At 46.7% G+C, this 60,948-nt stretch overlaps 6 protein-coding genes and 1 long non-coding RNA gene across 11 annotated transcripts; 4 read left to right on the forward strand and 3 right to left on the reverse strand.

Annotated features, from left to right (window-relative positions):
- On the forward strand, positions 5,320 to 7,270 carry LOC8058203 (dihydroflavonol 4-reductase). The gene is made up of 4 exons (XM_002455971.2): positions 5,320 to 5,553; positions 5,700 to 5,869; positions 5,957 to 6,151; positions 6,287 to 7,270. The coding sequence occupies exons 1-4, from the start codon at positions 5,397 to 5,399 to the stop codon at positions 6,932 to 6,934; spliced, it is 1,170 nt and encodes a 389-aa protein (XP_002456016.1). The 5' UTR covers positions 5,320 to 5,396; the 3' UTR covers positions 6,935 to 7,270.
- Positions 9,289 to 17,131, reverse strand: LOC8058204 (auxilin-like protein 1). 2 transcript variants are annotated; one of them, XM_002458160.2, is made up of 8 exons: positions 16,477 to 17,131; positions 11,884 to 15,469; positions 11,729 to 11,804; positions 11,528 to 11,598; positions 11,375 to 11,440; positions 11,194 to 11,283; positions 10,355 to 10,531; positions 9,289 to 9,586 (listed from the first exon to the last, which is right to left on the reverse strand). In XM_002458160.2, exons 1-8 carry the CDS (start codon positions 16,899 to 16,901, stop codon positions 9,551 to 9,553), a joined length of 4,527 nt encoding a protein of 1,508 aa, XP_002458205.1. In that variant the 5' UTR covers positions 16,902 to 17,131; the 3' UTR covers positions 9,289 to 9,550. The 2 variants fall into 2 exon arrangements, with proteins under 2 accessions (XP_002458205.1, XP_021312404.1); XM_021456729.1 differs by having other exon boundaries at positions 9,375 to 9,586; positions 11,528 to 11,595.
- LOC8054926 (obtusifoliol 14-alpha demethylase) lies at positions 29,516 to 31,595 on the forward strand. Its single transcript, XM_002455972.2, has 2 exons — positions 29,516 to 29,649; positions 29,965 to 31,595. The coding sequence occupies exon 2, from the start codon at positions 29,990 to 29,992 to the stop codon at positions 31,538 to 31,540; it is 1,551 nt and encodes a 516-aa protein (XP_002456017.2). The 5' UTR covers positions 29,516 to 29,649; positions 29,965 to 29,989; the 3' UTR covers positions 31,541 to 31,595.
- Positions 31,674 to 33,404, reverse strand: LOC8058205 (laccase-2). The gene is given in 7 exon segments (XM_021455754.1): positions 31,674 to 32,172; positions 32,174 to 32,369; positions 32,371 to 32,420; positions 32,423 to 32,694; positions 32,801 to 32,929; positions 33,049 to 33,194; positions 33,196 to 33,404. Coding segments are annotated over 7 exon segments (1,419 nt in total). The 5' UTR covers positions 33,399 to 33,404; the 3' UTR covers positions 31,674 to 31,749.
- Positions 46,011 to 47,433, forward strand: LOC110433520. 3 transcript variants are annotated; one of them, XR_002450970.1, is made up of 4 exons: positions 46,033 to 46,541; positions 46,599 to 46,810; positions 46,887 to 46,955; positions 47,195 to 47,433. It is a non-coding gene; the product is annotated as an uncharacterized LOC110433520 (long non-coding RNA). The 3 variants fall into 3 exon arrangements; XR_002450969.1 differs by having other exon boundaries at positions 46,034 to 46,541; positions 46,606 to 46,810; XR_002450968.1 differs by having other exon boundaries at positions 46,011 to 46,810.
- LOC8054927 (putative pectinesterase 11) lies at positions 49,431 to 51,239 on the reverse strand. Its single transcript, XM_021456277.1, has 5 exons — positions 51,076 to 51,239; positions 50,697 to 50,850; positions 50,405 to 50,593; positions 50,064 to 50,311; positions 49,431 to 49,946 (listed from the first exon to the last, which is right to left on the reverse strand). The coding sequence occupies exons 1-5, from the start codon at positions 51,237 to 51,239 to the stop codon at positions 49,802 to 49,804; spliced, it is 900 nt and encodes a 299-aa protein (XP_021311952.1). The 3' UTR covers positions 49,431 to 49,801.
- On the forward strand, positions 55,156 to 57,720 carry LOC8054928 (CBS domain-containing protein CBSX3, mitochondrial). 2 transcript variants are annotated; one of them, XM_021457940.1, is made up of 6 exons: positions 55,156 to 55,343; positions 56,053 to 56,321; positions 56,422 to 56,503; positions 57,164 to 57,237; positions 57,327 to 57,387; positions 57,488 to 57,720. In XM_021457940.1, the coding sequence occupies exons 2-6, from the start codon at positions 56,064 to 56,066 to the stop codon at positions 57,628 to 57,630; spliced, it is 618 nt and encodes a 205-aa protein (XP_021313615.1). In that variant the 5' UTR covers positions 55,156 to 55,343; positions 56,053 to 56,063; the 3' UTR covers positions 57,631 to 57,720. The 2 variants fall into 2 exon arrangements, with proteins under 2 accessions (XP_021313615.1, XP_002456018.1); XM_002455973.2 differs by having other exon boundaries at positions 55,244 to 55,343; positions 56,057 to 56,321.

The following is a 60,948-nucleotide window of genomic DNA, read 5'->3' on the forward strand; positions in this document are numbered from 1 at the left end:
TTGCATTTGGTTTGGACCAATGTCACTTTCTCATATGTGGTGAAATATTATTTTTGCTATTTATGCCTTGTCTAGAGCAATTTCTGTATAGTTGATAGAACTTTTTTAGAAACTGTATGAAGATGAGGTTTTCTGGAGATCTTTGTTATAATAAACTTGTAGATAATTTACTCATCTACCTTGTGTCCAAATTTCATAACATTTGGCTAAATAGTTTAGACGCTATAGCTGTTGCAAGTTTCAGTTTCGAAGTGCTCACTCTCTGGAATTTCCAGAGCAGAAGATCTGGAACTTTTCTTGTAGGACCTGTTTATGTTGAGAATCAACCTGTGATGTCTAAAAGTAAGTTGTAGACAATTTGATAAGCTTTCCAGCGAGTGCTTATTCAATTAATTTGATCAATAGATGACCAAGTTATAGCTAAATCTTGTGACTACTAGTTCTGTGCAACAGCCCCACTGCATACATGTGGTAGTATAAGTTGAGTAACTTGTAGAATTTGCTTCTCTACCGGAGAGGAGATATGCACCTACTCCACTAAGCTATTAGATACTTAATTCTAAAGCTCTTGGTCAGGTTTGCACTCTGTTACATGCTTTTCCTAGTTCGTCATCATGACATGCTTGTATTTGCATTTCTTATGTTCATTACCTGGTCATGCATATTTAGGTGCACCCCAACGAGTCACGTTACTGGAGTTCGCCCTACCGAAGTTGGAGGAACCACAGAAAGATCCACCTCAGATGGGCAAAGTGTGAGAGGAAGACTTGCCAGAGTGTCCTAACCACCAGCCTACTACGTTCATTGAAGGCAAGCCCCGGAGCATTCTAAGTCTCCCATTATTTTGATATCATGCTCTAGAGTCAATTTCTTATGGTTATATATTGATGCATTAAGTGTTAGGCGTTGATATGAAACCCTTGCTGCATAATGGCTATACATTGTCCACCTTTATACCTCAACTTGAGTAGGTCCAGAATCAAAATATTGCTTAGTCATACTTAATCCGGTAGAAGCCGGATGATTTCCTGTCACCTGCGAGAGATAGGTGAATATCTGATCACGGTTGGCTATATTTGCTATCATGGAAATAACCATGTGTTAATGATGAATGGAGACCGGGCAAGATGACGATAGTGAAGCAACAAGGCATGGAGGCCTTGGGTGTGAATCTATCCTTGTCTATGTCGTTTAAGGACCGAGATACGATGTATGTCCTCTCGTCATGTTGAACGCATGTCTAACACTTAGTTGGCCGGATAAAGCGTTTCGACCGCAAAGCCTATGAGTCAACTCAGGCCGGATACACCATTCTATTTGAGTGCGCACCCCAGTTGGTAGTAAGTATGTGCGGGAAATCAATGGCGTAAGACCGAGGTGTCAGGTTAGAGTCCTGACCCTGGCAGATTGGCATCCCTGGGGTGCGGCGCTGATCGGACCCGCGAAGTTATTCCTGAGTTGTGCTAAAGGTGACCTAAAGCTGCCTTCGCGAGGTATGCTTGGGTGAGTGCTAGGAATACCCCTCCAGCTAGATTGGAATCGATTCGAATCGCCGTTTCTTCCGGATAGTGAGAACTTGACTTGAGCAGCGGCAATGTAGAAATACTAAGTGAACCTAATGGTTATGATGATGATAATGATAGCTATGTGATAACTGGATATGGTTATTAATGTGATGCTTAATAATCAAGTGTTTGCTAAGAACAGGGGCTAATCTAGTGAATAATTGTTTTAAGTAATTAACTTACTGCTAGTGATAAGGTAAATGATTAACTCCAATTAAGCTTTTATGCAAAATTTGAGTCAAACTAGCCCACTAAATATAAGCCTTGTATGATCCTTGGTGTCATTTTATTTTGGTTTATGACGGGTAAGTCTAGTTGAGTACATTCTCGTACTTAGGGTTTTATTTACCTTGTTGCAGATGACATCGTATATCATGGCTAGTGCGCTAACTGTCACCATCCGGCTGCGGATGATGAGTAGATCATTGGCAAGATCACCTCTAGTAGCTCTACTTTTGCTTTTGTTGGGTTGACCCTGGAACTGGCATGTAATGAAACTAAGTGTGATGTGTTTTCAAAACTACTTTGCTTCCGCTACTAAACATGTGTTGTAATAATTTCACTTGGAACTCCAATGATTGTAAAATGTGAATGATGCTTGATCATGTACGATCTTAGTTGTATGTTGGTTGAATCGAGATCTATCGAGATTTTATCGGACTACCGGGTTTATATAGGTTCAAGTCCATTAACTTGACTGCTTAAGTGGTCGCTAATTCACTTGAGTTTAAATTGGACGGTTCTGTTACACTACACACCAGATCCATGCCCATAAACCCGTTGGGTCTAGCTTTTGCCCCATTAACACACCCATGGGTAACAAAATTGACCCATATCTTTACCCTAATAGAGAAAAAAGCCATTGGGTTTCGAGTTTCGGGTACCCATTGCCATCTTTACCGACAAGTGAGCCAGGCCGAACAACCGGATGGCACGAATTATGGATGCAGCGGTGAACTTTGGCGTTTTTCTTATATTTAGTGCGGCGGGGAACAGTAGTCGATAGGGCCAGTGGCGGAGAAGCCGCAGGGGCTAGAGGAGGCGGGCGAGAGGTTGGGACATCCGAGACCAGGTTGGAGGAGGTGGGCTGGAAGAAGATGAACATGCGGAGGTCAGCTGGGGCATTGGATTAAGATCCAATGGCTGAGATAGATCATCTAAATTTTTTTAAAAAAACAGACACCTCAAAGATAACAGATCATTTTTTTTGCTAATATATATGATATTTTTACAATACAATGGGTATATTTTTTTTTTGATGGGACAGGAGGGGTTTAAGGCCCCTACTGTAATTTTATTAAAAAAAGGCAAAAGGCAAAAGCCACCAGTTACAATCATGAAACAAAGAAAGTAAGAAAGAAAATCATTAAAATAGAATTATACAAATGGTTGTAGCCATAAATCTGTATGAGGTAGGTATTTTGCCTTTGCTAGCTCTGAGAATAATCAGAGCAAACTCCTTCTTGAAGACTTGCTTGCATCTGTTGACTGAATGAGGCATACTTCTGAAAATCAAGTCATTACGCATTGACCAGATGAACCAGCACATTGTTATCAAAATTTCCATGTGGAAAGGCAAATACAGTTGAGCTTTGAGGCTCTCAACTATAAAACCCACATCGTGGCTATTGGGGATAGTTAACTGTAAAGTAGACCAGCAAGCCATAGAGAAAGGACAGTGAAAGAGCAGATGAAAAATGTCTTCATCCACACCTAAATTATAGAGAACACAATGAGAATCTGGAAGTGACATATGTTTTCATTTGAGTAAAGCTCTGGCATTCAAACGATCTTGAAGAACAAGCCAGAAGGAAAACTTTCTCTTATTTTGACAGCAGGATTTCCATAGCCATTTGAAAGCAACATGAACCTAGTGGTGTCCAATAAGCTACTTGTAAATCTTTCTTGAAGAAAAGAGAGCAGATGCCCATGATCAGGACTGTCTTGTAAGTTCACATTTTGAACTGCAGCGTTGAGCATCTGGTACTATGCAAAAGCCTCTGGTGAAAGAGGCAGGTGGAAAAGTTCATAGAAATCTTGATTGTTAGCTACCAAATAGAGTATTTTGATTCCTCACAAAAGAGAAAAGTTTTGGAAAAGCTTGACTACAAAGCACATCATTCCACAGGTCATGCCAAAGAAAGCAGGATTTACCATCTTGAATATTGACATGTGCCATGTCTTTGAATTGGGGTAAAAGCTTAAGATTATCCCTCTACCAAAAAGAACCTCTGAGAGATGCTTTGGATTGGAAGCTTACCTCCTGCATAGTATTTATCCCAAACAAGTTGTACCCAAGGGATATTTGTTTCTATTGTAAAATTTGTGAAGATGCTTCGTCAAAAGACTTTCATTATGTACTGAAAACTATCTATGTCTAGGGAACATTATTTTATGTCTAGGGAAAATTATTTTTTATGCACGTTTCCTCCATCTCAGTCACTTGAGATTGAAGAGTGTGTTCAAGCGATGGCTTCTTCTTCCTTCGAGTTTAGAAGGGAGGGCTTGGAGAGGCAGGTAGGCACGGTGGTGGCAGCAGGTTAGCTAGTGGCGAGCTAGATGGCGGGGGCATCGATGAGCGAACGAGGCCAAACAACTGGATGCTGAACTTTGGCGTTTTTCTTATATTTAGCGCGGCGGGGAACAGTAGTCGATAGGGCCAGTGGCGGGGAAGCCACAGGGGCTAGAGGAGGCGGGTGGGAGGCGGGGACATCCGAGACCAGGCTGGAGGAGGTGAGCTGGAAGAATGACGACCTGAGGAAAAAGATGAACATGCGCAGGTGAGCTGGGGCATTGTATTAACTATTAAGATCCAATGGCTAAGATAGATCATCTAAAAAAACAGACACCTGAAAGATAACAGATCTTTTTTTTTGCTAATATACATGATATTTTTAGAATACAAAGAGTACAAATTTTGTGTTCGCATATCATAGCCACTAGTTCGGAAAGCCCTCCCAAGTCCCAACTGCAAGCCACCGCAAATATATGAATTCCACAGCAACGATAGATGCTCTTGACCTCTTGTGGACGGCCCAGATTTATCTGCTGCTAGTGCTGTAATCCAAATTATTGACAGCTGACAGAATCATCAAGCGAGGAGGACAGGCAAATACAATATGCAAATTGTGCCGCTGCAGACAAGAATTACATCTTCATACGGTTGTGAACTGCAGCTATGCCAAATTAAAGGACTACAGAGAGAGGTGGAGGAACGGAGTAGCGAACAGGGGGTGGTAATGAGACGGGGAAACATCAAAGATTGGTGGGCACTGCTTCTTCTTCTTTTCACTACTGGGACATCCATGTACAGTAGTAAATAGCTAGCTTTGTTTACTACTGGATGAAAACTGAGAAGGGAGAGCACCTGCCAAGTTATGCTGGTCCTTCAAAAAAAAAAGTTTTATAGTACTACTAGGCAAACACAATTGTTTAAACCTTTGGTAGCATGTTTACAGCATGATCTGCACGCAGATATGCAGGTAGGTGCAGCGTGTGGTGCTGAACGCAGGAACCGCTGTGTCAAAACGCGCGCAGATATGCAGGTAGGTGCAGCCTGCGGTGTTGGACGGAGGATGCGCTTGTTCCCCCCCCCAAAAAAAAAAAAACGGAGGACAGAACACAAAACGTTCGTGTTTTCGTGCGGTCGCCATCAGTGCACATGACGGGTGCCGCACCGCCACCTGTATATGGCAACCTTAACACACTCTCGCGTTGCTACAGCATTATAAATCGTCATCAGACGGGGCGACTGTGGAGCATCGGAGCGGCTCAAGGAGCAAGTGATCGAGCTCATCAGTCCTGCAAGAGCTCAGAGAAACAAACCACGAAATGGCGGAGGTGGTGACAACGCCGGCGGCGATGAACGGGGGCGCGAGCGTGAAAGGGCCGGTGGTGGTCACGGGGGCGTCGGGCTTCGTCGGCTCCTGGCTCGTCATGAAGCTCCTCCAGGCCGGCTACACCGTCCGGGCGACGGTGCGCGATCCCGGTGAGTTGCATTATTGTCTCGTCGTCCTGCGTCGTCGCCGCTCGCAGGCGGTGGTACGGTGCGTGCAGTGCATCCAATAATTCCATCGATCGGTAGCAGCAGCCAAAAACTTTGATTCGCTCCGTGTCGTCGTGTTCATTCTCCAGCGAACGTTGTGAAGACGAAGCCATTGCTGGACCTTCCCGGAGCAACGGAGCGCCTGTCCCTATGGAAAGCCGACCTGGCGGTGGAAGGCAGCTTCGACGACGCCATCAGGGGCTGCACCGGCGTCTTCCACGTCGCCACGCCCATGGACTTCGAGTCCAAAGACCCTGAGGTAATAAACCACACAAGTCAACGTACGTCGTCATTGCACGCCTGCAGATATATACATATACATGCATGCATATGGTTTCCATTGCAGAATGAGGTGATCAAGCCGACGGTGGAAGGGATGATAAGCATCATGCGAGCCTGCAAGGAGGCAGGCACCGTGCGCCGCATCGTCTTCACTTCCTCCGCCGGGACGTGCAACATCGAGGAGTGGCGGAAGCCCGTCTACGACGAGGACAACTGGACCGACGTCGATTTCTGCCGTCGCGTCAAGATGACCGGATGGGTACGCACCACGCACGTCGTAGCGACTTCTCTGCTCGTCGGCCATGCATATATATATATATATATATATATATATGTGGCCAGCCCATGCATGGCGAGGGCGCTGACGATTTATGCATGTCCACCCGGCCGGCAGATGTACTTCGTGTCTAAAACCCTGGCGGAGAAGGCGGCGCTGGCGTACGCGGCGGAGCACGGCATGGAGCTCGTCACCATCATCACGACGCTCGTGGTCGGGCCTTTCCTCAGCACGGGCATGCCGCCGAGCATGATCACCGCGCTGGCGCTCGTCACGGGGAACGAGGCGCACTACTCGATCCTGAAGCAGGTGCAGTTCGTCCACCTCGACGACCTCTGCGACGCCCACATCTTCCTCTTCGAGCACCCGGCCGCCGCCGGGCGCTACGTCTGCTCCTCGTGCGACACCACCATACACGACCTCGCCGCCATGCTCAGGGATAGGTACCCCGAGTACGACATCCCGGAGAGGTTCCCAGCTGGGACTGGGATCGAGGACGACCTCCAAATGGTGCACATGTCGGCCAAGAAGCTCCAAGACCTTGGGTTCACTTTCAGGTACACGAGGATGGAGGACATGTACGACGACGCCATCCGGACGTGCCGGGAGAAGGGCCTCATCCCCCTCGCCGCTGCCGGAAGGGACGACGGCTCTGCCTCAGTGCGCGCACCCGGCGAGAGGGATGTGACGGCCACTGCCGGAGGGGACGTCTCTGCCCCAGTGCGCGCACCCGGCGGCGAGACGGATGTGACGATTGGCGCTTAGGCAACAATCGCTGGTTTGACAAAAAATTACGGCTCCCCGTGGATGATGATGCTATCAGCTATCTATCGTACGTCCCTTCGAGCGCCGCTGGCAATGCGGGAGGGAATTTACAACAACAATGCCTCGACGCGCGAAGTAAATTCGGTGTGTTTGAATTCCTTTTTTTTCTCCTGTATTATTATGTGTTGTTTTATACTGAAACAAATGTTTCTGGGCATTTTACTACAGCTAGCCCCTACAGTAGAGATCCTATAAATAAATTATCTGTAGAGGCTCTGGTGTAATAATTGTTTTGGGTCATTGAATTTGTACTATTATAATCCTTCAGCTTTTGAAGCTTATCATTGCAATTCTTTCTTCTTTAAAATATGTCGTGGCATACGTGTTCACGGAGATGCACATCTCTAGCCCGCAAAACATAAGACGCACGATATGGAAGAGGGGTTTTTTTTCCCTTAAGGCTACATTAGATTTGCTTTGAGAAGTGTACAAACACACATCTTAAAACAGTTTTATATTGAGATGTGTGTTTGTACATTTCTTAAAGCGAATTCAATGGATGAGAGAGTAAGGGCACATGACCTCAATGGCAAAATAAACTTTACCCTCTACTCTAGAGAGAGCGCCACAGTTTTTTCACTTGTAGAGCTCTACACATACGTTGACCGCCGGAGAGAAAGAGAGAGAGAGGGAGGGAGGGAGGAGGATGCGTCCAGCCTCGACGTGCCGTGCATCATGGCGTGACACTGTCGCGCCCTGATCTGCGGCACGGCGGCATCCACCACGTCACCTGCAACGACTCGGTCGCTGCCACGGTGACACTCTCGACGAGCCATCAAGCATGGTGCAGCAGTTTGATTTGAGCGTGTCATGGCTTTAGGCGCGACCACAAGTGTTAGTTTTTTAAAAAATAGAACAGTGTTAGATTTGAAAATAGTTTTTAAAAAGTGTTAACAAATAAAAAAATTGCATGCACCACCACCTTCCCATGTTGCGGCTGGGTGGGTGGGGGGTGGGGCTAGAGATTGAAGGAGCTGACCTGTAGGGTCTATGCATCAGTCGGTGGAAGGAGACAGAGGTTGCAACGGCATTTTCGTCTCTATAAAAATACAATGCACTACATGTGAGCCTAACATCTTTGCTAGCTCGTCTCTACAAAAATACAATGTACTACATGTGAGTAAGGATGAAAACGGAACGGAAATATCCCGAATCGAACCGAACCGCTTTCTATATTGGATCCGATCGAATTCGTATTTTCTTATCCGACTTTACCGTTTTCGCTTTCGTATTTTAGATGTTTCGTATTTCAAATGTAAAAGTAGAAAACGGTTTAGACATTTTTCGACCGTTTTCTACTTTTCTACTTTTAATTTGAAATATTTTGAATTCAAAATTTGGTTTAAACCGAATTTAGTCAACTGCACGGTCCCACAGCCCAATTACAGAGTACTTACGATGCATCTGTGTTCTTTCTACTAGTGGCTAGCTATGTTTCTGCTAGCTATTAATTGCTTGTTCTTATTTATATGTGGGCTAATGTATTAAATACCTAAGACCAAGAATCATGCACTTTTTAATTATTATATGCACTTAAACTTGATCGTGTATATACTTAGTAATGCACTTGGTACTACACATCGGTATTTCGTATTGAGTTTTCGTATATCGACCGTGTTCGACATAAATCCGCTCAACTTGGTTCGTTCTCGAAATCCTTGATATTTTGTAAGTTCGCGTTCGTTTTCGTGTCCAACTTTACCGTTTTCGTTTTCGTATTTCAAATGTAAAACAATTTAGAAGTTTTTCGACCGTTTTCATCCTTACATGTGAGCCTAACATCTTTGCTAGCGTAGAAACTTCGAATTGTAATGACACGGTTCCATATAGGTGAATAGTAATGGTAATTTAAAGAATTGTAATAGCACGAATCCAAATTACCCTATTTTCTTTTTGCAACGACTCAAAACACATCTGTTCATTTATAGGGAACATTTTTTATGTTACAAGCATGTTTGATGCGAGAGCTAATTGTTACTTAGCAAAAAGTTAGCTAAAATTAGCTCTAGTGCATCAAAACAGGAAAGCTAATGGATGAGCTATTTTTTCTTCGACTAGTCATTACCCAACTAGCTAACCAACCATAGCTAATTTTTCACCTCAACTAGTAACTAGTCATGTGCACCAAATAGGTCCTCATATATGATATTTTGGAATACAAAGGGTACAAATTTTCCATGAGCATATTACAGCTACTAGTTCGAGTAGAAGCCCTCCCAACTGCGAGCCACAGCAAAAATATAAACTCACACTACTTTTGTATGAGCAAAAAATGATAACCAAACGTAGGAAACTTTGCTAGGAATGGTCAAACTAATATAAAAGGTACAGAAGTACAGAACTAAAGTCTAGCAAAGGCAAAACTTGGGGATGCTAGACAAGAGGCAACACATGCTCTACTATTGCATTGATATGGATAAAAAATGACCAGAAGATGTCCTCTACAGCTGCATATTTACACCAATGTAAAAAATTAATCAGTATGGCAATGGCTACAGAGATACCTAACCAATATCCTGTACCCCGTAAAAATTAATAAGGAACCACCTATTCCCACTAGCGCTCTTCGGAATTGTACTTATTCCAAGCTTCCTGCACAATCATGGGATAAAAAGTTAGCCTCCGTCTATCGCAACAAGTAACTTGATATATTCAGAAACACAGTTATCAACAACGCAAGACTTGCTTTCGCTAGTCATTAGTAACAGCCTAACAGGTACAACATCCAAAGATTTTACCAGTGGTGTGGCCAGAGACATACTTTCGTACAGATTATTAATTCAGTATTAATTGGGTATTATTTTTGTATTTTCTTCCATGCAGCCAGTTCTGGGACATGATTTGCCTGAGTAGGCTTTTTGTCAATCATAAACTGGATGTCCTTGAAATCCTAATGGCAAGTAAGCCTTTGTTTGACATGTCTTATTATTCACACTAATCTGACTATGATAGTTGTATTGTTAATTGTTATATCCAAATGAACACGTATCTTACACATTCAGTAATGAACATGAAGGGAATGAAACAGCAATAGACCAGCAATGAGACCGTACTGCACATATATAGCCTATATATAGGTCCATCTAACAGATATCCATGTCTGGAACAGAGAATATGGATAGTATGAATGCAGAATCATGGTACTCCATTTGAAAGGAAAAAATCTAATGTGTGCGTTATAATAAGGATCTGTGAAGCACCACAGCAATGCAGAAACATCAACAGAGTCCCAGTCTCCCAGAGGTGACTGAGGCTAACAGAACTTCGGAGTAAAGCAGAAGCAATACCAACAAAAATATCGAAACTTAAGCAACTGTAGATAAGAACTAGTTTACAAAACAAGATGATCAAAGAACACACCTTAAGAAGATCAAACACCTTCTCACAAATGTATTTCTGTCTGATTGTAGCACCTCTTTGCTGCACTTTATCTGGATGGACACAAAGGGTTGCCTTCCTGTATGCCTTCTTCACACCAGCAGCTGTAATAAGATCTGTGAGGGGAACTGACTGCCAGCCACTGTCCGAACCAAGTATCTGCCCAGAAGAAGAAAAAAATGCATGATTGGCCTGATGTCTGATTCCAGTAGTGGAAGTTCAAATCCAGCATGCCAGCTCAATGATGAAATGCAGAATTGAGCTAAGTGAACTCAAGAAAGAGCTCACAGAATTATTTCGTCCAAAACTGTACCAAGAGTGAATCTCCAATGAACTGAATTATGCATGCATACTGAAATAAAAAGATATGCATGCTAAGAAAATTCTCAAAACAGATAAGATGGTATAAACATAAGTAATACATTAGTGGGAGGGCATAACCTGATGCATGGTGCTTGATTTTTTTTTCCCTTACAAACTATTTATGTTTATGCCTGACACTCTTTTAACGATATTAACATAAACAAAAATTATATATTATACACAATTGAGTTAAACCTGGTGTATATTAGTGTTTTTTAACAAAGAACACGGTGTATATTAGTTAACCATTTTTTACACTGCCTGAATGAATTTACATAGAATCCATGTTTGTTTTTTCTTTTTTTTTTTTTGACCGAAGAATCCATGTATTAGGAGTATTATTTATTGGCAATCTAATGATGGGCGCAAGAAAAGTTGCTGACAAGAACTGGTGGTAGTCCTACAGTAACCAAGATGTAAATGGTTCAAACAGAAGTCCTATAAGCCAAAACACATACATATTGCAATGTAGACAGCAATGCTCGCAGATTTCCTTCTTTTCCATTTGACCATCTCTTGACTTCAGGATCAAGAAATTCAGCCAATCTCTGTATCCAAAAGTAAACATTTCATGGATAACAAATGTTATTTTGAAACAGGAGGAATATGTTTTTCTTTCCTCGTGACCAACTATCTTACATGTTTCTCAGCCTGCTCCCTCTGCACCAGCATGTCCCGCATGTTCTTTTCAGCAAGGGCTTTTGCCTGAAAAATGGTAATGATGAGGGCTGCCACAGGCTAGGCAAAACAAACAAGAAAAGAAGACAACATAGCAATAGCATTGGAGTATACCGCTCGCTCAGCTGTGCGTTGGTGCCTTTCCAATTTTGCTTTATGTCGTAGAGCTGACTCAACCTCAACTACTATAAATAGCAAACATGACAAAGCAAGCCAAGTCTCATGTGTCAAATAAGATAACAGTATAGAAATATTACAGAAAATTGGACACAAATACTTGAACTATCTTGCAGTAGGATATACTTCTAGCAATACCTTCAACACAAGAATCCATGCTTTTTCCATGCTTATTATAAGCTGTCTTCTCAAATGATGCCTCCTGTTGATTATCCTGTGTCAAGAATGTGGATTAGAACAGTATTTAGTTTGTGTATGCAACAAAAAAATGCATACATAATGACATCAGCTACCTGATTAGGTGCCTTAAAACTATCCTTGAAGGAGGACCTGAACTTTCCCATTCGCTCCTTTGCATCTACAGCAGCTTTTGCCTTTTCAATTGCCCTCTCCCGAGCTTCAGCAGTTGCTCTCTCAACTGCTGCACGTTCTGCTTTCATTCTAGCTTCTCTCGAAGCCTGCTCCAGAGCTGCTTGAGCAGTTGCCTTCTCTTCTTTCTCGCGAGCTTCTGCAGATGCTCTTTGACGTGCTGAGGTGATCCTTTCTAACGCTATTCTTTCAGCCTTAGCACGAACCTCTGCAAATGCCCTCTCGTGTGCTTCTCTTGTAGCTCTCTGAACAGCCAGCCTATCTTTTGCTCGCTCCATTTCCCGTTCCTTCTCTTCTTCCAACTCTCTTCTCCGTCTCTCTTTATCTTGTTCCATCTCAGTTCCCATTTTGCATTCTTTTTCTTTCTCTTCATCAAGTCTTACCTCCTTCTCGACTTCTCCTTCAGCCTCTTTTATGTCATTCCTCACTTTAGTTCTCTGAACATTAAGATTCTCTTCTCTTGATTTTAGAGTAGTTTCTGATGCAGTGTCATCTGCAACCTTAGGTCTAATGTCACTGTCCAAGTAAAAAGGTTGCTGGTCCATGAACCTTGCATTTGATATATTGTCTTCTCCCTCTGTTTCTTCTATCCCGCTTCCAATATTTTGCCCTTCTTCTGACACTGTACAATTTCTGGTTGGAATTTCTCTACCTGCTTCTCTGCAATCCACTTCAAGATTTTCAAGAATAAGAGTGCTTTCATCAGCCTTCTCAGCAGAAACAGACTCAGGTTTTTGAGAAAGGTGCTGCATGCTACTGCATGCTTCTGAAAACGAAGCTTGCAGATTATGTGACATTGTGCTCATCTTCATGGCATAATCACTGCCACCATCAGTAATAAGTTCATCAGCAGAATCAAATAGATTACTATCTCTGTCACTACTTACATTAAATTCTGCACATACATCTTTGGGCTTTATGCAGACAACGGTTTCCATGGATTTCTGCCCTTCCCTACTGTCATGGTTTAGTACTTCTGCCACTGTATTTTCAACATTGTCCAGCAAGCAGTCTTTAGTCTCTCTTTCCTTTCCATGGGATATTGTATCACTGACTCTGTCCATTCTGTTATCCAAATCTTGGGGTGCCCATGACCCTTGTGATTCTTGGCACTGATATGGATCTTTGTCAAAAATACCACATGTTCTCACATTTGATTCCATGTCTCCTACAAATATATCAGCTTCTGCTTCTTCATATTCACTTTCATTAGCAATACCACTTCCTGAAGTAACATAACCTTCCTCTTCAGCAGATCCAGCAACCTGATCCATATCTCCCTCTTGAAAATCTTCATGCGCATCAGCTTTCTCCTCAATACCGAATTTTGTCATTTTTTCATGGATGAGTGAGTCTGAATTTAATTCATTTGCTCTTCCATTTTTGTTCTGTTGGCGTGATTCATCAACAAAACTGAGTAGCTTTTCTTCCTCAAAATTCAAATAAGATTTGGAAGACTCTTCTAATTTTGATATTTTCACTTCAATTTCCTTGATCTCATCAGCATTAATAACATTAGAATGTCCCTGTAAAATCTGACTCCTTTCTGAAGTACAAGGCAACCCATCCATGCATGGAAGCTGAAGTTCCTCTTTACTGTTGACATCTTGGTTAGAGTTTCCTACCAATGGAGTTTCCTCAGCTGTGCTTTCAGAATGATTTTCATTACCATTGGCATGACCTCCAGATAAACAAGGTTCCGAAAGTGTACTGGAGATTTCTGGATTAGCATGGACCCCTGCGGGTAAATTATTCATGTATGAAATCTCAAATTGCGCATCATTTCCGTGGCCTAGAGAATTCCCCACCCCTGGACATTGTTTTAAATGGGAATCGGTTGCCTCTTGGGATGCCACCCTTTCATCACAAGGAGGAACTTCTGGAAACCTAGGTGCCTTTTCTTCAGCCTCCACGAAAGCTATACCATCCTTTCCCAGATTTACATGCTCTGTTCTAAGAACTGTAGTACTGTTACTGCCCCACAACTTCCTAAACCTTTTCGGCTCACCTGCAAAACCCCCTTCCTTTACTTTCTCAGACTGGTCGAGCTTGTTGGAAGAATTTGTCATCAGACCATTATTTCCTTTGGTGGGCTCTTGATACGTCACCCTTTCATCACAAGGAGTAACGTCTGGCGACCTAGGAGTCCTTTGTTCAGCCTCCACAGAATCTATACCATCTTTTCCCTGATTTACATGTTCCGTAACTTCTGGAGACCTTGGAGCCTTTTGTTCATCCTCCACACAATCTATATCATCTTTTCCCCGATTTACATGTTCAGTTCGCAGACATGTTCTGTTGTTAGTATCCCACAACTTCCTAAACCTTTTTGATTCACCTGCAAAGCCACCTGACTTTTCATTCTCAGACCGGTCAAGCTTGGGTAAGGAATTTGTCATCAGACCATTGTCTCCTTTGCAAGCAGCTTCATTAGTTTTGCTTTTCTGATCATTGCTAACCAATTCATAAAAATCAGCATCTGACGTCCACTCTCCTAATTGTTCTAGTTCACTGCCATTGTGCGTCGTCTCCTGATGCTTCCCTGGTGATATAATCCCTTTTTTGTCATGATCGCTGTGAACAGGCTTAAGTGCACCACTGCCCATGACTTTATCCAGCGAAGCCATATCATTGCTTTGATTTTCCTCTCTTGCCAATCTTCTCATATTCAGCTTTTCTTCAAATACATGCACTTCTTCAGGTGCATTGTATTCCTTAATTTCAGTTGATTTTGTGCTTCTGTGATGAGCTGGCCGCTTACGTAGTTTAAAACTGCCGCCTTTTCTCTCCATCAATTCTTTTGCAGCTTTTAATCTGGCTTCAGCAAATTCCATTGCTTCCTTCATAGCAGCAGCAGCAGCAACTGAGTTAGGATTCACATCAGAATCTCCATTTTCATTGCTTCCCTTTTTATTAAGCAATTTAGATGGGGGCATCGGTGGTGGTTGTACTTTGATAGGTGCTGCTGGAAGGTTGATGTTGGATACCCTTAAGAATGGATAGTCAGGGGAAGGTGCTTCCTCGCTTGACACTGAATGGGTGCTAGACCTCTTGTCGTCATTTTCATCCTGACAAATATTTTCAGAGATGGGAGGGCATGTTGGGATATGTTGCTGCTGATCAATTACATAAGCACTATCAGCACTCTCCAGGCTGGAATCTGCAACATTTGGTGGGCTCATCTTTTCTTTCACGCCATTAGCATGTTGTGTACCAATGTCCATTACTGGGACACAATCCATTTCTGAATCATTTGACAAATTGCAAGAGTCGACCACATAGCTTATTGAAGGTTCTACTATGCAAGCAGTCACTTCAACAAGCTCATCTGGCCTTCCCCTGGTGATCTTGTTATATGACATAGTGAATGTTTGTTCGCCATCTGGAGGAAAGGATACTGGATGAAATTGCTCGTCGTCAAAGTGCCTGCCTGAACCAGCGTCTGGAACTTGTTGATAGAGTATAGATGGCTCAGCATCCAACTCGGCAGATTCTTTTCTAGTTGACGATCTGTAGATATGGAAGTAATGAGCACAAGTCAGAAACAATAAAACATGGCATGTGCATTCGGTCTCCTCAATGATATCAAAAGGTCAGTCCACTTTACACAGCTAAGAATTCCCCAAAAAGACACAAAGAACTATAAAACAATGAATTAAAAAAAGATGAAGGTATCTAAAGGAATTATGTTGTTGAACTTAATAGGGAAGCAGGCCCCATTGCACTACAGGAGTACACTTTTAGGTAAAATGTTCCACAACATGTTTTGGGAACCTAGGATCAGAATTCGTAACTGACTGCCATCATCATGACACATATCTAGTTCACCTCTTAATGAAACACGTGAAAACAATGCACGTTCGCGGAAAAAAAATGGCACATATCTTGTCAACAAAGAAAACACAAAATTAAATTTAATAGTGAAAATTCAAGATTGCACAGGCATCTCTCCAAGTCTTCCAGCTCACAACCACTCCGAAGTGGAGAAGAAAAAAAGACAGTACTTCAACACAAAGGAACTACTTTTGTGCGAAAGGACTTCCTAAAACAACTCCAGATATATACAGTATCTAGCGTCTTCAATCGTGAGCATTGAGGCCCGTGACGAAATGTAGCACTTCACCTAACATAATCACCTTTATGGATCAGAAAAAATTGCAGTACACGTAGCTTGGAAACGACATTCCACCATCCTACTCGCACAAAATTAGCCGAAATAGTAAAGGTGAGGGGAACCAAACCAAGGCGTAAATTGGTAACGCAAAGGCAGCATTTCATCGCCCAAAAATGGTGTGCGGTAAAGATGAGCAATCCCTCTACAGTGCAGAACCTAGTAGCCTCATTAACCCCATTATTTTATTATCTCTAAAAGCGCCAGCAAAAGAAGAGCCCTCCCCTAAAACTAAAAGCGGAGCATAATTCATGGCCCGCACGATGAGCCTGACGCAACAGTGCCACAATGCACGGGAAGGGGGGAAAAACGAAATCCTGAAATGGGGGGCAGAGCTAGCTCGTACCTTGAGCTCCCGCTCGGCGACGCGATCTCCTCCAGCAAACACTCTGCGCCAGGAAGCATGTCCTCGTACGGCACCGCGAAGTCCCCGAAGTCGAACCGGCCGAAGATCTCGCCGTACCCGCCGTCTCCGTCTCCGCAGGCAACGGCCGGCGGCAGGTCGAGGTAGGGGATGGAGCAGGAGGCGGCGACTCCGCCGAACACCTCGGCGTAGTCCGCCGGCGCGGTCGTCCCCGCCCCCGCGGCAGCGGCGAACGCCGGAGGCGGCGGCGCGAACCGCGGGGGCCCGCCGAACACATCGCCGTAGGAGGACGCCGCCGCCTGCGCCGCCAGTGCAGCCGCGGCAGCGTCCGACGCCTTCCGCCTGTGCCGCCGCTCCCTGTGCGGCCGCCGCGGCGGCGCCGGCGCCGTGGCAAGTGGGTCCTCCATGGCCGTCGGCGGCGCCGTCTTCAGTCGGAGGAGATTAGTAGGGACGGGCGGACGGCGAGGCAAGCGAAGCAGGGGGAGGACGAGGAGCGGAGACTGTGAGGTGAGACCCACCGCGTGCCACCGGCTTTGGCGATTCAAATAGGTTTGGTTCGATGGAGCCGGGGGTTTGGGGGAATGAGGAGGACTGATGATGGATGAATCGAGTGGGATGGTAGGGTAAGTGGAGCCGGGTGCAGGTGGCGTTTTTATTTGGGTTGGGTCGACGTGGTGGGGCCGGGTGCCCGTCCAGTCACCACTGTCCGTCCTCGGCGTCCGCGCGGGGTCAGAGTAGGTTGTCCGCCGGCGACTTGCGGTCACCGAGGTAGGAGTAACAGTAAACGCTGTTGTAGTGTTTTTTTTTTTTGTGAGAAGCTGTAAAAATTTGTTATTTGCCCTTGGAACTTTTACGGGCCGCTATGTACTGTACAACACTAAACGGCCCAACCCCAAATTAGCGACTAGTAAACGGCAACCAACCAGCCTGCACATCCAACCTCGCCAGCGGCCAGGGCCAGGACAAAAAATGTTGAGCAAGGCTAATAACACAGTCGATGGCTGGTTGTTCTTACAGTCTACTTATATAGTGGTTAGCTCTTCATTATTAATATATAGTATACTTGTTTTTCTTCTAAACTTTTTTGGTTCTTGTGTCTAAGTCGGCTGTAAGCTTACAGCCCGCTTTCACTCTCTCTCCTCTTCTCTTTTTTCCCAGCTCACCATTTAGCTGGCTTACAGCTTAGGTCATGCGAGCGAAGGAACCATTATGGGTGTGTTTGGTTCACTTTTTCGACTTGGCTTGGCTAGCCAACTAAGCCAGGTACTCTAAGCCTGGCTCTCCCAATGCAAGAGGCAGTTGTTTGGTTCACTTGACTTAGCTAAGCCTGGATTCCTTTGATCATCAGCTTAAATACAGTCACCTCTTTCTTGTTCTGGTAGCTTTACCTCTCTAAGACATTACATCAAACGGTTGGTGGGCACTAAAATCTTCACCACGCCATAGATGAGCTCTACCTCGCTAACGCTGCCAACAAGGAAGAAGAGGGCTCGCCGGCACTGCTGGACCGACGCGGTAACGACAACATAGCCCAACTCCTCCATGGCTCGGCACTCCTCCTTGGCCGGCACTGCTGGACCGAATGCGTCGCGAAGGAGGAGTAGCACGGCGAGGCAGAACCGTGGCGCCCAGCTGTACTGCGCCCCGCCGAGCCTGTAGGCCACGACGGGAGCCGCTCGCCGCCGGGCCCGCCACGAACGCGCGCCAGTGCGTCGCGGAACGCGGCACCAGGTCCTCCAGGTCGAACGGCGGGCCACGAACCCGGAGCTGCCACAGACGCCCGAAGAAGATGAGCTTCTTGAACAAGCAGGCGCCGACCATGGCATCGAGCTTCTCACGGTCGCGCCGGCCAAGGCATCGAGCAGGGCGCCAGATCTGGAGGAGGAGAAGCCAAACACACCCTATGATAGTGTGGTGCGTGAACAGTGAAGTGTGAACGTGCGACTGGCTTTCCTTAACTTGTCGAAGAGGAAAGGGTAAGCCAACACGACATTGGCAGAATAATGCCGTGCCGGAAACGTGGAAAGAGATGGACGACGACGAGCGAAAGGTGGTGGGTGGACTGGTGGTGGTGGCGGAGTGCCGGAGCACGACGTGCGGAGGGAGAGCCGGCAACGGGCGGGAGCGGGAGATTTTTGCTTGGACAGGCCGGACCGACAACGAGTCTTGTCGGTAAGCAGAGCCGCGCCCGTGCGATGCGATGCGATGCGATTCGGGTGGTTTTCCTGCACCGATCTGCATGGTTAGTATTTGGCGCAAATTAAGGCCTTGTTTAGTTCTAAAAAATTTTACAAAATTTTTCAGATTCTCCGTCACATCGAATCTTTAAACGCATGCATGGAGTATTAAATATAGATGAAAATAAAAATTAATTGCACAATTTGGTCGAAATTGACGAGACGAATCTTTTGAGCCTAGTTAGTCTATGATTGGACAAATTTTGTCAAATACAAACGAAAGTGCTACAGTATCAATTTTGCAAAATTTTTTGGAACTAAACAAGACCTAAAGAGACAAACCTGACGTGTGACACGGGCACATGGTGCGTGCGCTAACTGCATGCCGCGTACGTGGACCGCGCAACAGCAAGGGCAGGCAGCGAAATGGAGATGTCGATCGATGATGGTTCCTCTTTTCAGCATCTGCAATGCACTGACAAGGGTGGATTTTGCTCCGATATAGAGTTGTAGTATGTATATGGCGTGCGGGTGATCCCAGTGGGTGTATGTTCCCCTTGGACACAAAATGATTGTCTTCTGTTTGGTCCTCTCAATTCATCATAGACGTACGTATTGTTGAATATAATGGGCCATTAGCCCATATTTATATTTGATGATTAATTCAAGGGCCCATAATTAATGCTATAATAAAAATGGTTTAGTACCATATTGATGATTGACCATGTGTTAACTCAACTTAAATAGGTGGCCTTTGTTAGCCTCTATGGAGAAGTTGAGGGAGGATGAAGGGGTGCCACACGCGCGCGCCGCCGCCGCCGAGCCCCCGTCCCGATCCTCTGCGCGCACAGAGATCGGGAGAGCAGACCTCCGGAACCCGACGCCACCTGCTCGGGTGTTGCGGGCAATCAGGTTTTTGGGGAGCGTCTTCCGCGACTGCTCACCGGCGAGATCGTCTTCTTCCACTCCGGCGGGTCTTCTTCCTGGTGGACGTTCGCGCGGATCGAGATCGACTACTTCGTCTTCTTCCTGGTGGACGTTCGCGGGACTGCACTGCGAACATCTTCCTGCACCGACTGTGGTCCGCTACTTCGAGCAACGCACTATGTCGACTAGTGCGAATGGAGCCGCCGGTGCCTTCGGCACTGGTCCCTCCTCTGGGTACAATCTTAAACGATTGTTTTTCGTTTTCAGTATGTCTGCTGTTGTTGCAGTAGTATTTGCAATGTTTGTCTCTAATCTGAGTAGTGATAAAATTGCACACGTGCACATATATGCCACCACAATATTATGCGTAATTTTCTGGATTAAATCAAACAGTAAAATGTCTAAATTTCTAACAATCCAAAAACCTGATATTAGGCATTTTTCTGCTAGTGGTTTTGCTGCTGCGTTAAAACCGGATGCGTTCGATGGTTCAAACTATAAGCGGTGGCGCGCGAGAATGACATTGTGGTTGACTGCTATGAGTTGTTATGACGTCGCGAAGGGGAAGCCTGAACAGTTTACTCCTGAGGAGGAGAAAACGTTCATGGCTGCTGATAACCTCTTCAGAGGCGCCGTCATAAGTGCGCTCGATAAAAAGTATGTCGACATCTATATTATTTGCTCCACTGCTAAAGAATTATGGGATGCGCTTGAGGCCAAGTTCGGGGTTTCTGATGCTGGTAGCGAGCTGTACCTCATGGAACAATTGTTTGATTACAAGATGGTGGATAGCCGTTCTGTGATTGAACAAGCACATGAGATACAGGCACTAGCTAAGGAACTAGAACAATTTCCTTGTGTGTTGCCTGAAAAGTTTGTGGCCGGCGGTATAATCGCTAAGCTGCCACCTTCTTAGAAGGATTTTGCTACTTCTCTAAAACATCAGAGGAAAGAGTTTGGTCTTCTGAACTCATGGGAACTCTTGATGTTGAGGAGAAGGCGAGAGCAAAAGATACACATGGGAAAGGCGTTGAGTCTTCTAGTGCCAATGTGGTGCAGAAGAAAAAGCAATTCGCATTCCGTAATAAGAAAAAGAACAAGCAAGAGAACAAGCAAGGAGCAAACCCGAAGCAAAAACAAACTGCAACTTTTAAGAAGAAAAAGGCAGAAGGAGGCTGCTTTGTTTGCGGTAGCGATGACCACTGGGCGAGTGGTTGTCCAGACCGCAAATTTAAACGAGAAGAGAAAAAGTCAGTAAACATGGTCATTAGCGAGGCTGAAGGAGGAACATCTGGGTATGGTAATTATTTACCTACTTTTTTTTCAGTCTGTCATTCACCTGAGTGGTGGATGGATACTGGGGCTAATGTTCATGTGTGTGCTGACATCTCTTTGTTTTCTTCTTATCAGGCCGGCAACACTGGAGCCTTACTGATGGGGAACGGATCTCATGCGCGTGTTCTTGGTGTTGGTACGGTCATTCTGAAGTTCACTTCGGGAAAGACGGTGCTGATGAAGAACGTGCAGCATGTCCCCTCCATCAAAAAGAATCTAATTAGCGGCTCACAGCTTTGTAGAGATGGCTACAAAATAGTCTTTGAGGCCAATAAAGTTATACTTTCAAAGTTTGGAACTTTTATTGGTAAAGGTTATGATTGCGGAGGCTTGTTCCGCTTATCCATGCATGATGTGTGTAATAAAATCGTGAACCATACTGTGATTTCGAATGAGTCGAATATTTGGCATTCGCGATTTTGTCATGTTAATTATGGTTGTTTAACGCGGCTAGCAAATATGAATTTAATCCCGAAATTTAATTTAGTCAAAGGTTCTAAGTGCCATGTATGCGTGCAATCCAAGCAACCTCGCAAGCCTCACAAGGCTGCGGAGGCGAGGAACTTGGCACCATTAGAATTAATCCATTCCGATCTATGCGAGATGAATGGTGAGTTGACTAAAGGTGGTAAACGATACTTCATCACTTTTATAGATGATTGTACTAGATTTTGTCATGTGTACTTGCTTAAAACAAAGGATGAAGCATTACAATATTTTAAAACCAATAAAGCTGAAGTAGAAAATCAACTTGAGAGGAAAATTAAACGCTTAAGGTCCGATCGTGGTGGAGAATATTTTTCAAGTGATTTTTCTGACTTCTGCGTAGAACATGGAATTATTCATGAGAGGACACCACCATACTCACCACAGTCCAATGGGATTGCCGAAAGAAAGAACCGTACTCTAACTGAGATGGTTAACGCCATGTTAGAGACTTCGGGTCTATCTAAGGAATGGTGGGGTGAGGCGATATTGACAGCGAGTCATGTCCTGAATAGAGTTCCTACTAAGAATAAAGAAATCACACCATTTGAGGAATGGGAAAAGAAAAGAGTAAATGTCTCTTATTTGCGTACTTGGGGTTGTTTGGCTAAAGTGAATGTGCCAATAAACAAGAAACGCAAACTCGGACCTAAGACAGTTGACTGTATTTTCCTTGGTTATGCTACTCACAGCATAGGGTATAGGTTCTTAATCATAAACTCTGGAGTACCAGATATGCATGTTGGTACTATAATGGAATCTAGAGATGCAACATTCTTTGAAAGTGAGTTTCCTATGAAAAGTACACCTAATATTTCTAGTCATGAGTCTATAAACTCCCATGAGCAATTTATTCCGATAGAACAAACTGAGGAACCCCATGTTCACTATCCTGAGGAGGATGATAATGTAGTCACTCGAACGAGCAAAAGACAAAGAAAAGTGAAGTCTTTTGGAGATGACTATATTGTGTACCTCGTGGATGATACCCCAACAACCATTAAAGAAGCATTTTTCTCTCCTGATGCTGACTTGTGGAAGGAAGCAATAAGGAATGAGATGGATTCTATAATGTCTAATGAAACTTGGGAAGTGGTTGAACGACCTTATGGGTGCAAACCTATAGGGTGCAAATGGGTGTTTAAGAAAAAGCTTAGGCCTGATGGTACAATTGAGAGGTACAAGGCTAGGCTTGTGGCTAAGGGTTATACCCAAAGAGAAGGGGAAGATTTCTTTGATACTTATTCACCTGTTGCCCGTTTGACCACAATTCGAGTGTTATTGTCTTTGGCTGCCTCTCATGGTCTTCTCATTCATCAGATGGATGTGAAAACAGCTTTCCTAAATGGAGAGTTAGAGGAAGAGATCTATATGGATCAGCCTGATGGATTTGTAACAAGTGGTGAAAAGGGCAAGGTGTGTAAGTTATTAAAATCCCTTTATGGCCTAAAACAAGCTCCAAAACAATGGCATGAGAAGTTTGACAGAACCTTAACTTCGGCCGGCTTTGCTGTTAATGAAGCTGACAGATGTGTGTACTATCGGTTTGGTGGGGGTGAAGGTGTGATCCTTTGTCTGTACGTGGATGACATACTGATCTTTGGGACAAGCCTTGTTGTGATCAAGGAAGTTAAAGACTTTTTGTCTAATAACTTTGAGATGAAAGATTTGGGAGAAGCTGATGTTATTCTAAACATTAAGCTTTCAAGAGAAGGCAATGGTGGGATAACACTTGTGCAGTCCCACTATGTGGAAAAGATTTTAAGTCGCTTTGGGTACAGTGACTGTCAATCTGCTCCTACGCCTTATGATCCTAGTGTGCTATTGAGGAAAAACCGAAGAATAGCAAGGGATCAACTAAGATTCTCCCAAATTATAGGCTCATTGATGTACCTTGCTAGTGCCACGAGGCCTGATATCTCGTTTGCAGTGAGCAAACTTAGCCGGTTTGTGTCAAATCCGGGAGATATTCATTGGCAAGCTCTTGAGAGAGTGATGCGCTATTTGAAAGGTACTGTGAGCTATGGCATTCACTATACCGGATACCCGAAGGTATTAGAGGATTATTGTGATGCAAACTGGATATCTGATGCTGATGTGTTAAAGGCCACAAGTGGATATGTGTTTCTGCTTGGAGGTGGCGCTGTTTCATGGAAGTCTTGCAAGCAGACTATCTTAACGAAGTCAACCATAGAAGCAGAACTCACAGCATTAGACACCGCCGGTGCTGAGGCCGAGTGGCTTCGTGAACTCCTGATGGATCTACCGGTGGTTGAAAAACCTGTGCCGGCTATTTCCATGAACTGTGACAATCAAACAGTGATCACTAAAGTCAACAGTTCTAAGGACAACATGAAGTCTACTAGGCATGTCAAACGGCGTTTGAAGACTGTCAGAAAGTTGAGAAACTCCGGAGTTATAGCATTGGACTATGTTCATACGTCCAAGAATCTGGCAGATCAATTTACAAAGGGACTATCACGTAATGTGATAGATAGTGCATCGAGTGAGATGGGTTTGAGACCCACGTGAGGTCTACCATGGTGGCAACCTGTTCTATGTGATCGGAGATCCCGTGAAGTAGAATGGTGAAACAAGCCAGAAGTAGATTGTGAGGAAAGACCCTTTACTTAACTCATCTCAATTGCACTTCTTTCCTAAGTCTGTAAGGAAGGCTGGTTATATACCTTAATGTATTCCAAAGCGGCTTGTGAAGCGATAGATGTTGTCCTACAGAACATCTTTAAGGAATACACCTATATGAGTTTGACTGCTAGTCACAGTCTATGAGATTTTGGGTGATCTCTAGATACTCATGAATGGGCCAGAAGTATGACTTATATGCTTCAACCAGAGGGGATGTTCATGCAACCCGGTATCAGTTATGAGTATAGATGAAACTTATATCACACAAAACTTGCAATTCAAGGCATAGTCCATTGTTCAAGTTGTGGCTAAGTGTAGTCTGTACTCTAGGTGGAAGTTCAACTTAACAGTCTCCACTGAAACGACTGGTATATGAAACGACATGGAAACTCGAGAGTTTTTCTTATGTGCCCTAGAAATAGGTGGGGATTGTTGAATATAATGGGCCATTAGCCCATATTTATATTTGATGATTAATTCAAAGGCCCATAATTAATGCTATAATGAAAATGGTTTAGTACCATATTGATGATTGACCATGTGTTAACTCAACTTAAATAGGTGGCCTTTGTTAGCCCCTATGGAGAAGTTGAGGGAGGATGAAGGGGTGCCACACGCGCGCGCCGCCGCCGCCGCCGAGCCGTGTCTTGTCTTGTCTTGACGAGACGAGACGAGACGAGCGAGCGTGACGTGGCACACGAGGACCAGACCAGACGTGACGTGGCGCATGCTTGGTGAATAAGGAAAGGGAGGAAAAACGGGATCTGACCGTTGTGTAATTAATGGCAATTAATTGCTAATTGATTGACTCGGTTTATGGCAATTAAATGAGATTAATGGTCATCAATCAGATATTTCCTCCTGAGGCCTATATATACCATACGCACCCACTCCTTCCATTCCTGCGAGAACACACTCAGTCTTCTCTCTTCCTGTCGAGTTGCACTCTGTCCATTCCCGTCCCGAACCTCTGCGCGCACAGAGATCGGGAGAGCAGGCCTCCGGAACCCGACGCCTTGCATCGAGACACCTGCTCGGGTGTTGCGGGCAATCAGGTTTTTGGGGAGCGTCTTCCGCGACTGCTCACCGGCGAGATCGTCTTCTTCCACTCCAGCGGGTCTTCTTCCTGGTGGACGTTCGCGCGGATCGAGATCGACTACTTCGTCTTCTTCCTGGTGGACGTTCGCGGGACTGCACTGCGAACATCTTCCTGCACCGACTGTGGTCCGCTACTTCGAGCAACGCACTATGTCGACTAGTGCGAATGGAGCCGCCGGTGCCTTCGGCACTGGTCCCTCCTCTGGGTACAATCTTAAACGATTGTTTTTCGTTTTCAGTATGTCTGCTGTTGTTGCAGTAGTATTTGCAATGTTTGTCTCTAATCTGAGTAGTGATAAAATTGCACACGTGCACATATATGCCACCACAATATTATGCGTAATTTTCTGGATTAAATCAAACAGTAAAATGTCTAAATTTCTAACACGTATACTCCACAGCCCACACAGTTGTTCTATGCATGTGGCCCTTCAATCAGTCGCAATCATAACCAAATAATACTACCAAAAACTGGATGCGGGCGCTCCCTACCAAACCCACGTCGCTGGACGACGCTGACACCTCGAGGTGTGTTGGAGTAATCATTTTCAGCACCAGAGACGGAGAGAGAGAGAGAGAGAGTTGGGCAAACCGCCCCGCTGTTTCTGTTTAGGGCAGGTAGTCAGGTGCAATGCAACGCTCCGCTCGTGTTGCTGCCCGGCCCGACGTACGTTTGCACCAATGCAAGATGAGGAGGCAGAGATACAGTTTATTTTGTCTTGGGTCAAACCGAAGCCGCTTCTCCCGTTGTACAAGCTGCTGCGAGATGTCGCTGGTGGCATCACCGATCCAATGCTTCCACGCTCGTGTTCCTTCGTTTGTTTGCTCTGTTGGTGTGGTCTGGATGCACAGCACTTTTGCGTTGGATACTTGGATCCACCGAAAGGGGAGCCCAGATCCCAACAGGCGTCCCACTACTCCTTGTCATGTTGCGCTAATATACTGCTGTCCTAGCTAGGCCTTGTTTAGATGTGAAAAAAAATTAGATTTCGTTACTGTAGTACTTTCGTTTGTTTGTGGTAAATAGTGTCCAATCATAGACTAACTAGAGTTAAAAGATTCGTCTCGCGATTTACAGTCAAACTGTGTAATTAGTTTTTGTTTTCGTTTATATTTAATACTTCATGCATGTACCGCAAAATTTGATATGATAGAAAATTTTAAATTTTTTTTTGATTTTCAGGACGAACTAAACAACGCCCTAGTAGCGGTCTCCAAATGACTCGATCGGGGGAGACTGCGAGGGATCAGGACAAAGATGCGGCGGCCCTGGCTTCACGGATTCTTCTGTCGATGGCACGCGCATGCTGGTTTTCGTTTGGTGAAGGTAACGCACTTTTATTTAGGCCTGGTTTTTTTTTAAAAAAAATAAGATTTTCTATCACATCGAATCTTATAACATATGCATGGATCATTAAATATAAATTAAAAAAACTAATTATATAATTTACCTGTAATTTGTGAGACGAATCTTTTGAGCCTAGTTAGTTCATGATTGGACAATAATTATTAAATATAAACGAAAATGATATAGTAGCCAAAACCAAAAAGTTTTACCAACTAAACAAGGTCTTAGCTCAAACTTTTAACACTCCACATGTGACTTTACATTCTCAATGGTAAAGATTTGAATCCTACGACCACAAAGCCATGTATCCTCTTGTTATCACCCGATTGACTTTTCATGACGGCTAATCTCTATCTAAACACAAGCAAAAATAAAGACGCATATGAAGTTCTTTACTGAAATCAGATTAACCATTGGAGTTAGGGTGTCACACAAATGGTGACTCACGGATGTAAAATGACATATCAATCTAAGCAAAACCCAACTCTAACTTAGACAATTGACTACTTAAATAGATATTGTTAGTGTCAGCCAAGAGGACCTATGGACACGTTCTAATGGACTTCGACATGATACCCAGTCTAATGGACTAAAAGATAGAGATATAATACTCAGACAGATTCTATGTGCTTATAACACCCTAAACATATTCTACGTGCCCACCTTAGAGAGCTTATCTTCTTAGCTTTCTGTGTATACTAAATATCAAAAACTCGGTTGGTATACGACCTAAGCGACAATTTTAGTATGGGCTACCACTAAGACGATGAGCTCGACTTTGAATATGGACTGATTTTTTTAGAATTGCACAGTACACTGCAGATGTCTAAACATGCACCCCTATGAAGACATGTACGCTAACTGTATCCCTATGACACCTACAAAGGACTGAGCTGACAAATCTCGAGATTCACGAAGTCACCTTTAGACATCTCGCTGTCGATGAGGGTGACGCCGCCTACCACTAAAAGCATAGCTTCGATAAAATCATAGAATAAATCTAGAAACATACGAGTGTCCGTGTCAAGTCAAGAATTCGAACCCAGGTGAGCAAGTTCTACCACAAGAAATCAAACCTAGTTTGAATATGGACTGATTTAAAACTACATGTGGAGCCTATTTTGTATAATAGGGGGTAAAAACCTTGTATGCACTATGCAGGAAGCAAAGGGTAACCAATAAGCAGTCGAAAAAAAGGGTAACCAATCAGCGGAAGCAGCAACGAGCTATGCGAACCAGAATCAGGTAGGGTTTGCAAGCCAGGGAAAGACGGAGTGATGGGCACAAATTAAAAGCAAGGCCTTGTTTAGATGCGAAAAGATTTTGGATTTCGCTACTGTAGCACTTTTGTTTGTTTGTGGTAAATATTGTCCAATCATGGACTAACTAGGATCAAAAGATTCGTTTCGCGATTTACAGTTAAACTGTGTAATTAGTTTTTATTTTCGTCTATATTTAGTGCTTCATGTATGTGGCGAAAGATTCGATATGACAGAGAATCTTAAAAACTTTTTGGTTTTCGGGTGAACTAAACAAGGCCCAAAGTGCTTGCGAGGATAGTGCTGCCTTTGAAGATCACGTGGACGCAGGAGCAGCCGACCTCAATGCCGGCGCCGAGCGGCGTGATGACCATCTGGGCATCTGGTCGCCCTCCCGTCTACTGGAGGTCGGGCTCCGGCCGGCGCCGTGGCGACTGGCTACGGACGCTCTCTCCAACTTCAAATTATCTCAGTGCATCCGTATTCCGTAGATGCAATTTTCAGCAAAATTGATTCGCAAAGTTGTTTTTTTAGGAAAAGCACACCCACAGTACACAAATTTTATATCGATTTTTCTAGAGCGTGAGTTTGAATCTTACTCCAGCTTTTGCTACAAATATATACTGATGCATTATTTTAAAAAAATTAAAACCTTTATTGAATATTTTTTTTTTCTTCTTCGAGAACTTGTGCTTTTGCCGAAGAGGTGACAATTTGCGGTGAATAACGCCATTTTCTACTTACCCGGTGAATGGTGATATCTTTGTTGACTTGAAATTCATCACTGGATTTGACACGTCAGGTGTTCATAAAAAACGTGTATATCCCGGGCCACTTTTCAGAGTGTGAACTTTGTGCGACAAATGGAAAGCAAAAGGTACTCTGCTAGGTGCTAGGCCACTATACAAACGACCGTGATATCAACATTATATAAATATAAATACCATCTTCACAAAAAAATGCAATTTTTAAATATATTCTTGGTTAACGCATCTAAAATATGACTAAATATAGATAAAAATAATAATGTCTATGACATCAAATTTATATCTATATCTAATATTAAAGAGATAAAATTTTGTTCTATCTATTTTTCCGTCCACCTTCCCCTAACTACTTGTATTGGACACGGGAGAGTTTCTTCTATCTTGCTTTTTAGCTGCACTCACGTCCACCATCTCGAATGTAATCCTGTCTCATGATCCATAATCATACGAGTTAGGACAACTCGTGTTTAGCAATAGTTAATACAAAGTCCAATTTCAATACGTATTGGATCACACCACACATATCTCGAACATGACCTAGATTTATGACCTGCACTCATACAAGTTAAAACAGCTCACATCTAACTCATGGTACATAGTCTGATTTCTATATGTATTGGGTTCCATAAACATGCAAATATATTTGAACTCTAAAAGCGTACAAACATATTTGCTACTAAGTATATCTCATAACAAATCTAGTAATATTTAATTGATATTATAAATATTAATATTGTTTATATATATATTAGGGAAACTTAAGGTATTTTTATTTGATATTATATGCTAGAATTTGTTTTTTGTACGGAATACTCTAATTTGGAATTTGCGTAATTGCGTGCCCACTGCCCAGCACGCTACCCCATGCGTACGAAGCTTATAATAGTTCTGTTTGCTTGATTGATAAGTCATGGTCTGTTGAATGACTGACAGATTCAGCAAATAAGCTTAAGCGAACAAGACTTATTTGGATTCTATCTCTATAGATCCAAAAAGGACATTACGCTGAGCTTCTAAATTCTTTCCAATAGAAATAGAGCCCAGTGCAGTGCGTCGCTTGTTCTCAATCTAGTAGCGGAACAAAAACACTCTTCGTGTTCGACTTCGATCTGGTAATTCACTACGACTTACTGGCTACACCAAGTGTTTTTAGCTTCTCGTAGTGTAAGATCTATTAAATCATTATTATATATCTTCTCTGATTCAGTCCTGATCGACTTCAGTGCGAATAAGCCATGCATCCTAGATCTATTAATAATCATTATATACATCTTCTCTGATTATTCCTGATCGACTTCAGTGCGAATAAGCCATGCATCTCTGATTTCTATATGTATTGGGTTCCATAAACTTACATCTAACTGATGGTACGCAGTCTGATTTCTATATGTACTACTAATTCCTATTTACTTTTGTTGGAGGAGCAGTACGAGTGCAGCAGCTGATTGCGCCATGGAAGGTCACCATACAGCAACGCTTGCGGACACGTGGTTGACGGCGACGATGGCGATCGCCGTTCTCCCTATCGTCTCGGTCCTGATCCTGACCGCCACCAAGATCGGAAGAACCATCGTCGGCGTCGCCCCTCCCAAGCGCAAAGGGCCGCCGGTGGCGGAGGGCGCTCCTCTCCTCGGAGTGCTGCCCGCCATCCTCACCAGGAGCTTGCAAGACGTGATCTGCGACCAACACTCGAAGCTCGGCAGCGTGTTCACGCTGAGCTCCTTGGGAGTGAAGGTGACGTTCCTGGTGGGGCCCGAGGTCTCCGCCCATTTCTTCCACGCCGCCGAGTCGGACATCAGCGTCGGCGACGTCTACAAGGTCACCGTCCCCATCTTCGGCAAAGGGGTCGGCTACGACGTCGACCACGACACGCGGAACGAGCAGCACAGGTTCTTCGCCGACACTCTGAGGCCGGCCAAGCTCAGGAGTCATGCCAGTCTCATGGTTCGCGAGGTGGAGGAGTACTTCGCCAGGTGGGGGCAGTCCGGCACGGTCGACCTGAAGCAAGAGGTCGAGAACGTGCTCCTGCTGATCGCGAGCCGGTGCCTGCTGGGGAAGGAGGTCCGGGATCACATGCACGACGAGGTGTCCTCGCTCCTCCGCGAGCTCATCGGCGGCCTGCACCTGGTAAGCCTCTTCTTCCCGTACCTCCCGACGCCGGCTCACCGCCGCCGCGACCGAGCGCGCGCCAGGCTCGAGGAGATATTCTCCGGGATCGCCAGGCTGCGCAGGAGCTCATCATCGGCCGGCCGCGGCGCCGGGGACGACGACCACGACATGCTGCAGGGCCTGCTGGACTCCAGGTACAGAGACGGCCGCGGAACGACCGAGGCGGAGGTCACCGGCCTGCTCGTGGCGCTGCTCTTCGCCGGCCACCACACCAGCGCCACGGTCACCACCTGGACGGCGGCGCGCCTGCTCCGCCACGCAGAGTGGCTGCACGCGGCCACGGAGGAGCAGAGGCGGCTGCTGCAGAGGAACGATCAGAACGAAGCTACAGCGGTCATCGACTACGACGTCCTGCTCCGGATGGACGTCCTCCACCGCTGCGTCAAGGAGGCGCTGCGGCTCCACCCGGTGACCCCAATGATCCTCCGCCGCGCGCGCAGGCCGTTCACCGTGCGCGCTCAGGACGGCGCCGAGTACGAGGTCCCCGAGGGGCGCATGCTGGCGAGCCCGCTGGTGGTGAACAATCTGCTCCAGGGCATCTACAGGGAACCTGATGTGTTCGACCCGGATCGCTTCGCCGCCGGGAGGGAGGAGGACAGGGTCGGCGGCGACCTCGCCTACACCTCCTTTGGCGCCGGGAAGCATGCCTGCATGGGCGAGGGCTACGCCTACCTGCAGATCAAAGTGATACTGAGCCATCTTCTCAGGAACTTCGAGCTCCAGCTGGTTTCTCCCTTCCCGGAGACGGAGAACATGATCTCCATGAGGCCCAAAGGGGAAGTCATGGTAAGCTATAGGAGACGCCCTCTGCTGCAGCCTGCAGTAGTGCACTAGCTTGACAAGTGAATAAGCAATGCAGTAAACTGAATTTTATTTGTTGAGCCACAAATTAATCAGGGAATTGCATTGTATTAGTGTGGCTGGATGCCTGGAAGTCTTTACGTACACAGATCCACTGCAAACTTCTTGCAGTTCGTTACAAAACACAGGCACGAAAGAAATCGGAGGCATTTGCAATTCGCACGAATTGTGTGGTCGCCGCTTCAGCACTCGGGCAAATCCTTGGGCGGCGGCAAAACCGACTCATCAGGGCCATTGCCGTCCTCCACCAGGAATGCGATCTTGAGGCCCTAGCTCGTGTCAGTCGTGTGCACCTCCAGATGACAGTGCAGGAACCAAACACCTGGATTGTCTGCCCTGAACCGGATGGCGGTCCAGCCGCCGGCGGGCACGCCGACGGTGTTCCTCTCGGGCGGGTCGACGAGGTTGTACTTGGCGGGGTCCTTGGCCGGGTCGAAGTTGCCGAGGCCCCTCCCGACGACGAAGAAGTTGTAACCGTGGAGGTGGAACGGGTGCGACTCCACGGACAGCAGGTTGTACGCGACCTTGCTCAGCCTCGTGCCCAGCGACGTGGCGAGCCCCGTCGTGAGCGGCACGCCCGTGTAGTTGAACCGCGCCGGCGGGCGCGCGGTCGGGGAAGTCGGCGGCGAAGACGCCTTTCAGCCCGCCGTAGTGCGCCTGCAGCAGCGCCACCGCGGGCATCACGAACGTGATGTTGTTGAGCGACGCCGCGAGGCGGGAGCCGTTCAGGCACGACCGTGCACGGCACGGGTCGATGTTGAGCCCGATGGTGTACAGCAGGTGCCGGTCCACGGCGCGCGGCGGGGAGGACGGAGGTCGGGACGCCGGCGTACTGGAGGATGGCGGTGGCCGTGTCTTGTCGTCCGCGGGGACGGGCACGTGGTTGAAGGGCTTGGCGGCCATGAAGTACCGGCCGGGCTTCTGGTCCGCCCGGACGAGCACGTTGGTGGTCTGACCCGGCGAGAGCTGGATGGTCGACGCCGCCAAGGGCTTGGTGTACGTGGCGTCGATCTCCACCACCGTCATGGTGTGCCCGGCGATGGAGAAGAAGAGCTCGTCGTTCACTGCAGCGTTGACGACCCGGAGGAGGTACGTCTTCCCCCACTGCACCTGCAGTGCGTACGTATCTGATCGAAGCAAGACATGACAGTACATACGGTTAGTAACACCAATACATTGCCTCGTATCATTAGCAATGCAAAAGTACCAACAAGAAACCATGAGTCCACGCACGTTTCTCGGAGCACGGGAAGAGCGGGCCGGGTTTGCCGTTGATGGTGTGCGCGTCAGACGTGTTGGGCGCCATGCCAGGCATGCGGCCCTGCTTCTCGATGGCCTCCACGTCGGCGTGCCACCACTCGCCTGCATGCGACGCCACCAACCAATCAGTACGATCGAGTGTGTTCGTCACATGGAAGCTGGACAGTGGGGTGCACCGGCCGGCCGATCAATCGTTCGGTCTCGCGTGCCCACGTACGTACCCAGGATGATCTCGGCCTCGGCGTCGGGCTTGGGGAACGGGTAGGGGACGCCGCGCTCGGGGAGGACGACGACGGCGCCGTGGACGGTGGCGCGCAGCCAGGCGATGTGCGCGTGCCACCACAGCGTCCCGCGCTGCTCCGTGACGTACGTTCGCCGGCCCGTCCGCCCACCCGTTCCGGCGCTGCTTCAGCCCGTGGCAGTGGATCGTCACGTTGTGTGCTCCACGCGGTTGGTGACGCGCGCGCACGACGACGCGGTCCCCTTCGCGGGCGTAGATGGTCGGCCCAGGGTAGCCGACGTTCACGGTCACCATGGATTTCGCATGGCACAGCCGGCTCACGTTGCTCATCACGATCTGCGTGCGTGCGTACAGAGCGGGGAACTGTATCCACAACCACAAACCGCGAAGAACACAGGAACAATGACAATCATCGATAGCATATATGTATGTATATACTCACGTCGAATTGGTATCTCTTGACGTCGGCCTGAGCGGAGAGAGTGAGGACTGCAAGGAGGAGAGCCGAGAGTACCAGGGGAAGTCCGTGCCGAGAGGAGGCCATCGCCATTGCAGCTGCAGAGGGCGATGAGCAGCATGACAGTGCTCTGTGAGACTGTGACCGTGCGCGTTGCGCCTCCTTATATGTTGACCACTACAACAAATGTGACTATACATGACGAATTTTGGTGACGTTCTAAAAAATCATCATGGAAGTCCCTAATCTATGACGGATTATATGTTACTATTACGTGAGAAAAAATAGAATAAGAAAACTGAGCGTCGGCTCCTTCCTATCCTGTCGACGAAAGCTAGTCGGCAGTCTACCTTGGGGTATACCCACGGTAGTAGTTTGTCGGTAGACGGTGCGCAAACTACGAACTCGATGGTGACGCAAGACACGGACAAGCTTTTTATCCAGGTTCGGCCGCCGAGTTGGCGTAATACCTACGTCCTGCGTCTGGTTGTATTGATTTGTGTTGAGAGAATCTGATCTGTCCTAGGGGGGTCCCTTGCCCCTCCTTATATAGTCTGGAGGGCAGGGTTACAGATCTGGAAACTAATCCTAGTCGGTTACAATTGCCATGGATAATTCGATATCAATTCCTATTCTAACCGACCAGAAATCCTGCTTGATCTCCACATCTTGTTTCCTTGCGCGGAACTCCAGGTTGTCGGATCAAGCTTTGAACTCGTCTCGTAATGGGCCAAGCCTCCTGGCCCAAGTCCAGTCGTAAGGGTATAGGGGTTTATACCCCCACAGCTAGTCCCCGAGCACCATATATTATGATGTAACGCCGTCTTGAGCTTCTTCGATCAGTGAGGCTTGACGTCTTCAGGAAAGTTGCCCGAACAGTTGCAACGGTATTTTGACCAACTCAAAAGACAGTTGATCAACATTGACATCGAAGAAGCAGGTTGTTCGAAGAATGCATGGTGCTCTAAATTAAAAAAGATTTCTTTCCTGGTGAAGTGTGCCCACTTTACTTTTTTTTTGAAAGGTATAAACATCAAAAAAGCAAGCAAATTCACCGCAAGGTGAAGTGTGCCCACTTAGTCCCCGAGCCTGGTAGTAGGTGACGCAGGCACGTGGTGCCAGGGTCAAAACAAAAGTCCTCAAAGAAATTCTGTAACTGAGATGCATCGCCAGATGCATCGTACCGATGTAGTCCCCGAGCTTGCTGGAAGGCGAAGTATGAGCCTTGTAGCAAGGTCTAAAAAGTTGAATTTACCAGTCTGACTGCAATTGAATAGATCAATCGACCAGTCACCAAGCACCAAGTGCTTTTTAGAATTCTGTGTTGCTGTACTGTACGACCAGTCCCCGAGCATCGAGTGCTCGGTGGTCGGTGCAGTTCTTTATAGCTTTTGGCTGATAGACTGGGCGACCAGTCCCCGAGCGTCGAGTGCTCGGTGGTCGGTGCAGTCCTTTATAGCTTCTGGCTGATAGACTGGGCGACCAGTCCCCGAACGTCGAGTGCTCGGTGGTCGGTGCAGTCCTTTATAGCTTCTGGCTGATAGACTGGGCGACCAGTCCCCGAACGTCGAGTGCTCGGTGGTCGGCGCAGTCCTTGAAAGCTTCCGGGCTGATAGACTGGGCGACCAGTCCCCGAGCGTCGAATGCCCGGTGGTCGGTGCAGTCCCCGGAAGCTTCCGGGCTGATAGACTGGGCGACCAGTCCCCGAGCGTCGAATGCCCGGTGGTCGGTGCAGTCCCCGGATTGTTGACTCTCTGGCGTATGTGTCTTCTTGTTTTTTTTTTTGAAAAAATCTTTCCGGTTAAAGTTGACGTGACGAGGCCTCCTGACGGGGTGTCAGACGGATGCATGAAAAGTTGCGCCTGGCAACTGTGCGGCCGCCCTTTGCATGGTTTGAGAAAAGGAAACCATCAATTGGTACGAAAAATCCGCCGCATTAATTGTCTATAATCATTGTAAACCGAAACGCCGCATCCGCCGCATGGCCCGCCCACTTCTCGAGAATACGGGAAGTGGGAGAGGTGGAGTTGCGGGCTATAAGAGCCTGATAGTTCCGCCTGTACTGCTTACCCTGCCATTGCCTTCAAACCTTCCGCTCTCATCTCCCTCAATCGCCTGCATCTTCCTAACTCAAGCCCACACTCGCACCTCTAATGGCGAAGAGCGACTCCAGGAAGAGGGCCGAACTGATGGCCAAGGAGTGGAAGAAGTCTCGCAGCACCACGAAATCTCTTGGTGACCTCGTCGATATGGGGCTTCTGCACGGCCCGGAGCTCGGCGGCTGGAGGGCACCGGAGGGGGAGAGCTACCCCGACCCTCGCGCCGGTGAGATCGTCGTATTTGAAGATTTCATTAAGAGAGGCTTTGGTGTTCCTCTTCATCCTTTTCTTCAAGGTCTTCTTTTGTACTATGAGATCGGGATTTGCAATCTGCACCCGAACTCAATTCTCCTCATTTCCACTTTCATCCACCTGTGCGAAGCCTATGTTGGCATAGAGCCGCACTTCGATCTTTTTCGGTATCTTTTCTGCTTGAGGAAGAAGGGAGCAGTTGGAGGCTCCAAGGTTGCAGGTGGAGTATACCTCAACCTTCGTGATGGAATGAAGAATCGCTACCTGCACTGTCCATGGAACACTTCCTTGACCGAATGGTACAGGAAGTGGTTCTACATGAGGGAGGAACCGGGCAGCTCCACATTCTGCGACGTGGGATACATTCCTGAGAAGAGGATGAGCTGGACCGACCGCCCGGAGTTCGACGGTCCAGTGGCGGATCTCATGAAACTGATCGACTGGTCGCGCCTGGACGGGCTTGGCGTGGTCGGCAACTTCATTTGTCGTCGGGTGATGCCCTGCCAGAAGAGGGTGCACTCGGCGTACGAGTATGCCGGAAGCGTGGACCCGACCAGGATGCGGCCAGAGATCTTGGAGAAAGCGGAGGTACAACAGCTGTTGAACGAGCTGTTTAACTTCGCGGACGGAGGCTTCATCCGTGGCAGTGATCGGGTGCAAGCCTTCAAGTTAGGACGACCAGCACCAAAGGTATGTAGCAGATTATTTTGTTTTAGCATTCGTATATCGTCGGCAGCTGACTCATCTCTGTTGCTTTTGCAGATCGGCGATGTCGACCGGTGCACAGTGTATGTATCACTGGCACCGGGGATGGAAAATCCTGCGGGAGAAGACCCGCCAGAGGAGGACGCTGCTCGGTGTACTCATTACACCAGCAGTGAAGAGGACCAAGCCCGCCCCGTCCCGACCTCCGAGGAGAGGGTAGCGGGGAAGAGGCCATTGCCGGCAGATCCTTTGCCGACACCGGAGCTGCCGGCAGATCTACCGGCGGAGAGCAGCCAAGCACCGAAGCGTCGTCGGCTCGTGCGGATCGTTGACGACGACGACGACGAGGAGGAGGCTGCGCCGTCGTTGGTCCGACGGCCCCGGGGCCGCCCAGATAATGCGCCGGCCGCTACTGATCGAGTGGCCAGCGACGCCCCTGCACCGCAAGTTGTCGAGATGGGGGCGCAGGTGCCGACCGGCCGGGCGAGGAGGAGGTTCACCACCACCCACCGCCGATCAGACCTGTAAGTGTTCGACTTACGTATTTTGGACTCCTCTTTGATTTTTTATTTTTATTTTTTTTTGAAATTACACTTTTGTTCCTGTAGTGCGGCGTCGGATGTCGACCCCGGCCAGGCTGCCAGCCAGGGGACGGGCGAGCCAGTCCACGCTGCTGAGGATACGGCCCCCCAGACCACAGAGCAGCCAACAGCTGCAGTTGCGCCTGGGAGCACCGAGGGGCTCCCGACCGCGGCACCGACTACGACAGGCAGCCCGACCAGGGCTGGAGAGGCTCCCCCAACTTGCTCCCCAGAGGAGGGAAGATCTCCGACCGCTCCTCCTGCCGGGGGGAGTGAAGTCCCCACGCCGCCCCGAGCAGGAGCCTCTTCGGCTGCGGGCTCCCCAGGTCTGGTCCGAGGACCAGTAATACCTGGGACCACCACCGAGGGTGACGCAGCACAGGAGGAGGAAACCCGGGCGGCCTCTGATGATGAGGTGGAAGAGATTGAGGGTCGTCCCCGTGATGGCCGCCAACACGTGTATGTGTGGCGCCAACGCGGGGATCACTTTATCGGTCATGAGGAGCTCGCCGAGACCGAAGAGGTTGCCAGGGTGGAGCGCGCGGCCAAATGCCTCGTCGACGAAGTCAAGGTAAGCGACTTTTTGTACTGCTGTACATTCTATGCCTTGTCTTGCATGGTCGTTATATGCTCGCTTTGTAGGGCGCAATGAAAACGGCAAAGTACCGGAAACAGTGCTTTGACCAGATAGAAGGCGTCATGGCCGAGAACAAGGCCCTTGCCGCGGAGGTAGACCGGCTGCGTTCGGAGGTCGGGGAGAAGGTGGCCGAGATGAGTGTCCAGGAGGAGCGTCGTCTCGACCTCACTCGTCGCTTGGCCGACCAGTACCGGCAGCGAGAAGGTTAGTCACACGCTCCGAGCAGCTTTGCGTACTTGTGTAGTTTGCTTTACTGACCAGTTTATGGTTCACACAGACTTGGAGGAGGAGGTGGCGCGCCTCCGACAAGAGAAGGAGCAGCTCAGCCAACAGCTCGCCGGTGCGCTGGAGTCCGGGCGGCGAGCAGGAGAGGAATTGGGACGAAAGGACCGAGAATTATCTGGTAATGGGTGCCGCCTTGTTAACTGCTACTTGTCGCCCCTTTGTTTGTTTAGTATGCTGAAAATAATGCCTTGTTTCGTTTGCAGTGCTCAAGGAGAACGCCAAGAAGCACCTGGATGATCTGATCAAGGACCGGGACTCCTGGAAGGTCAACTGTTGCAGGATCTGGAAAGGAGTGTCCCCGGTCCTAGACCTGATCAGTCCCGAGCTCCCGGAGAGCCAGCCCCGCGCGCCGCAGTTGACCCCGGTCGAGAAGGCGCAACGGGCGTGGGACTGGCTCCAGCAGTTTGTGAAGGACGCTGGGGAGTTTGCCGGCGCGCACGTCCTCAGCATGGTGCGCGCCCACTACCCCCTGGTCGACTTGAGCAGGCTGGAAAAGGGGTACCCGAAGGAAGTCGGCCCTCAGGAAGCGGACGAACTTCGGGGTAGTCTGCTGGACTTGTCGTCGACGGTGATCGGCGACATCAATCTGTGCGGAACGGCCACTCCTCCAGACCAGCCGAGTTCAGATAGGTCGGCCAGGGAGTTGTCGGGCGCGTCCGTTGCGGGAGATGGGCGGTCGACGCCTGCGGTCTCGACCAGCCAGGCGCCGGTGGCCCCGACCCCTTCGTCCGGGCAGCAGGGCCAGGCGGGTGATCAGCCCGAGCAGCTAGGCCAATAAAGTAGTCTGTAGGAATAGACTAGTGTCTGCCCGTCAGGGTATTTATTGTAAACTTTGTGTGTAAAGTTTGTCATAAAGTTTGCTTTTTTGTCATGACTGTTGTTTTGAGCGCTGTAAGAATATCTGAGTGACGTGTCACCGTATTCGTCTCGGTAGTCGCTAGGAGCATCCATTGCAGGAGTTTTGCCGAGTGCTGTGTGCGACAAGGTATAGGCAAAAAAAAATAGAGAATTTCATTATCAAAAATTATAAGATACTTACAAAGGAAAATTATCAAAACTTTATGGATAGAAACGTCGCAGTTTGTCGATGTGCCAAGAGTTAGGCACTCGTGTTCCGTCTGGGTATGCCAATCTGTAGGATGTGGGTCGTGTGACCTCGGTCACCACGAAAGGTCCTTCCCAGGGAGTGGATAGCTTGTGCATTCCCTCCTGGCTTGTTTTCCATCGAAGTACCAGATCGCCGACCACAAAGGAACGGTCTTTGACGTTCCTGTTGTAGTATCGCCTGACTGCCGTGAGATATTTTGCTGTTCGGAGACAAGAATCTAAACGCTTTTCCTCCATGCAATTGATTTCGAGTTCTCTGGCGTTGTCGGCGGTCGCCTGGTCGAAGTGTTCGATTCTAGGAGATCCGAAGTGTATGTCGGACGGCAGGACCGCCTCTGCACCGTACACCATGAAGTAGGGAGACACCCCTGTGTTTCGACTGGTCTGAGTTCGGAGGCCCCAGAGCACTGCCGGCAATTCTTTCATCCATCGACCGGGTGCTCTGTCGTTTTCGGTGTACAACCTTTTCTTTAGGGCGTCAACGATCATTCCGTTAGCGCGTTCAACTTGACCGTTGGCACGTGGATGTGCCACTGACACGTATTTTATGACTATACCTCTGTCATCGCAGAAGTCCCAAAAAGTGGTGCCAGTAAACTGAGTGCCCAGATCGGTGATTATGCTGTTCGGGATGCCGAATCTGTGTATGATTTGATTGAGGAACTCCACAGCCTTCTCGGAGGTTGCCTTGACCATGGGCATGTATTCAATCCACTTGGAGAACTTGTCGATTAACACGAAGACAAACTTGAAATTGCCCGGGGCTGGTTTAAATGGTCCGATCATGTCAAGCCCCCAGCAAGCAAAGGGCCAAGACGACGGGATGGTTTGAATTTCATGGGCAGGTACGTGGGTCCTCTTAGCGAAAAACTGACATCCTTCGCAATGTCGAACCAGTTTTTCTGCGTCGCCGACCGCGGTTGGCCAATAAAAACCTGCTCGGAAAGCCTTTCCGACCAACGTTCTAGATGCGGCGTGATTGCCGCAGGATCCAGCATGTATGTCCTCTAAGAGCTTGATACCATCATCTTGGGGTATGCACTTGAGCAGTACTTCGGAGCTTGCGTTTTTCCGCATGAGTTTTCCGTCGACCAGGATATAGTTCTTTGATCGTCGGATGAGGCGCTCGTTCTCTGTTTTGTCCTGAAAACCTGTCCCGTCTGATATGTATTTGATGAACGGGGTACGCCAGTCACGCCCACCGGTTGTCGGAGTGGCGTCGTCTATGAGCATTGCCTCGGTGGGTTGCTTGTCGACCAGGGAGGAGCCTACGCTCGGCTCATGGATGTCCTGGACGAAAATACCCCGCGGGATTTGGGCCCGAGATGAGCCTAACTTTGACAACGCATCTGCTGCTTGGTTCTTATCCCGGACCACGTGGATGTATTCTATGCCATAGAAGTTGGTTTCCCATTTGCGAATTTATTTGCAGTAGAGATCCATCTTCTCGTGGGTTGCGTCCCACTCCTTGTTGAGCTGGTTGATGACCAAAGCGGAGTCGCCATAGACATAGAGGCGCTTGACCCCCAGTTCAACGGCTAGTCTTATGCCATGCAAGCATGCTTCGTATTCGGCGACGTTGTTTGACGCCGGAAAAAGGATCCGAAGGACGTAACGCAGCTTGTCCTTGTTGGGTGATACGAACAGTATCCCAGCGCCGGCACCGTTGATGTTCAAGGACCCATCAAAGAACATTGACCAGTGGTCTGAGACATCGGGAACGGGAGGCTCATTGAGATCCGTCCATTCAGCAATGAAATCGACCAGGGCCTGAGACTTGACCGTAGTTCGGCTCTGGAACTCCAGCGAAAATGGGCACAATTCCATCGCCCATTTCATGATTCTGCCATTGGCGTCTTTATTGCGTAGGATGTCCCCGAGAGGGAAACTAGTTGTCGCCAGGACTCGATGGCCGTCGAAGTAGTGCTTCAGCTTTCTTGATGTTATCAGAATGGCGTATATGAGCTTCTGTATTTGTGGATACCTGGCCTTGGACTCGTTTAGGACTTCACTTATGAAGTAAACGGGTCTCTGGACCTTGTAGGCGTGACCTGGTTCATCTCGCTCGACCACTATTGCCGTGGAAACAACCCTGTCGGTTGCAGCAATGTAAAGAAGTAGGTCTTCATTGGGTTGGGGCGCTGTGAGGACAGGTGGTGAAGTGAGGAAGGTCTTAAGCTGAGTGAACGCAGCGTCGGCTTCCTCCCAGCCTTGAGATGAAACGCTCGACCAAGAAAATTTTTCTGACGCTTTCAATAGTTTGAAGAAAGGGAGGCCTTTTTCTCCCAGCCTTGAGATGAAACGACTGAGGGCGGCCATGCATCCGGTTAGCTTCTGAATGTCCTTGATGTTCTTCGGTGGTCGCATGTCGAGTACGGCTTTGACTTTTGAAGGGTTTGGTCGTATGCCGTCGCGACTGACGACGTTGCGGAGCAGTAGACCGGAAGGAACGCCGAAAATGCATTTCTTGGGGTTGAGCTTCCACTTGTACCTATTGAGTGCCTTGAAGGTTCGGTCTAAGTTGTCGATTAGGGTGCTCGCGTCCCTTGTTTTTACGACCACGTCGTCCACATAGGCCTCGACGAGGTCATCGCGAATCTCGTCGTGGAGGCATTGCTGGATGGCCCTTTGATAAGTGGCCCCGGCGTTTTTGAGTCCGAAAGACATGGTCGTGTAGCAGTATGCGCCGAAGGGTGTGATGAAGGATGTTTTGATCTGATCCTCTTCCTTTAGCGAGATCTGGTGATAACCAGAGTAGCAGTCTAGAAAGGAGAGGAGTTCGCATCCGGCCGTTGAGTCGACCACCTCGTCGATGCGAGGGAGACCAAAAGGATCTTTAGGACAGTGTTTGTTAAGATCAGTGTAATCAACGCACATTCTCCATTCATTATTCTTTTTGCGTACAAGAACCGGATTGGCGAGCCAATCGGGGTGATACACTTCTTTTATGAATCCGGCTGCTAGAAGCCGTGTTATTTCTGCCCTAATAGCCTCCTTTTTGTCACGAGCGAACCGTCGCAGTTTTTGCTTGATTGGTCTTGCGGTCTTCGAGACATTTAAGGAGTGCTCGATCAGGTTTCGTGGGACACCGGGCATGTCTGCGGGTTTCCATGCGAAAACGCTCACGTTGTCCCCTAGAAACCTGACGAGCGCGTCTTCCTATTTTGGATCCAGGTTGGCCCCGATGAGGGCTGTTTTCTCGGGGTTGCCTTCGACCAGCTGCACTTCTTTGTACTCCTTGGATTTTGAGTTCTTCCTGGCTGTCGCCTGTTCGGGTAATTGGAGCTGGTCGGGAGGTAGCTGTGCGGCTTGGTTTGTTGTTTCCGCCATGCGGATTGAGAGGTCGATTGCCTCGGTGATCTTGAAGCTTTCTTCTTCGCAGGTGTACGCAGTGTAGACGTTGCCTCTGACGGTTAAGACGCCCTTCTCCGTGGGCATCTTAAGGACCAGGTATGAGTAGTGCGGGACTGCCATGAACTTTGTCAGCGATGGGCGGCCCAGTATGGCGTGATAGGTCCCGTCGAAATCCGCGACTACGAAGTTGATGAACTCCGTCCGGAAGTGGTCGGGTGTGCCGAATTGGACAGGCAATGTTATCTGTCCGAGGGGCACTGAACTTTGACCTGGCAAAACCCCCCAGAATTGGGCGTCGTAAGGTTTTAGTTGTGCCGGTGGTATCTTGAGGGCGGGCAGGCTGTTGCGGAAGAGGATGTCGATGGAGCTTCCCCCGTCCACGAGCACGCGCTCGAATCTGATGCTGTTGATGCAGGGGTCAAGAATCAGTGGGAAACGACCCGGCTCTGGGATAGCGGCCCACTGGTCCTTTCTGCTGAACGAGATCTCCCTGTGGGACCACGTGGGAAATTTCGGATCTGCGATCAGCCCGTCCGTGCTGTCTATGTTGAGGCAGGCTCTCTTTAACAGCTTTCTTTCTCGCTTGGACTCAGTGGAGACCTTGCCCCCGAAAATGGAGTGGACCACGTCAGTGGGGCTGACGTATTGGTGTCGGGGGTCCCTATCTTGGTCCTCATCCTCATCTTCGTGGTCGTGCCCGTCGCGCTTGTTATTTTTCTTGGCGGAGTCCTCTTGGGCGGCCCGCCGTGTATAGATACTTTTGAGGACGCGGCACTCTTCCATGGTATGATTGGACTTTGGGTGTAGCTGGCATGGTCCCTTCAACGTTTTGTTGTAGTCTTCTTGGTAGTCCCGTCGTCCATTGGGACGTTTGACCGTATTTACTTCGTGGTCGTAGTCGCGAGGGCGCTTTCCTCTGAAGTCGTCGCGGCTGTCGCGCCGCCGATCCCAACCCTCTCGGTGATCGCGGTTGTCGGAGCGGCGGTGATTTCTGTTGTCGTAGCGACCACGACCGTCATCTCGCCGGGGAGGCTGGTCGGGGCCTCTCGCATCGTCTCGGATTAGTTTTTCTGCGTCATCGGCATCGGCGTAATTTTTGGCCGTGGCGAGGAGCTCTGCTACCGTTGATGGGCGCTTACGCAACAGCTTGTTCCTCAGCGCTTCGTGGAAACGCAAGCCCTTGATGAAGGCTGAGATGGCCTCGTCATGAGAAATCTTCGGGATTTTGAGGCGCATATCCGAAAATCGTCGGATGTAATCGCGCAGAGGTTCATTCTTCCTGTCCCTTATTCTTTCAAGGTCATACTTGTTTCCAGGCTGCTCGCATGTGGCGATGAAGTTGTCGATGAAAGCCTGGCGTAGCTCTTCCCAAGAGTCGAAGGAGTCCTCGGGCAAGCCGAGAAGCCACTGATGACCAGCCTGGTCGAGGACTACGGGGAAGTAGTTAGCCATGACATGCTCATCTCCTGCCGCTGATCGGACTGCGATTTCATAGAGGGTGATCCAGTTCTCTGGATTTTCCTTGCCGTCGTATTTTTTAAGTTTTTCGAGCTTGAAATTGCGAGGCCACACGACCTGGCGGAGGTGTGAGGAGAACTGTCTTAGGCCCGGAGGACCGTGGGTTGCATCGTACTCGATGCGGCGCAGGTTTTCGTGGACTGCTCTCTCTACGGCGCGCCTGTTGATGCGGTCCCGGGCATCTTTGGAAGGGATGTTGTGGCGGAGATCCCTGTGTTGATCTTCTTCTTGGCCGCGTACGCGGTTCTGCTTGCGGCGGCCATCGGCGTCCCGACCACCATCGTCGCGGCGTGAGTCCCCTCGACGGTTGTCGGGGGAGCGGCTGCGGTGACGCCTGCTGGGTGAGACCTGGCTACGATTAGTCTGGTCGGAGGCGGCTTCTGTGTAAGAAACGTCCTGGACTCTCTTGAGCAGAGTGGCTGTCTGTCCCATTGCGGCGATCAGGTGCGCTCGGATGCTGGTCCGGACTCCCTGGCATTCGGGGGTGTCAGGAAGCCGATCCAGGTTAGCCATGGCGACAGCCACGTTGGCGCTTGGCGTTTTGTAGACTGGCTGGTCCCCGACCATGTCAAAGGCATCGTTGAGGTTATTTGGTGGCATCTGTTGTTGCTCGTCCGCACGTCGTCGGGCGCGATCGGCGTTACGCTGTTCGCGGAGTTGCCTCTGGTCATCTGTTTCTCCGTCAACGGCCGGTTCATCGGCGCTGACATTGAACACAATATCCCCTCGCCGGGGGGGGGAATATCGGGAATCGGTCGAAACCCGGAGGGTGTGAAGGAAAATCCAGGTCGTAGCCCTCGTCTTCGGTGTTTATAACCTCGGTGGGGACGGAGCCGGTGCTTGAGTTGGTGCTGGAAACCCGGCCGTCCCGTAGCTCTCGGATTGTCACCATGTTGACATGGTGACGATTGTTCCTTGTCGGCGACCAACCCGCCTTGCTGAAAACGGATTGGACATGCTGTGAGTAAACAGAGGCCGAGTTGTTCAGGCCGCAAGGATAGTCTTCCTTCTTGAGCTCGACGGATCGTCCTGAGGGGGTTGAGGTTATCGTCAGGGACGTTCCCAGCCGTTCGTGTGTGGCGACACGAGTTGGCCGGCGGGATTTCGAAAAATCCGCTCGAGCAGCTTGGTCGGGCCGGCGCAGAACTCCATCTATTAGTTGGGAGACTTCGAGTAGCTTGGAGTCAGCGCGATCGAGCGCTCGGAGAAGGTCCGAGCAGTCGATCTCCTTTCCCTTGTAGAGTGGGAACGGTGGTCGGGCGCTTGGTGCCGTCTTGCGTGTAGTCGGAGACGGCGCGATCTCAGATTGGATCTGGATCTCTTTCGGAACCGTGGTCGCGAAGCCGCCGCTGCACGTCGTCCACGTGATCTGGCCGACAGTGAACGTGAGGCCTTCGGGCACGGTCGCGGAAGCTGGGATCGTGACCATCTTGTTCGCCGGAAAAGTTGCACGCACACCCCCTACCTGGCGCGCCACTGTCGACGAAAGCTAGTCGGCAGTCTACCTTGGGGTATACCCACGGTAGTAGTTTGTCGGTAGACGGTGCGCAAACTACGAACTCGATGGTGACGCAAGACACGGACAAGCTTTTTATCCAGGTTCGGCCGCCGAGTTGGCGTAATACCTACGTCCTGCGTCTGGTTGTATTGATTTGTGTTGAGAGAATCTGATCTGTCCTAGGGGGGTCCCTTGCCCCTCCTTATATAGTCTGGAGGGCAGGGTTACAGATCTGGAAACTAATCCTAGTCGGTTACAATTGCCATGGATAATTCGATATCAATTCCTATTCTAACCGACCAGAAATCCTGCTTGATCTCCACATCTTGTTTCCTTGCGCGGAACTCCAGGTTGTCGGATCAAGCTTTGAACTCGTCTCGTAATGGGCCAAGCCTCCTGGCCCAAGTCCAGTCGTAAGGGTATAGGGGTTTATACCCCCACATATCCCCTCCCTTATCCTCTCACGGTCTCTCCTTTGGTCCTTCCCATGTCGACTCCATGTGGGTGGCCGCCGTTCTTCTCTTCCAATCAAATCCACGACGAGGAGGCCACACCCTTCTCCTCCGGCCAGATCCATGCCATGGGAACCTCCCTTCTTCTTCTCCAGCCAGATCCACGACGTGGTGGCCGCGCCCTTCTACCCCAGCCAGATCCATGCCATGGGAACCTCAGGAAGCTCCGCCGCCTCATCCTTGATGCCAAGCTCACGCCCTTCCACCGGGGCGCCGACGACGCGCGCGCCGACCTCGACGAGTGCCCCATCTACTTCCTGGTAACCATCCTCTTCCCCATCTGCCCCAGATGCAGTTCTACACTAATTACTCCTCGTTATGCTGCTCTGTGGCGACGCCGAGGCATCCGGGCCTTCCTCCAGATTTCATCTCCAAGGACGTAGGTCCCCGGCTGCTGCGCGTGCCGTGTCGTACAACTCCCCAAGCAAGGAGGAGCCGCCAGTCCTGTTGCTCCTCCATTTTCTATATGTGAGTATAGTAGTTTCTGAAACTAACAGCCGGATTTCTTCATCTAAATTGCATCAGTTCCTAGATGTACTACATGCTGCTGCTCTCAACGCACTGGGATATGATGCACTTATGGTTGATTTAACTGAAATGCTTAATGATTTGTGCTCAACGGATTTCTGGAACTTTTGTAACACTGAAGTTACTGAATTTGAGTTCTTGTAACTGAATTGCATGTGACTTTGTTTGACGAGTGGCTGCTTGGACAATACTTTGATAAATAAACAAAGGTATGTGCTATAATTTATTATTTGGCACATCTAATCGATATAGTATACAATCTTCATATCTATTATTTGTATATAGGTAAACATAGTCCAATGCAGAAACTATCATGACACTCCAAAACAATTCTGTCCCATGATTTTGCTTCAAGTAAGGTTGAAATTAATTCTTATAGCATTATATGATGTGATTATCTTGCTGTATGGAACTCTGAAACTATGCATTGGTGCCAAAAGTGTTGGTTGTTTACTTGTTATCTGTTTTCAGAATTTTGGACTAGCATATGTATTGAATTTGTTAACTAGTTTCAAAGCTTCCTAATAAATAGATGACATTTCTTTTTAGAATCTTTGCTAGCAAATCTGACTTATATTTGTTTTGATTTTCAGGTAGCACATCTTATGGACAGCAAGTGAATTGAAGTGCTCGTGAATACTAATGTTTAGTTGTTTAGACTCCCTAGATATCAAATCTTTTAGTTCAAACTTAGATATTGTGATAGTCACTCTAATGGTTGTGAGCTAGGCCAATCTGTGGCTTGATGTTCAATGTGGCTGTTGTGGACATGCTAGTACATGAATGAATTATTGTTTGGTGAATCTTACGAGTTGTGATGCATGTTGATGAAGTGATGATTTGGCACTTATTTTTTATGTTCTTTTCATCACTATGCTTTGGATGTGGGCTTGGATCTGGGCTGGTTATAGAAGATAGACAACTAACCCATGACGATCACATATCCTAATCTATGACGGCTCAATTAGATCCAGCAAATGTATGACGTGAGATACATGACAGATTTTTCGATCGTCATGGCAAGTTAACTGTGACGTATTTTTGACTGTCTGTCACCAAAGTGATCGTCATGTAAAGCACCATTCCTTGTAGTGGACAGACGTCGAGGCTGTGGCGAAGTGCAGGAGCTGGAGTGGTGGTGGGTGGTGAGATGCAGGCTGGAACGGTCGGGAGAGTAACGCAGGGTCGAGGCGATGCGTGAAGGGAACTGTGACGGCGACGTGAGTAGTGAGAGCGGGAGGAGTGGCATGGCAGCTGCTGGACATCTCAGTCGGCGGCTGTATCGTTTTCCTCATGTATACTATACCCTTGTTATCGTCAAAGCTGGGTCGTTTGCTCTTGGGGCTCACGGATCGATCCTAGGTTGAACACCTGTGTGTCCTTAATTTGGCTTAAAGGAAACAGTACTGACGTACGTACGTGGACACACCGTTTGCATAGTTGCTGCTCATCACTTCATCAGAAATAAAAGTTCTCATTGCTTGCTCGCCTTTATCGGGGCAAGCGTATTCTTGGCACCAAGCAGCCATAACGAGCCGAGAGGGATGGCTGCTGCCTGCTGTTATCTGAAAATATTAATCTACAGTACATTCTACTCATGGCAAAATCTTTATCTGAAAGGAATAAAAGGAACGTTTGTTTAGTTGTGACTTGAGATCGCCATTCTGCTGCGTCGACTGCACTCGTTTTTCTAAGGCCTTGTTTAGAGCCCGTACGGCCCTGTGCGATTGAACTAGGCCCTCTTGAGATCGCCATTCTGCTGCGTCGACTGCACTCGTTTTTCTAAGGCCTTGTTTAGAGCCTGTACGGCCCTGTGCGATTGAACTAGGCCCTCCAAATTTATGGGCCTTAAAATTTATTGAGCGTCCTAAGTATATATAATAATTTTAAATTTGTTTTAATTAGTAAATTAGTCACATACTCAATAAAAGTGGCCCGCTACTTATTTCAAGAGAAAGTACATTGAGTCTATAATCCTGAGTTAGAAAAGTCTATGATCGGTAATTCTTCTTCACGTAAGTTTGTAACCCTTCGTGAGTTTGTGACTTCATCGCTTGGACTTGTTGCTCGCTCTTGGTGTTGTTTGTCGCTCAAGAGTCGAGACCTAGTAGCAACCTTAGACGGCCGGACCCAAATCAGGACACCAGACGGAGATCATTGCCTAGTATAAATTTCATGCACAACCCCTATTTTATTTAGTTAATCTTTTATACATTGCCTTTGTAATATATTAATATTTGATATTATCTTTTTTAGATTTTGACAATATATATTAGACCTCTACTTGTTGTTTTGAACTGGGCCTCATATTTATCCGGGACGTGCCTGCATATATGGAGCATTAAATATAGATAAAAAATAACTAACTGCATAGTTTGCAAGATGATTCATTTAAGCCTAGTTAGTTAGTCCATAATTGAACAATAATTGTCAAATACAAACGAAAGTGCTACGGTAGATAAACCTAAAAAATTTTAGAGATACATACATCTTTTTTTCCTTGGTTTGCTTGGTATACTGTATTTTGAGGCGCCTCAAGTCAAACTGCAAATTAAGTTTTTAGATGTATTTATATTGCATTTTTGTAGTTTATCTATTTGACGTTAACACTTTGTTTTATAAGTTTAGTCAAACTTTGAATAGTAACATGCTTCGTGTGAACAACGATATCACACAAAGTCACAACATGGCGTGGTCTTATCTTCGAGTTGAAGAGACGATTATAAATGGCATTCATCCTTGAGTCACTTAGAAGAGGAGACGACTCGTCGGAAATATTTTGCTTCTTCGGAAGAGCAGGCTACCGATCAGGGGTGGAAAGGTTGTTTCACAGTTGGTGGGGGCATCATCGCGCCGAGGCTAAAAATTCTTTTTTTTTTTGTATACATATAACGGCTAGTGAAAGTGTAGCATACACAAGTTCTCACTCTCACCGTTGCCAATGGATTGGCTTCAAAGCGAGACAGAGTCCTATACGAAACAAAAGTTCGTTTGCCGGCGCCCACGGAGTCGTCACCAACTGACCATGCATGGTTCCCATACCGAACATGGTTTCTAACATAGAAATGGACACATCCTGATAGAACTGAACCACACGCACAGTTAACCAGCCACACAGCATACGATCAATTAATTCTACAAATGCAATGTCATTTGCATAGCACGTATATGGTGATATAGGTAGTTTTCTTTTTATTTTTCTACCGAAGCCACTCCTGTCCACCAACCCAACCTTTGGTGATGAACGGTGCAGCTTGAGCCTGCGACATGTCGTGAGACCACGCTACTCTTCCGTCAGTCTTGGAGCCTTCCCCGTAGCACTGGTACTGCCCGTAGAACGCTGTCCTGCACGGCCACATTATTATTGAACCAGAAACACGTCAGGAACGATCGGAGAACGAACGTACGCTACGCGAGAAATCGTTTCAGCTAGCAGCAGCAGCTGTAGTGCGCACAGTGCACCTCTGCCTCTGTTTGTCGCCGTCGGTCCAGTCGTCCCAGCCCTGGGGCCTCACCGTGCTGGACATGTAGCTGAGCGCGAAGACGACGCGGGAGTAGGGACCCCAGGGTCGCCCCAGGATGGACGTGCCGGCCCCGAGCCCCGTCAGCTTGCACCCCACGAAACTGAACCCGGTGTCCTCCGACTCCGACCACCGTTTATGCGCCGTGAACGCGCCGCCGGCCGCCGACACGGAGTGGAGGTGGCACTTCTGCATGCGTACGACGACATCAGTTTGATCGAGTAACAGAAATAATATGGATTTTTGATGATGGATGGATCGATCGACAGGGTATATACGCACATCGAACAGAGCCTTGCCATTGCCGAAGATGAAGTCGGTGGCACCTTGGACGTAGCAGCCGCGGTAGTAATGGCGGCCCGTGTCGTCCAGGAGCGTGTCCTGGAACGACACGAACCTGCACCCGTAGAACGCCGCCCTGTCTCCGGCGACCCTCATGGCGACTGCCGGCCCGCTACTCCCAAACGTGTTCTGCATTGCAAATGAATAACGGAACCAATCAAGACCGTGCTACGTATGTATGCTAATAAAGTACATGAACCAATTAATCAAAAGACTGCATATATTTGCACACCTGGAACGCTAAGCGCTTGGCGATGAAGTCGGAGGCTAGCACGGATACTGTCGGGCTCTCGGAGGCCACCCAGGACTCGTTCCAGGTGATGATGGTCGAGCTGGCGCTCGTGCCCACGAGAGTTATGCAAGGCTTGTCCACCACCACTTTCTCTCTGCACAAATTGGAGTGCAAACCAAACGTAGCACTAGAGATTAGCTTTGATCCTTTTTTTTAAAAAAAAAGAGAGAGAGAGAGAGAGAGAGAGAGAGAGAGAGAGAGAGATTAGCTTGATGATCAACATGTGGATCCAGAAATGAGCGAGCATGCATGCGTGTGTACACGCCAGATCTCGAGCGAGAGAGCGAGCTAGCATCGTCGCGTTCACCACTACACTTGCCTGTAAACTCCCGGCTTGATCCGGATGACGACGCCGCCGCCGCCGCTGCCGGAGCCACCCGCCGGTGCCGCATCGATCGCGTCCTGGATCCTCCTATGGTCGCCTTTGCCGGACTGGTCGACCAGGAGGACGAGCTGCCGCGACCGCGAGCCCGTCGTCAGCATATCGCCGCCCACGCCGTCGTCTTCAGTGGCTGCGCATGCAGAAGCTGCAGGCGACGAGAGCCAGCAGCCCTGCTGCTGCCCGGCGGCGCCTTGGCGCGATTTAACAACATGCTAGTCCCGAGTCCCCGACGATGATGATGAGTCGACCGTAAGGCATGGAGCTCGCTTTCGCGCGAACCGGTGCACCAACCAGGCAAGTATATATGTATATATAATATATATGTGTAGCCAGGTCAACTGCTGGCTAAATACGCAAGCTTTGCCGAGAGCCAGACCCTCGGCAAAGACAACCTTTGCCGAGAGCCCTGTCATCCTCTCGGCAAAGAGCCTTTGCCGACGGCCAGGCTCTCGGCAAAGAGGGGCTCTAGGCAAAGGTCAGCTTTGCCGACAAGCCCTCGGCAAAGATACCGTGCCGTAAACGGCTGCCGTAGTCATCACCTTTGCCGAAAGCCGTGCCGTTAGGCTCTCGGCAAAGAGGTGACCTTTGCCGAGGGCAACTGCAGGCCCTCGGCAAAGACCCCGTTCATGTTTTGCTCCCGTCCGAGTCGGAGTTTTGGCAGTACCTCCCCGTTGTTCTCCGGATACACACTCTCCTTGCTAGGACGTGTACTAGGGGTGAGGCGCTAGCGACTTCGAGGAGTGATATTCATGTGGACTTGTGGTTTATGTTATGAACTTGTGGTTTATGTTATGAACTTATGGTTTATGTTGGACGTAATGTTAGATTTGTCATATCTATGTGGATTTGTGATATCTGTGGACTTCGATATGTTTCATGTGTGATATATATGTGGATTGTGATATAGACAAAGGGATTTGTGATATATATATATACATATGTGGCTGTGCATGTAAAAAACAGAGAAAAAATAAAAAACAAAACTAAATTCCCAGCTTTGCCGAGAGCCTGGATGGCTGGCATTCGGCAAAGATAGAAAGCCGGGTTCAGAAGAACTACAGCTTTGCCGAGAGCCTGGTTGTCTAGCTCTCGGCAAAGGGGTTCTTTGTCGAGAGCCTGGCTGTCTGGCTCTCGGCAAAGGTGGTCTTTGCCGAGAGCCTTCCTGCAGGGCTCTCGGCAAAGAACCCCTTTACCGAGAGCCAGACAGCCAGGCTCTCGGCAAAGGCTTTTTTTTTAAAAAATAAAGAATCTTTGCCGAGAGCCTGCCAGCACGGCTCTCGGCAAAGACGACGTCAATATTGACGTTTCTCGACGGCGCCGTAGGCTTTGCCGAGAACGTTTCTAGCCCTCGGCAAAGTCTTTGCCGAGAGCCTGCCACGTGGCTCTCGGTAAAGAATTTTTTGCCGAGAGCTTCTTTGCCGAGAGCTCTTTGCCGAGAGTCACGTGGCAGACCCTCGGCAAAGCCTTTGCCGAGAGCTTTTAGGCCTTTGCCGAGAGCTCTAGGCTCTCGGCAAAGAAGCCGGATCCAGAAGTATAGGTTGCAAGTACGAGAGTGTATGCTTGCGCGGATGGGCGTGCGGTGTTCCGTTACGCGAGTTGGTGCCAAACTAGATACGCACAGGCACTGGTTGGTGCCTGATGACACTATTAGCTCTAGTACCGTCGGGAAATCCACGCACATAACGTTTGGACGAAGATATTCATCATTTCACGGGAGCGCCAACTGCTGGTCTAATAACCAGCTAGCAGGCGTGCAATGGCGGAATGCGCGCGAAAAGTGTTCGGGCCGGGTAGCTTCACTTGGAGCAAAGGAATTGAATTTGCTGATGATGATCGGTAAATACTGATATATAGTACTCCCTCCATCCTAAATTATAAGTCGTTTGAATTTTGTTACCCTAAGTTTGACCACTCGTCTTATTCAAAAAATTTGTGCAAATATAATCAAATTTAAGTCATTTTTGAAGAACTTTTATTAATAAACCAATACACAACAAAAAAAATGATATTTTGTATAAAACTTTAAATAAGACAAGTGGTCAAACTTGATATTAAAAAAGTCAAACGACCTATAATTTAGGATGTATTGAGTACTTGGCTTGTTGCGTCGGTCCAATCCACATGCATATGTAAAAGGCTACGTAGAGATATGTACAGTTGCGGTCATCGTAACTAGACTAGATGCACATCTTGGCTGTTATGGAATTTTTCCATTTGCATTTTTGTCCGCGACGACTGTGGGCTGGTCGAAATGTTTTGCGGTGTTCAGTGTGTTGCTTAAAGTTTGTGCTACACTGTGGGCTGGTCGAAATAGTTTTTTAATTAGTGTCTTGTTTGAATCCCCATCAAAACTTGCATCTAGACCCATCCCACTGCAAATAACATAGGTGACATACATTCATATATGTTCTTAAATTTATGGGTAGACGTTAGGTACCCGAGGGTAAATTTTAATACTAACATCTATCGCATTTTTTGCGAGTACCCGACCTTTATGCGCAACTGTGGGTAAATTTTTATGCCCGTGTTCATACTCATTGGATACTAAATCCACAGGTATCTGCACCTGTGTATAAAAGTGCAGACATAACAGCACCAAAGCTACATGTTAACTAGAGGGTGCAAATGCACCTCCAAAAATTATAAAACAGTGATTAGATTCAAAATTTCATCATATATGCATCTCCCATATAAGATGTCTATGGATTCACAAGTTAAGTGCACCCTTCTCTAATTTGCTCTAGCTTCGCCACTATTCAACACCCCACATTGCATTTTATTGTATTTTTAAGATAGATTTCTGTAAAATCAAATATAAAAAAGAAATAAAAAACACCAACCAAATACTTTAGATGCTCGCAAACAATCATTCAATAGTTGGGGGTCAAAAAAACCCTCGGGGTTTCAAGGGAAAAGGAAAAGATCTTTCTTTGTACAGGTCCTTTGTCAATCTCATTACTGACAAGTGACAGATAGATCTTTCTGTCACCATTTTATATTTCTGTTTTCTCTACTTAGTTAACAAAAAAAATTTATTTTTTTTTAAGATTTTCTGTCACATCGAATCTCTAGACGCATGTATACAACATTAAATATAGATAAAAAATAACTAAATGCATAGTTTATCTGTAATCTGTGAGATCAATCTTTTGAGCCTAGGTAGTTCATAGTTAAACGATAATTATCAAATACAAATGAAAATGCTAAGTAGCCAAACTCAAAAATTTTCACCAACTAAACTACCAGCTGTCTGAAGTACTGCAAGCTGCACCTCTCCGGCGTTGCTTTATATTTTTTTAAAAAAAGTTTCTTGCCATCTTTTTTTTCCTCGACCGTGCATTGGCACGTTCAATACTTCAATCCTGCTATTTTGAGGCCGTTTGGAATATGGGATTTTCCCCTTGTTTCTGTATTTTTCTATAAAATTAAGGGTTTGTTTAGTTCTCCATTTGAGTCAAATTTTTTTTTGAGTTTCAGCCTAGCATTTTGCATAATAGAACTAAACACCATCCAAAACTTTTTAGCAAAATTATTGCCATTTTTTTCATTCTGGATTTTGGTCTCGAGAGAAAAAAATGCCCAAAAGAGCCTTCCAATCTTAAGGAATTAAACATTTGTATGGATCTAAATATAACCTTGAAAATTTTGGCATTTTGCATTTCATAATTCTAAAGTAGTTGATATTTTGCATTTTGTATTCCATGAGCTAGGAACTAAGTAGGGGTTAATTTGTACAATTCTCGTATTATTTTTGAGAAATTTCTGCGTTCTAAACAGGGTGTTTCTTCATAAACAAAAAAAAAAACAAAAAAAAAGAGGACGAGAAAAACAGAGCTGACGAAATGGAGTCAACTGTCAAGGAACTTTTCTACCATTTTTCTGTTTAAGGCACGAAATCTTCCTAGCTTCCTCTTGGTGTGCACGGAAGTGATCAGAGGAAGCAACCTCTGCAACGCAAGAAACAACATTCAGCGGCCTGAACTTGTAAACTATCACCCGAGATTCCTTTCTTCCCTCGAAATGGCAAAGGCAGGCACCAATTCTTGTTTGCCATCTAAGGGAGAAAACTTGCATCATAACTTCATAGGAGGCGACCCATCGTAAGCTTCAGCAGCTGATCGGAGAACTCACCCGCCCACCCCGATCGAGCTAGCACCCAGAGAAACGCAAGAGCAGGACAGCATTTGCTGATTTGTTCCATCAAGGTACGTGAAGCTTGACTCGTTTAATTTCCGCTTGCCAATGTACTTAGGGTTGTTTAGTTCCTATTTTTTCTCAAAAAATTTTAGGTTTTGGTCCATCATTTTGCAAAATAGAACTAAACACCATGCAAAATTTTTGGCAAAAAGGTAGTTATTCTCTATTTTGAATTTTGGCCTCAAAGAGGCCAAAAAAACCTAAAATGAGCCTCAAGAGGTTTTATGACAAGAATAAATTCTGCATTTTGGATGAAACTAAATATCTGAAAATTTTGATATTTTGCATTTCATCACTCCAAAGTAGTTGACATTTCGTATTTTGGATTCTATGGGAACTAAACACCCCCTTAGCGATTTTTTTTGAATAACCCCTTAGCGAAAATTCAATGCAAAACCCAAGAAATCAAGACAAATTCAGCGACTATACTTGCTTTTTTTCTGAGGGATCTGGAGGGAGCCCCTATCTACTTGCTTTATTCAAGAAACAAGACACACTTAGGCTATGTTCAGTTCCCAGGGAATCAGCCCCTAAATTGTATAGCTAATTTTTACCGGGATTGAATCCTGCCACGAACGAGCCCTTAGCCTATTTTCGTACCAAAAGACACCTCGACAAAATGGCATACTGAAGTTAGCAGTAGATTTTTACAACGTTAGGTCCATATAAACCAAACAAAGCTGATAATCACGTATCATGTTATTGTCATTCCATCAGGCAGATCAAACATGCAAGGGATCACGAAGGCGCTGCGCCTCCATGGAAGGCAGCTAAGGCACACAGTTCTGCAACATATGAACAAGGGGATCTTCTCCTGGGCCACCCTTATTTCGCGCATACAAAGCGAGTCGCCAACTGTGATTATACCACACATGGGGCTCGAGAACATTACCGTCAGTGAAATTCTCAAGGCAAAGGGGGAGGCTGAAGCTGGAGCAGTCTACTGGTGCAGCACCAGCCATTCTGTACATGAAGCAGTACAGCACGTAAGCATTAATGTTTTTGGAGAACAACAGCGGATTTATCTTTCAACTATAGTATTACAGCAGAGTGACCAAATACTGAACACTGTGGTTGAAACTATAGATGACAGCACACAATGTTGGAGCTCTGGTGGTTCTCAAGTCAGGGAACATGAACCAGCTTGCAGGAATTGTAACCGAGAGAGGTACGCTAAGATCAGCTGTTGATATATACATTGATTATTACTGCATTTCTGAATTAGGTTGTTGATACAACCAACTGGAATCTGAAAATGATCTGATCATGTATCCTATTCAGAAATAAAGAAAATAATCACTGAAATGTGGTATCAGGAGAAAGAAATATTGACGGCCACAATTAGCTACCTTAACTCAAACATACTGCTTAAATAAGGCGTGTCTGGTATAATAGGAAAACATTGAATTCTCTTACATCCTAAAATTTAAATTTTAATAAAGAATTTAAAGTTTGACCAATATTATAGAGAGAAAAGTATTGACATAAAAAAGGTAAATATTATGATATATTTCATAATGGGAACAATGATGTTTATTTGATAATGTAAATATTATTATTGTGCTTTTCTCTAAATCTTGTCAATTTTTTTACTTAGAATGTAAATGTAAAACTCTTTATATTTCTTTTTTGAAAGGGAATTCCTTATATTTTAGGATGGAGGGAGTACATAGTAAGAAAAAACTCCTTAACTAACCAACATCATCTAATAACCATATAAATAGCTAGCAGAAAGGATTTGAAACAGTTAAAAGCAAATAATGCATTTGAATTTTACAGTTGCTCTCAAAAAAAATGAATGTTCAAATGAAATACTCCTTCGCTACAGATTTTTCCAGGAAGATCCTCTTGCCAGGGCGACCTTCAGAAGAAACCAGAGTTGAAGATATCATGACAGAGGAGGTGAAAAAAATTTATGGAACAAACTCTTGTCTAATTGAACAATGTCATAACATATCTCATAGTCCTCACCATTTTCCTTACTATTGCAGGACAAGCTAATTACAGTGTCTAGTCATACCAATATTCTACGTGCCATGGAGGTTATGACAGGTATGGATCATTCTGCAGCTTGTTAATTTAAGTAATTGTGTCATATCTGAAGGTTGCAGGAAACCTCTGAGCTACACATCTTCCATTTTTCTATTAACAGACAAGCATATCAGACATGTTCCTGTTTTCGATGAGAAGGTAGTTGGTATGATATCCATTGGTGATGTTGTTAGAGCGATTGTGGACCAACAGCACCAGGAAGTAAAACAGCTGAAGAAGTATATCAGAGGAGATTATTATTAGAATAATGTGCAGTCCTTACATTTGGTGTATAAACATAAATTATGTGTAATCGTTTACTGATATTTAATACATATATTTTCCTCGATGACATAATCTGGACATGCTGCGGGTCTAATTGGTACCTCTTATAAACTGCTCATGTCCAAATACAAGCTAAAACTAACAGCTAGGGATGAAAATACATAAGCAGTTTTAGTGCAAACTAGATACTGTGTCAAATTTGATTAACGAAGACTATTTAACCTAAGCACCACACTTCCCAATGATGTAGGGATAATGCATTATGGTTGGCTGCTTGCGTACTTAAATAAATACGATTTCTCTTGAAAATAGATATTTGTTTTGCAACAATCTGACTACATAATAAATATTGTAAGCAGCACTACTGATTCTATTATAAATACTAAGATCATGGTGCCAGATTTGCTTTCAGCTTGTAACATTGCTAATGTAGCCTATAATTCTATTGTGTTATTGTTTGTTTATTTAGTTCAGAATTTAGTTGTGCTAAGTATTTTGTTCTTAGAAATTTATGGATAGAATACATGTGTATGTGGGCTGTATAGCAACACATATTCTGCATTTATGCTTTGAGTTAGTCTTTCCATACTAAAAATGACAAAAGTGCGTAATCAGAAAAATATGTATCAAATAAAGTAAGATACTTTCAATAATGACAATGTACGTGCAAATTCAAATATTTACTTCAAGTTATTTTAAATATCATGGAGGTCGGCAATTTAGATGCAAACTTGATTGTTACTTTAGATATAGCTCTTTCTAATGATATGTGTAATTTAGATTATAGATTAGGAGTTACTCCAAGTTGTATTTTATAATGACACAGGTTAGTAATTTAGATACAATTTTAGGAGGTTACTTTACATTATCCTGACAATGGCATATATGCAGATTTAGGAGTTCACTTTAGATTATTTTTATAATGTGGTTAATATTTTAGAAAGCATAAATGAATCTAGTGGCTATTATAATCTTATTGTAGTTAGATTCTAATAGAGTAATAGGACCATGGTTGGATTTTTCTTTCTGATTGCTGATAGGATTTTTAAGATTTTTCTTCTTGCGTGTCTCATGATGATTAACATTAATGAGTCTTGTAAGATTGATAGGTAGTGAAACGAATACTTAGCAAATGGTGATGCCACTGAAAATCTTCAAATTTTGCATATTTATTTTCCTTTTTTTAAAAAAAAATCGGTTCCAAACTTAATTGTCACATATTTGTTTCTTGTAGGCTATCCTCAGTTACTACTTGTTCCAGCCTGATACCATTTCCCCCTGTGGTGCCGAGTAATTCCTAGACAAATGCAGATGCTTAAAGTGAATTTCTAGTCACGGAGAATTTGTTCTTTACCAATACTCCAGCAGTAGCAGTTTTGCTGTCCCGGAAAGTATTAGTGCTTTTCTTTTCCTAGATTCTTCCAAGTAATATAATGCCAAGCTCCTCGCAGGAGCAAATAGTAACGACCAGTTTTTAATTTGCTGCAGATTCTTGCATTCGCTTGCAAGTTGAGGCTGCGATAATCTGCTTTTGATTGATTTAGTAATATATAATGCTATTATTTGGGGGCAGAATTTTCTCAAGAATCTAAGAATGCAAAAGACACGGCATTGGGGAATATATACATTAAACACAATTTTCAATTCAGATTGAATAAAGAAGAAATGACCCATTGGCCGTTATCCACATTTAAAACGAATCAAACTTTGTTTCGATATTGAACAATGTTTTGTCCTCTGCACTCAGCATAATACACACAGCCATTACATAGGGATAATGAAAAAAAATGGTGTGCATAAAGCATGACTGCATTATTTCAAGCCAAGACCTTAGACTCAAATCCAACCTACACTACAAAATTACAGAAAGACTAAACATCAACCGGTTGTTTCTCTGGTTTCGGTCAACTGATTTTTGGGCCTTTTGATTTGGGCACGATTTGGCGCTGAGCTGATTGTCGATCGTTCGATTTGGGCACGGTTCGGCGCTGAGCTGATTAACAACGACGCATGTACGCGTGCCTAAATATGTGCGTTTGCACGATCTTTAAAACGTACGCATGCCTAGCCAGCCGTCGACGGGACTCTGACGCCTGACGACGAGATGGCTGGCAGTTTGGCACCGGCGCCATGCTCCTCCTCTGGATGGATACACTTGCGCGGATGCGAAAGTGACGGTGGCGCAACTCATTCACGGATGCAGCTGTAGGTCGTGAGCTCCGATGTTCACAGGCAAGTATGGCTGCCCGGCGTGATGCATATGACTGTATGGGCATGTACTCCCAGTCCCAGGTGGGCTGCCTACGCCTCGCGCACGCACAGCTGACCAGAGGCCTCATGCTGCCGCACGTCAGCGATGGAGCTCTGCACTCAGTTCTCCTCTTCCTCTGATGTCTGCATTTTTTTCTAAAATTTGTGAATAATTTATAAATAATTTGACATATATTTCTATGGTATCTGAGATCCATAGAAATAATTTATGATTTTTTTGAAAGATTTGGTATATATTTGTATTATCCTTAAATTACACCACTATATCTAATAAATTATACTAAAGAAGTCATTGTAAATATAGTAATAAGTCAATGTAAGTATAGTTAAAAGTGTATAGGAAAAATTCAGTTGACAAGATAAACCAGAACAACTGAATGTCATCTAGATAGATCTAAAAATTAAGAATCTTGTTTGGGGTTATCTTTCATCGCCTTGGCGTCATATCTATAGACATACCGGCCTAGACAATCTGGCCAAATTAGAGACTAAAAACTACTTATTTTCTGTCTCGCGGCTCATTGCACCAATTTTCAACTCTACCCCTCTGCTTTCTGGATAGATCGTAGACGGGCATTTTTTTTTAATGCGGCGTCACTAATTCGCGCGCGCTAGCACAAGTAGCGAGCGATTTCTGGCAGGAAATGACAAACTTAATTCCTGCTTCCATCGTTGCCCGCGCGCCCCACCGGCGATGACGCCGCCCTCGCCGCCGTGCCGTGCAGCTCACCTCCTAAAGCTATATATATCTCATGCAGCCAGCGATTGTACCACTACCATAGCGTCGCCGTTGCAGTGTTCTCAGCTGGCACACGGGCACGGCCAGGCCAGTGCGTGTACTGACGAATATTCAAAAGCAGAGGCCATTGGTACTCATGGCCGGCACTGACATGTGACGTGAAGAAAAAAGAACAGTCATCAAGCAGCATGACTAACCGCGTTAATAAGGCTGTTGGGGGGCTGGACCCTTTCTTCGAGGATCTCCTCCATCCGAGGAACCTTCCTACGAAAGAGCGCGGAGGTTTG

Source organism: Sorghum bicolor, chromosome 3, assembly GCF_000003195.3.
Source record: "Sorghum bicolor cultivar BTx623 chromosome 3, Sorghum_bicolor_NCBIv3, whole genome shotgun sequence".
Taxonomy (NCBI): domain Eukaryota; kingdom Viridiplantae; phylum Streptophyta; class Magnoliopsida; order Poales; family Poaceae; genus Sorghum; species Sorghum bicolor.

Excerpts from the sequence above, each read along its gene's own strand:
- LOC8058203 (XM_002455971.2), top strand. The coding sequence starts at position 5,397 with ATGGCGGAGGTGGTGACAACGCCGGCGGCGATGAACGGGGGCGCGAGC. Across the intron at positions 5,554-5,699 it reads GGCGACGGTGCGCGATCCCG|CGAACGTTGTGAAGACGAAG; the intron begins GTGAGTTGCATT and ends TTCATTCTCCAG. Across the intron at positions 6,152-6,286 it reads GCGTCAAGATGACCGGATGG|ATGTACTTCGTGTCTAAAAC; the intron begins GTACGCACCACG and ends CCCGGCCGGCAG.
- LOC8058204 (XM_002458160.2), bottom strand. The coding sequence starts at position 16,901 with ATGGAGGACCCACTTGCCACGGCGCCGGCGCCGCCGCGGCGGCCGCAC. Across the intron at positions 15,470-16,476 it reads TCGCCGAGCGGGAGCTCAAG|ATCGTCAACTAGAAAAGAAT; the intron begins GTACGAGCTAGC and ends CCATATCTACAG. Across the intron at positions 9,587-10,354 it reads AGGTGTTTGATCTTCTTAAG|GAAGCTTGGAATAAGTACAA; the intron begins GTGTGTTCTTTG and ends ATGATTGTGCAG.
- LOC8054926 (XM_002455972.2), top strand. The coding sequence starts at position 29,990 with ATGGAAGGTCACCATACAGCAACGCTTGCGGACACGTGGTTGACGGCG.
- LOC8054927 (XM_021456277.1), bottom strand. The coding sequence starts at position 51,239 with ATGCTGACGACGGGCTCGCGGTCGCGGCAGCTCGTCCTCCTGGTCGAC. Across the intron at positions 50,594-50,696 it reads CCAAGCGCTTAGCGTTCCAG|AACACGTTTGGGAGTAGCGG; the intron begins GTGTGCAAATAT and ends TTTGCAATGCAG. Across the intron at positions 49,947-50,063 it reads GGCGACAAACAGAGGCAGAG|GACAGCGTTCTACGGGCAGT; the intron begins GTGCACTGTGCG and ends GTGGCCGTGCAG.
- LOC8054928 (XM_021457940.1), top strand. The coding sequence starts at position 56,064 with ATGCAAGGGATCACGAAGGCGCTGCGCCTCCATGGAAGGCAGCTAAGG. Across the intron at positions 56,322-56,421 it reads TACATGAAGCAGTACAGCAC|ATGACAGCACACAATGTTGG; the intron begins GTAAGCATTAAT and ends TTGAAACTATAG. Across the intron at positions 57,388-57,487 it reads TGCCATGGAGGTTATGACAG|ACAAGCATATCAGACATGTT; the intron begins GTATGGATCATT and ends TTCTATTAACAG.